This window comes from Trematomus bernacchii, unplaced genomic scaffold, assembly GCF_902827165.1.
Source record: "Trematomus bernacchii unplaced genomic scaffold, fTreBer1.1, whole genome shotgun sequence".
NCBI lineage: Eukaryota > Metazoa > Chordata > Actinopteri > Perciformes > Nototheniidae > Trematomus > Trematomus bernacchii.
In genome coordinates this window covers 3,493,726-3,554,673 of record NW_022988007.1, presented here as the reverse complement: position 1 = coordinate 3,554,673, position 60,948 = coordinate 3,493,726, and the positions used below count along the sequence as shown (strand labels likewise).

Sequence of the window (60,948 nt, the reverse complement as noted above, 5' to 3'; positions counted from 1 at the left end):
TACTTTCTGCTGACACTAGGTGGGGCTGTGCCCCACCTGCCCCTAATGACCAGTCGCCACTGCAGGTTACAGATGTACGTTAATGGTTTAGAAATCCCCCCAATGACCATTTTTACTAATGTCATATCAATGTCATTATAATCAGTAAACTTTTTATTTTTACATTTTTTAACAATATCTAATATCTCTCTTTCATCAACTGGTTTAATGAACATTGAGCAGGGATTTCTCTCCAATACATCGTCTTGATGTTCCCCAGTTGTCCATGGATCAGGGATTTTTCCCGCCAAATCGGGTCCAACATTCACAAAGAATTGATTGAAGTTGTTGGCTACATTATTTATATTATACTTTTCATTATAGTTATCAGTAAAATACTCAGTATATCCTTTTTGTTTAGAGTTATTTCTTACAATACTGTTAAGTATATCCCATATTCCTTTAATATTGCTTTTGTGTTTATCTATTAAAGCTCCCATGTCATGCTTTTCCGGTTATTACCCGTCCCCTTGTGTGTTATGAAGGTTTTTATGCATGTAAACGGTGTGCAGAGTCAAAACCCTCAAAGTACACCCTGTAGCGAGTAAAACTCTAACACAGAAAATACCTCCCCAAAACGCCTCGTTGGAGATACGTCACTGCCCATTTGAGTCTTCCATTTAGTTCCGGGTACCGCCTGATGTCATGCGGTACCCGGAACGAAATGGACCAATCCCGAAGAGCTATGGCCACACCAGCAGCGGCGTGTTCCTCCTCCAGAGGTTCGAAGAACCGGCATTTCACAGACGAAAGCTTCCAAAAACATTGCCCAGTTTGAGGCCGGATATGCACAGCTTGTTTGGACCGTTTGGAGCAGGGGAAGATCTGGGTATACAACCTGTAAGTTTGCATTGTTATTTGTGTATTTATCAAACAAGACTGTTTAAATGTGTAAACTGTGTTGGACTGCTAAGCCATTGACACAGTGCTAACTGTGCTAACTAAGTTGCTAGAGTTTCCATATATCAACTCTAATATCAGCAGATGGCCTTGCATACCAGGGTTGCCAACTCTCACGCATCTGGCGTGTGACACACGCTTTCACTCTCAATCTCACGCTCTCACGCTGCCCAAACTATTCTCACGCCAAAAGCAAGAATACCGAAGACAAGAAACGGTTTTGAAAACTTTTGTCACGTAGTGATCGTCTTCTCATTAGAACATCTTTGATAATGTCTTCTGGCCAATCAGAATCACGATAACGGCGTGGTGTTGTTGCAGGAAGTCCCGACGGAGAATACTTTTGCGGTAGTACATCTCATATCATCGATACAACATTACGTGTTGATAGAAATCAACACGTAATGAAATAAGACCCCCACGGTTTGATCATTGATAGGTGTGTGGGCTGTCTTTCATTTTGACACACAGAACAATGGGGGCTATCCACCCTTATCCACAATGTAAAGTAATTCACACAGCCTCTTCCCTCTTCTCTCTGTGAGGAGCAGCAGGTTCAGCTTTCAGAACAAAGTAACACAAAACTAAAATGGCATTCATTTTTTTAAATATGTAGTAATAGATTTATTTATTTTTCTTCTCAAGAGAGTACCAGAATGTGTATTTGATGTTAGTATTTAAAAAAATCTCCTGGGGGAGAATCCCCCCAGACCCCCCTGCAGGGGTTGGGTTTTCAGCATGTCTACTCTTTCACCTGTGGGGAAATTGCAGGATTGGCTCCAGGTCGCCCTTTTTATTTACTACAAGACAAATGTGCCTTTTTATTTCATACAGTTCAATTTGGATTGAGAGAGACAGGGAAATAATCTAAACCTCACGCGTGGCGTTTCACTGTCGGGGGGAGCGTGTATGTAATTACATTGCAAATACTGACTTGAGCCCCACCACTGTATGGGTTAGCCCTACCATAGATTACCCAACAAAAATACTCTGGAGCCGCAACTGCAACTGCAGATCTAAGATCCAGTAGAAATGATAAAAAAGTAAAAGTCTGCTGCTTATTGTTCTACTAGGCCAAAATAGAGTCAAAGAGTATATGAGAGTGAGAGTGTGTTAATTAATATATTTGGCAGTTTGGAGTAAGTCTGTAGATTTGTTTGTGTGTGTGTGTTTCATGTATAGGCCTCTCACGATAATTAATTTTGTTGGATACATTTTCCCGGAAATTATTGCGATAAACGATAATATTGTCGGCACCGTTGTATGACCATTTTAGACCACTGACATAATGATAATATATAATAATAATTCAAGTACATCCTTTCAAACTGCTAGTCACATCCTCATGTAAATGGCAATTTATCGAGGTCAGAAAAGTTATCGAGTTCATTTTTATTTATCGTACGATAAGTCAATTAATTGCTTATCGCGACAGGCACACAATAAAACAGTGGAAACAAACATGTTTGACTTTCATTAGTGAATGAAACTGTGTGCCCTTTATAGTCTGTGTCCATTATTGTGTATTTGTATATATTGTATATATATCCTATATATATGCTAAGGTCTCGCTGCTGACACGATAGCAGTCATTTCGTGCGCATATGTGTAATTAAACCGAATGAAACCCATGATATCAAAATCTCACTCCAGCCAGGTACCCAAAGTTGGCAACCCTGGCATACATGTATCTCATAGCAGGAGAATGTCTGCATTCACACACAAAATACCTATTGACAGTATACTGCGGGTGATTTGCCGGTCAGTCGCGAAACGTAATTACATTATAGCTGGCGTAGCGATCTAACACACGGAGCTTGAGCTAGTTTTGGTCAGTATAAATCTACCTTTAGTATACCCCTTTAAAGGGCCCATGATGATCAGTGGAAATGGCCATGACATGGGCCCTTTAATAAAAGGGGAAGCCTGCAGACAACTGCGCCTCCTACAGGCCAATTGCCTTGCTGGACGTAGACCGATGTCCTCCTCTATCTAAGCAATCCTGAGACTTCTGTCGCGAGAGCAGTTGAGATAATTCGATATTTTGGCCAATTAAAAAAAAGTACAACCTTCCTCGGAGTAATTTCTTTAGATACTTGCAAATACGCAGTTTTATCTCCTCCGCTACTAAGTTGCATCCCAATGGGTTTTCTCTTTCGGCTGTGGAGAAGGTTATTCAAAACCCTGGTACCAGAAAACGTATCACCAGGTTTTATAGGGCCCTGTCTATTCCAAACAATCAATGCTTGGTTTGTACCGGGTCTCTCTGGGAAACTGATTTTGGAGAGGCTATCCTGGATGATGAGTGGGACAGTGTCTGGTCAAGTTTTCTAGGTTGCTTATCTACCAACAAAGCTAGGGAGATGCAATTGGACTGCATGCTCTCAGTTTGTAAAGACTACATTCTGGAGGAAGTAAAACATGCTAATTATCTAGCTATTCAGGCAGATGAGACAACTGACATTTCCACCCACTGGCAGTTAGTGCTTGTGCTACGGTATATCGACCTGCATAACAACGTCAAAGAGCATTTTTTTGAGTTCATCCCTCTTCAGAGTGCGAATGCTGACCCAGTTGCCAGCGCGCTGAGGGAGAGGCTGGGCACTATCCTCCCCGATGGACAACAGGGCAAACGAATCGCCCAAGCCTATGACGGTGCAGCGGTGATGAGGGGAGCTAAAGGTGGAGTTCAGCGGAAAGTAAAGGATGTGTACAGAAGTGCACACTACATCCACTGCTATGCGCATGAGCTGAACCTCATCATGCAGCAGGCAACATCAGACATCCCCAAGATAAGAACATTTTTGTTCAGACCTTGGTGGATTTGCTGCATTTTTCTCCAGGTAATTTAAGCGAACTGCGATCCTGGATCAAGTGGTGGTACACAGACTTCCTGGCACTTCCACAACAAGAAGGAACTTCCACAGTCTGCTGTTAACACTGTGTATGAGCACAAGGATGTCCTCCTAAGGTCTTTACAGACCATCAGAGACTCAGGTGACTTTGATCCTCTAACAGTGAGAGAAGCTGGGGGCTTTGTGAGAATGCTGGATTTGTCTTTTTACTGACATTGTTCCACAAGATCATGCCGTGTGTAGACATGCTGTTTACGAACTGGAAATGTATATTGTACACGATTTATAAGGTGTATCTCTGAATACTATTTCAAATAGTCAAACCTAATTTATCAATTCTTGCCACAATGAGTACATGGTTACTTGTGTTTTGGATCAGGGACTCCATTCCTTCTGATGAAATCAGTGGATCTGTGCAGCAGCCGCCCACAAAGAACGGAGGACACTTGGACATGAAGAGCAACAGCGGTTGGCTAGAGAGGTAAGCAGTAATAGTAATGTGTTCCATGACCAAAAGCTCCTCTCATAATATAGGTAATTTCACATCACAATAATGATACATTTCACAATAAAGCCCATTTGCTGTTAGGTAAAATATTGAAATGGAAAGGCCTATTTGTTATGTATGTATGTATGTATGTATGTATGTATGTATGTATGTATGTATGTATGTATGTATGTATGTATGTATGTAATGCAATGTAATGTAATGTAATGTAATGTATGTATGTATGTATATATGTATGTATGTATGTATGTATGTGTAGCCTGTTATTGTCTCATTATACCACACTGTGAATGACTTAAAAGTAAATATATGTGCATTGTTTGCCAACTGCTGGTGTACTAACAGCATAAATCAAATATGCTCAAATAGCACAATTGCTGCTAGTATGACAGTAATACAAAACTCTGCCCCATAAATATCCCAATAATCCATCCATGACACCCACTTTTATTTGATTTGGCACACTTAATTATGTCATATATACAGCACTAACTTTGTTTTAAATTCAAATCTGCAAAATATGTATGTTGTGACCATCTATTATTTTCTTAATTTAAGGTAGTCATCTGATCTGCTCTTATTGGTTAACCTATTATTGATCAATAAGCAAGCTGCTTAGAGGCACGTTGACAAAATGTATAATATTTAGTAGATATATCCCTCAAGTGCTCAACAGATTGGACAGGCATTCTTTAGCAGATTAAAAATACACCAGGGAATACCACAAAGCCTGTGTAGTCCCACTGCTGAATACAGAGGTACTTAAAAGTAGAAATACCAAAGTGTAGGAATACTTTGTTATAAGTGAAAGGACTGTATTCAAAATGTTACTCAATTAAAAGTACAAAAGTATTAGCAGTAAATGATTCTGTACTTAGAGTACTCATTGTGTGCAGATTAGCCCATTCCAGAATCATATATATTATATGTTTTAATTATTGATTTATTCAACAATGTCAAGCAAGTAGAACTAATTGTAATTATTGTATTTACTGCGGGTCGTTTGTGAATTAAATCCAGACCCAACTAAAGTCCTATAGCCTATGTGTTGATCTCATTGTTTATCATTAATCTTTATCTGTAGAAAACAGAAATACCCAAGTAAAGTAAAGGTACCTCAAAATTGTACTTAATTATAGTACTTGAGTAAATGTTCTTAGGTACTTAACACCACTGAGTTTATATTATCATTATGATGTATGTTTAGGCCTACATACCATACGTTTACCTAACATTACATTGTAGAACGTTACAGTCATCTCCAAACACTAGAATATAACGTCGCTTCTCATTGGTGGAATCCAACCGTCCATCAGAAGGAGGGTCCAGTCAGGTGCAGCATTACATACATGACAGTGTGGATGTTTTCAATGTGTGTACAGTATGCTGCAAAACTGTTGATAATTTCACGGCTGAAGCTTTAAAGACGATTTGACACTAGCCATTCGTTTACTACAGTGCTACTGACAGGTATGTAGCCTACTGTTAAACCACAGTTATACATTTCTGTATCAAATGTTATCAGTTATCACGCGCACAAACACCGAGGAAACAAGTTAAACTGATTCCATCCAGAGTGCAGCCAGCGGGTCTGAACCGGGCTTTGCTGATGTACCCGCTACGTTCAGGGACCTCTGTACCCGGGACAGGGCTTTCAGGGGAAGTTCAGTCAGGGATGTTGTTAGCAAGTAGGCTACAGGCCAGTCTGGGTATGAGCACTTTTCAAACCGGGGGAGGGGAGGGATAGCTTAGAGGAGAATGTTCTCTCACCTCGAGGAAACGAAAGTGATTTCTCTAACATTATATGACTGAACAAGTGTGTGTTTCTGCAGGAATCAACGCGTCAATGTGTTTCTTTTGTGGCTTTAGATCTTTACATCCGTCTCTGTCGCCAACAGTAAAATTCATCATCTAGTGAAGTGCTGCGTTTCTGTACCACAGTCAAAGTACGCAGCATTACACAGAGGACTTCCGGTTCACATAACAACAAATAAAGTATTGAATTAAGTTTAAGGTAGAAACAGTAGGCTATTCCAAGCACATATTTCGAGCCAGTGTTAAATATGCTCCTCTATATAAACATTTTACTGTAATAAATACAGAGTGTATTTTGGCTTTTAGCGGTTGAAAGGTGCTCTACTGAAGTACATCCTCCACAGAGAGCGCCGGTACAAGCTTCTCTCCAACATCAGAGGCCTCCTGGTCTGGGCAGTAACATATGTTTCCTGCAGCCTTAACAGATGGAACAGAGGCTTCAGAGATCATCAAATTCACCACAGAATCCAAATACTCATTTGACGAGGACATGTTTTCCTTTAGGTTATTGGTAATTACTGTAAATACAGAGGTGGGAGAAGTACTCAGATCTTGTACTTAAATAAAAGTAGAAGTACCAGAGTGTATGAATACTCTATTACAAGTAAAAGTCCTGCATTTAAAAGGTTACTCAAGTACGAGTAGAAAAGTATTAGCATTAAAATATACTTAAAGTAGCAAATGTAAAAGTACTCATTATGCAGATTGGTCCATTTCAAAATAATATATATATGTTTTGACTATAATTATTGATGAATTAAAGTGCTCAAACTCAAGTGCAGAAAATATATTTGACATCATTAAACCAAATCTGCAAAGTAGCTAAAGGTATTAAATAAATGTAGTGCAGTAAAAGTACACCATTTACCTCTGAAGTGGGGCAGACGTTCAAAGTAGCACCAATTCAAAATAGTAAAGTAGTAGTAGGCTATCTCAAAATTGTACTTAAGTACAGCACTTGAGTAAATCTACTTAGATACTTTACACAAGTGATTAAATAAAGCTCCGATGCTTTAAAGGCAATCGTTTTTATTTTGGTAACACATCGCTGAGCTTCCGGTTTGCTCGCGTGCAATTTTGATGTACTTGACACAGCTGTGTTTCGTACAGCCAGTGCTGAACTGTTATGATGTGTCAATAAGTTAAAAAGGTGGACGGCATCAATGATGAGAGGGCCCCCCCGGCACCTGAGCAGGATATCAGAGGTATGTTCAGACATTAAGGGGGGGTTCATGACAGATAAAGTGTGCTTTCATTGATTTTCCGTTTAAACCCGGTCTCACCCTCTCAGTCTGTGAGAATTATTATGATCGCTGCTTGTGGACATCATGTCCGCCTGCTGACTCCCCCCTCTGTGACTGCTGCTTTCCCCCGCCATTTAGTTGATAAGCGATATTATACAGCCTACCATACGTGGTTGACACTTTTACTGTGTCGCTTAAATATGCTCCACTCCTCTTTGAAAATAAATGGCAAATCAACTGTTTCTCAGTGAGGTGGTGTGACTTGCCCTCCCCCCCCCCCCCCCCCCTCTCTTCCTATCTGCATCAAACCTGCGTTGTGTGTAAACGAACAGTTGCAAAAGCACAAACCAGTATTGTGTTTAGTCGGTGAGTTTAGAAATCAGCTGTGGAAGAAGCTTCTCCTGTTTTGGAAACCATTGCATGTTAAAACCGTGACACGTCCAGTTAGCGAGCTGTAGAGCTAGCAGGCTAACTAGCTACTTTTATTCCTAGTAACAGTGCGAGGAAATGGAGCCACGGCTCAGACAACACTGTGCACAGATGTACGAGCCGGGGCAGAACATCCCCAGTTTCATTAATCACTGTGGATGTTGGGAGACATTTCGACGGCATTGTCCTCGCAGAGTTTGACAGCAGTGAAATATGTCCAATACTGTACTTTGGGCTTCTGCTCCAAACCAAAGCAAGATGGACTCTCATTCGGCGTGTCTGTCTTGTCAGAGCTCACACATCGACATTTTGCACGGAAATAGAAATGTGTGCTTGGAGGTAGAATCTCAGTATGTAGGCATTAACCGTGATGTATTCGCATACACAACATATGTGCTGTTATTGAGCGTAAGAAGCTCAGAACAGCAGCTCAACACTTCACTCCCGAACAGTCCGGCCGAGCATCAGCAGTTCACCTGAGACACGTTAAAGCCCGCTCGGTGCCGCTTCATTAGCCTGTGTCATGGAGAAGTGCATTTAGTGATCGCAGGGTTTGGCCTACATGTTTTTGGTTTTGGCCACAAGGGCGGATCGCCTGCACGATTAAGTGATCAGAAACGAGATCAGACAAAATGTCCCACCGTATTCCGGAGCTGACGAGGTGCTAAGCTGGGTCAATTGTACGTGTATTTGTTTGCAGAGTTGACGGTGTAACACATGACTGAGAACAGTGTCTTGTATTTTATAGGTCATCATCATTGCATGACAAAGGCTGTGGCAGATTCATCATCATCACTCATACAGTATTTCCATAGTTTTTTCTTCAGTAAGTATCCCTGTTTTCCACTCAACATTCATAAATACATACACTGGCATGTAGTCTGGATGATGTCCTGAAGAAAACATTGAATCATTCATTCATTGACAGCTAATTTCATTTGTGTCTTAGACATCCTGAACAAGTGCAACCATGTTGAGAAATACAAACCAATTGAGGAACATACAGACAGGATTGATGACCAATGCTTAGTTTTTCCACTAATCTGTAGTGTGTGCAGAACATTTACATGTGCCCCATATAATGAAAATAATATAATGTTATGGGTGGCTTTTTTCAAACAACTATCTTGTTTTGTTGAAGAGAACTTAAGTTTAATAAAGTGCAGTTTTCTACACTTAGTTGTGTTTTGACAGTATTATGCTTAATAACTCAAAATGAAGGACTTGAAGGTGCAAGCATCAAAGATACACTTCCCATACAGCAATTTATCATTGTAGCCCTGTAATATTTAGGAAGATAATAATTTGTTATGTTACCCTTACCTCTGAAATGTGCTGACAGCCTTTTTTAAATCACTTTACATAACTCTATTGACTTGATTGAATGCAGCAGTGATATAGTCGTTTGGCTAATTGACCACTGTCTGTTGTGACTTTGTACCTTTTGTCTTCTTCACAAGAAAAACATGCCAAGAAAAGCTCTAACAAAGCACTAACAAAGCACTAAGTCCACTAAATGATCTTTTTCACTTCAATACGAAGAATCGTGTGTTCTCCTCTTTTTGTCAGATAATAAATAATATTTCAAATAATTAGTTGTTAGATTTTTCCTTCCCTCTTATTGGGACGAAAAAGTCGTCCATAGCACTTGTTTAAAGTCTCAGTATAGGTGTATAGCAGTGTTTCTCAAACTTTTTCATACCAAGGACCACTTAACCAATAAAAAAACACTCGCGGACTACCTAACTCCACAAATATCCAAAAACAATAGGCCTGCTTACCACTCCAACAGTATATAACAAATTACAGCCTAATAATGACAGCTTAACCTTCTCTGTATCGCCTCGTTCACACATTAAATCAACAATACAAATACAACTACAGATTATATAAGCATTTTGTTCAAATGCGATTTAAAATGCTCAGGTTTTACACCTCTTATGAAATGTACACTACATTTATTACGGAGTTTATGTCCGAGCCAACAGACTCACAGATCGTTGGCTACTGAGAGATATGCAAAATACACCGCATGTAGTACGACACAAACCTCCGCTGTGGATTTTCAAAACAAAATACAGTAAAACTATAGGCGTTTTCACACCGGAGTACTTTTCCCAGGAATAGTTCCGATAGTTCCTGGGATTTTGCGTTCACACCAAAAAGATCTGGAACTAGAACTTTTTTTTGCGAACCTTTACAACCCTTTTTAGTCCCTGCTAGAGAGCAGGGACTTTCCTGGGGAGAAAAAGGTTCCAATTTCTGATTGGCTGGGCGAATTGCAAACCACGCCCTGTAAAACTAAAACTAAAAAAGTGTTTGTGAAGCCGCCATTTTATTTGCTCGCATTAGCATTATTAGCATTAGCATTAGCCCAGCGCACCAACAGAGAGAGACTAACTTATGGTAACACAAAAGAAAACATGGGAGCGGTGGAGTGATGAGGAGATGTCGGCGCTTCTGGCGATTTACTCGGAAGGCTTCAGTAGAAGCTGCTGGGAGTCCCAGCAGCTTCTACTGAAGCCAGTCCCCAACTCCGGGGACTTCCGGCCGGGGACTTCGGGTGGCAGTATACGCCGTGAAGTTGTTTGCGGCCTGCCAGTAAACCCAAAGCAGAAGAAGAAGAAGTGACGTCAGCGGCTCCCTCAGGGACTTATTCCGATGTGAACGCGATTTACTAGATAGTTCCAGGAAATAAAAGTTCCGGGAACTATTCCTGGGTAAAGTATTTGGTGTGAAAGCGACCCTTATGGTCGCAGGCCCAAGTTTAACTCTCTGAGGTCTAAGCAATTTTTTCACATGTTAGGCTCGCGTGGGCTTTTTTTGTAAAAATGCTATTAAAACATGAACCTTGGTGACCATTGGGCTGGCCTGCATGGTCTGCCTACAAAACAAAAATAAAAAAACGTTTTTGCAGCCCCAACAACAGCCTCTGATTCATCAACAGACTTCATGCAATGCTTCATTGGATGCATATATTAGATAATAATCTCTCTAACTCCTAACACATCTAAATCTTCATAAAAGACATCCATTGTTTGTTCTATATGCTTCTTGAAATCTAAAAAAAAACACATCGTTTATCTAGAACAGATTACAAATCGACTGAAAATGGTACAAACAAGTGGCAACATGTGTGACGAAGGTGTTGCGCTGGGCTATATCATGAAACTTAAGCTCGCTCCATTGCGGAGATACTCCCGCGAGAGTGCGGAAAACTTAAATGTATTTATTTATTTCAAATGTGAAATGTTACCAATATACTCATGGACCACTAGGGGGCGCTCACTGGCCACCAGTGGTCCGCGGACCACACTTTGAGAAGCACTGGAGGTATCATGACACCATGTTGAAACTCCACTAGCTCCAGTCACAATGTAGTTCAGTAATATATTACTACTTCATAGCAGTGATTAAATATACCATTGTGGATGTAGTGGAAGGTCACATTTTCTCTGAATATACTTTTAGGGGATAACCTTATTTAAGTGCTAAACATTTTTACATTCAATATAATCTGATATTTTAGTTTTGGTATTTTACTTTGCCCTGTTTCATAGTAAAAGCCACATTCTGGAACACCATGAAACCCATGACGTGTGAACATCCACGGTTCAATTCTTCTCATTAGTGTTCCAGTACAGCTCTGTAACATATAGGCCATTATTTGATAGAGGGTGGTATCTAATTAAAAATATCACTCCATCAGCATTAAATTACCACCCGTTAATATTTGCAGTTCTGTTTTCACAGTATAGGGGGCTCTCTCAGGGAAATGAAGGGAGAAAACTAGCATAGTAAATTAAAAGCTAATGAAAGCATGTTCAGGTGAGGGATAGTTTGATATCTTCACATGCTCCCCTGCTCATGTGAAATCAAACCAAGAAAGCTTTGACATGGACAGAGGTCAGCCTCACTTTTCATATTTGAAATGTCCTTCACTATAGCTTGAAGCCAGAGTTCAGCTTATTAAAATAAAGTGTATTACATATATGTATCTCAGGATCAGCTCAGTATTCAAATGTTTCAAGTTATATGTACAAATGGCCTGATTACTAATATGTATATGGTCAATTCCATGCCTATTTTGCAAACCTGCTTGAGGTCATTAAATGTTCCGTTTAGTTCATACACATTACCAGTGGTTATTATTACACATTTAAAACACCAATGCATATATTCACTGTGCATTGTTTGAAGGTCTTATGGTTGTTATTGGTTACTAGGTGCACTAGTACCATGAAGGGTGGAGGAAGGGGTAAGGAACCACCTGTTGCAGGGGAGGTCGCTGGCAAGCGTCCCAAACGTAAATGTCTGCAGTGGCACCCACTTCTCTCCAAAAAGGCTCTGGATTTCTCTGAGGAGGAAGAAGAGGAGGATGAAGAAGAGCTGGAGAAGGTAAGTGTGTAACGGCTTGACAGGTCATTTTTATCACCTAATCCTCAAACTCAGGAGAAACATCAGTTTCTCATACAAACGAGACAGAAAACAGGGGACAGCATTGCATCTGATTGGTTGTGATTGTGTCTCAGCAGCCGGTGCTGTGTGGCCAGCAGCAGGGGTCACAGTTGCAGTGTGGGAGCAAAACAGAGGAAGTGGAGGAGGACTCCAATGAACAGCGGGCTCGGCGGCCAATGAATGCCTTCCTTCTCTTCTGCAAACGCCACCGCTCCCTGGTGCGGCAGGAACATCCCCGCTTGGATAACCGCGGGGCCACCAAGATCCTGGCCGACTGGTGGGCTGTTCTGGAGCCCAAAGAGAAGCAGAAATACACCGACATGGCCAAGGAGGTGACGTGCTCTCTGACTCTTGCACGTGTACTATCCCTTTTTCCCACTCTCTTACAGTAGCACCAAAGTAACTTGACAGTGTGAAACATGATTTTACATTTCTTTTAAAGAACTGGTGCAGCTTTGTTGGTGATAAGCTTCTGGATTGGCTTTATTAGTGTTTAAAAAAGCAGCTTGATATCATACAAAATGCAAAAAAAAGCTCATAGCAAGAGAAAAGAGTTGTTCTGCACGAATGTCCGTTTTATTGAAAGACATCATGAAGGCTATTGTGTCTTTGTCTATGTTTAACAAGTTAACCAGCAGGAACCTTTGATTTGATTGACCAACTGCAAAAATCTGCTTGTCCATGCAACAGAAAGTGTTATTAACATTTCAACAGCTTTGTTTTGTTCTGATCAGAAGTTATAGAAGATGATATCAGGTTTATGGCCAAACATATTTGATGGCATTAAAATGTCCAAAGCATAAACACTACTTTTTGCCAACTATCCCAAATTGCACAAAAGTGAGAATCACAATTATGACTTATAAATCTCTAAATTCATACCTTTTCTATTATTATTATTTGTAAAGGAGTGAGTGAAGGATGGATATTTGTGTGAAAAACCACACAGTTTTTATTAAGCTAATTTCTCATATGTATCCACAATATTTCATGTTATCATAAAATACTTTATTTAGTATTGATTCATATATTTTTCAAGTTTTGATTGTAACCAAATCAGTTATGTTCCTTCAGTACAAGGATGCCTTTATGAAGGCAAACCCGGGCTACAAGTGGTGTCCCGCCACCAGCAAGCCAGTGAAGAGCCCCTCTGGTCCCCCGGTCAGCAACCCCCGCAAAAAAGTTTGGTCCTTCTCTTCCAACTCAACCAAGGACTCCCCCACTGCCAAAAAAGTGCCCAAAACTGATAGCATGCCACAGTTGAACTTTGCCATGGCAGGTGTGTATGATAAAATATTGTTTGTTCAGTGACCAAGTCACAACATTTTGGATGGTTCTTTAACTTCTGTTGTTCTTTCAGACCCTACGAAGATGGGAGGCCTAAGCATGCTGCTGTTAGCGGGGGAACATGCCCTCACAAACAGAGAGGTAGGCCCCCCATGGGTGCATCCTTACAATGCTCTCAAGTCAGACCAATCACTGATGCTATTTTATCTGTACATGTGTGTAAATAATGTCTTCTTATTTCAATGTGTGACTAACCCCAGTATTGTGTTCCACTGCAGATCCCTTCCAGCACTAAACCCAGGTCACCTGACGCAGCCAGCGAAGGGAACTCCTTTCCAGGGGACAAGGAAGAGGTGTGTTCTGAGAACGTGTTATATATATACTCTGTACATTTTACACCTGATACTTGACGCTGTGATGTCTCTCTTAAGCAGTTCACTGATCTGATTTGACGACACAGAGAATTGTGCAAAGCAAAAAACTAGATGTATACACCATCAGCACAATACCTAGTCCTATGTTGGGTTGCAGTGGCTTGTGGTTGAAAGTAACCAAGTATATATACACAGGCACTGTACTCAAGTAGAAGTTAAGGTGTGTATGTTTCTATTTCAAGAATGATTTATGATAGATTCTATTTACAAAAGGGATCCTTACGGAGCCCCTAAAGGGTCATGAAGAGAAAAAAAAGTATCTTGTGCGCACGATACACTTTCTCTTGCGCACGCGAAAGTTACCGGTTCGCCAAGTAGGAAGTGGAACACACAGGAGACAACCATTTCATTGCAGACTGTTATGTTTATGTGGGGAAATGACAGTGCATACATTATTTGAGATATATTTCGAACTCAGACTTCATTTTAAGGACATTTCGGCCAGGGGTGTAGAGCTATTTGCTTAAGACCAGATTGGCAGGATAGTCTGCCTTGATCTATGAATTCATGTCCGTGACTCTCACAGTATCTGCTGCCCACAGCTGTTTTATAGAAGGAAAACCTCCTTCACTTCATGAAATGGCTGCAGCACCAGGAGGCAGCAGGACGTGTAACTCAGCCTCTGAGAAGTGCAGCACCAGCACGTAAAGAGCTGTGCCTTTTACGCACCGCCTTCACTGTGTTTACCTTCATCAGAACAGCTAAAGAGCGACTGCAGGATGCTACGTTTTAACTACACACACACACACACACACACACACACACACACACCTCTACACACATCAAACTGCCATTTTATTAATTTTATTATAAGGAGAGTGTATAAATTACTTTTCATGGTAATTTGAAAACAAATGCCGGTGTCGGACACACACACAAACACACCGAATACATAGCGGAGCTGAGCAGAGCACAAACACACACACACATCATGCGCCTTGGTGACTGGACATCTCCTTCATAAAACGAGTAATAGGGGGAATAATCTGGCAGTTCGATGTGTGTAGAGGTGTGTGTGTAGAGGTGTGTGTGGTAACGTAGCATCCTGCAGTCGCTCGTTAGCTGTTCTAATGAAGGTAAACACAGTGAAGGCGTTGCGTAAAAGGCACAGCTCTTTGCAGCTGGTGCTGCTCTTCTCAGAGGCTGAATTACACGTCCCGCTGCCTCCTGGTGCTGCAGTGTTTTCATGAAGTGAAAGTGCTCTCCTGTTTTGCCAATCTGGTCTTAAGCAAATAGCTCTACACCTCTGGCCGAAATGTCCCTAAAATGAAGTCCGAGTTCGAAATATATCTCAAATAATGTATGCACTGCCATTTCCCCACATAAACATAACAGTCTGCAATGAAACGGTCGTCTCCTGTGTGCTCCACTTCCTACTTGGCGAACCGGTAACTTTCTCGTGCGCGCAAGAAAGTATCTTGTGCGCACGAGAAAGTATATCGTGCGAAAGAGAAAGTATCTCGTGCGCACGAGAAAGTATATTGTGCGCACGAGAAAGTATATTGTGCGCACGAGAAAGTATATCGTGCGCACGAGAAAGTATCTTGTGCGCACGAGATACTTTCTCTTTCGCACGATATACTTTCTCGTGCGCGAAAGTATTGTGCGAGACACTTTTCTTTAGGCGCTCTAGATCCTAGCATGTTAGTGCGTCAATTTTTACAATCTAATAATATTTTTTTTTATTTATTTATTTTTTTATTCTGGAATGAGCTAGTCTTCATAATGACTGCTTTAGCTTTCGATCGTCTCCAATCAAAGGATTCTAACAACAACATTTGTTATAAAAACCAGCACTTATACTTGTACTACACTTTCTCAGTTTTCCAAATATTTGAATGATTATGAGCTGAACCCACTTTAACACTGTGTTGTTTGATGACCAACAGAATTGACTTGTTTCTGCTCACCCTGTTTTAATCTCCAGATTTTGTCTGGGACAGTACCAAGCAGAGTGCCTGACAGTACTGGAGGCAGTGTTCAGTCTGCCCCCCCCCAACTGGCAGAAGTAAGACTGAAATACAATTCATGAATGATATACCAGTTTCTTCTCTCCAAGCTTTCTATAGTTACCTCAGTTTATGACAGATGACATTGATAACAGTAAAAACTACTTTTTTTGTTCAGATCTGTGTACTCCTTCGGTCACTGCAAAAATAAGATTGATATTAATCACAAATTACTGCTTTGTGTAACAAAAATGATCTATATCTAATCAATAAAAAATGCTGAGAAAATGATCTGAAAAGCCGTTCTAGTGCCACCTTTAGGCCAAAATGTTCAAACCAACAGAGGCACAGCTTACTGCACTTAAAGGTAGGGTAGGTACATTTGAGAAACCGGCTCGAGATACACTTTTTGTTATATTCCATGGAATGCTCTTAACATCCCGATAGCAATGAATATCTGAAGTGCTTTGACAAAAAATCCATAAAAAATGTCATCTGTGGAAGCTGTAGTACTGTAAAAAGCACGACCAATCATTTTAGCCGGCCCGGCTAAAATAACTGGATGGCCTACCTGCCTGTCAGCCTTCCATCTGTGCACAAACTTATCTCGTGCCCTCATTGGTCATGTGCGCGTTCGTGTGTGTTGGAGGAGGGGCTCTGTAAGGAAGTGGCAGATTTTTTCCGGCTGTGTATTTTCAAATTCAAGCGATCTCGAGCCGGTTTCTCAAACTTACCTACCCTACCTTTAATAAGTCAATATTAAGATTATAGTTGCATTTTACCAGTATAATGTTTTTATCTTTACAGGATATTTAACAGGATTTTACACTGCTTAATTTCATTCATTTTCTGGTTTCTCAGTTTATCTCTGTTTTAATACTTTAATTTAATTTTACTACACACATTTTAAATCTTATTGCCTCACTTTTAATAATTGTGTAGGGATTTCCCTCGCTATTTGACCACATTTGATACATTTCTCCTGTTAATATGTGGCTGTGACCATATATCACTGTACTTCAGTCATGGTTAAAGCTGTGTCGTTTTACATGTGATGGCGTTCATAGCTGGATTGGAACATTGATTCATGATGATGGTTATCAAGGATGCTAATGTTAGCCTCAGTGAGGCCCGGTAACCCAAAGTGAGCCAGACAAGTTGAACTAGCTTTTAAGTAGAGGCCCAGCATTTATTTTATCCTACTGTAACAGTTAACATTTGTTGTTAAAAATAAATATTGCTAAATAATAATAGTGGTCTCATAAGTGTCCCTCACTGTGTGTCCTTACTGTGTCCTCAGCCGTCTGTCTCTGCTCCTGAAGGAAAGCCCTGCCCACAGTCTGCTCTGTTCCAGCTCGCCGAGGTAAGGACAGTCTTCACACAGTTCATCTTAAAGTGGACCTATCATGCTATATTTGAATAATATAGTGTAGGGCCATACCTATATAAGGCATATTTATACTTTTTTTTTTTCAAAATACCAAACAGATCATGCATTTTAGCCATGCCTCATTTCGCTCAATTTGAAAAATGTTAGCTCTGTTTTTGCAAGGGCTGATTCAGTGAGAACAGCACCATCTACAGGCCTGGCATATGTACTACAGCGTCTCCAGCGCTTTCGAACGGCAATGGCCGTGGCTGTCTCCTCCTGATTGGTGGAGTTGGCCCAATAGCCGTAGCGCCACCGTCCTGACGTCAGGACAGTGTTCAAATCTGGATCAGTTTTTATCAGATCCGTTGCAGCCCCTTTTTTAGAGATTTGGGTATGGAGGAAAATAGAGAGGGTTGTGTTTTCTGACACTTGGTGAGTTCCCTGGAACACCGGGGACACATATTCATGTAGAAAAGATGTACAAAAGTGCATTTTGCATGATAGGTCCCCTTTAAGTAACACTTTGCAGCTTTTTTAAATAACCATGAGAGCATGCCATTTAGCTGATGGCACTGTCACATCAGCATTCTATCACCACAGAGAATACAAGATTTAAAAAATGTGACAAACCTAACAAAGGTGACTTGTTTATAAGTGTCACATCTTCATCTGGAAAACAGTCAATATTTGCTGAAAGCAGACAATGACATTTTGTACATGTACACGTTTCCTTTTATCCATATACTCAACAGCACAGGATATAGTTAAAAATGAACTGCATAAATCATAATTAATTGTTTCAAAGTAGGTCCACATATAAGTATATATATATATATATACTGTATATTTGCATAGAAAAAAACAAGATTTGTTAAGGGCACACTTAAAAAAAGAAAAGATGGGAGAAATAAATAATTCAGTCATGATTGAAAAAGCTAGAGATATTACACAATGCAATCAGTAGACATTTTTGATCTATTCAGAAATCAAATATAGGATTTAAATGTAGAGATGTATAATTGGTAGCATAGACTGTTTTAATGTTATATTTGTCTTTTGTTTGCTAAGATGTGCTTAGCCTCTGAAGCTGGACAGATGGACCCAGTGGGGTCTCAGTCTGAGGTCTGCCCCTCCACAGCCACCCCTCTGCTAACTGAGGTCAGAGCAGAGATCAAGGAGGAGAGAGCCGACTGGGACGACGGTCCTCCCCCCCCTCAGACATCACTTCTACCTTTGCTCTCCTCTGATGCCATTCCCCCACAATGCAGCAGCCAAAATGCACGTGTCAAATCCAAGAGCACGAAAAAAGAGATGGCCAAGTTAAATGATAATGTTGAGATACCTTCCCCAGCTAAGAAAATCCTCAAGAAGTGTAACCATGCAGAGTCAAACGTGGACAGTGTCTTCAGTACAATTGAGGCAGTGGCCAAAGGGGTCTGGAAGGACACCGAGGAGACCCCCAAGAAGAAGATCCAGGGAAGTCCTAGTGCTGGTAACTCAGCTGTGCTCAAAAAGAAGAATAAGCCCAAAGTCAAGACCTTTGTTCAAGAAAAAGAGGAGGAGATGGAGGAAGGCAGCGGGCAGTGTGGGCAGACCTCTTCTTCTGAGGTAGAAATTAAGGAAGAGATGGCCGACGTCTGTCCCAAACAAGACGCTGAAGAAGATAGTTTAGGAAGCAGCATGGAAGAAGCCCCGCACTCCCCCTGCAGCCCCTCACCTTCTAAGCTTAGAGAGGAAGACAAGGGGAAGGAGAGGTCGGGTGAAGGGAACTGCGACTCCACCGCAGAGCACCACGGCTCCAGGAAATCAGAGCGGAGCTGCAAAGGCGCCTTGTACAAAACGCTGGTTTCTGAAGGAATGCTGACTTCACTGAGAGCCAACATAGACCGAGGTATCCTTTTGAATTCAAGAAAACACCAATGATTACATATATGAGGCATAATCTAAAGCTAATGTTACAAGCCTGTGTTTTTCATGTAGTTAATTCATATGAATGAATAATAATAATAATAACACGTTTATTTAATATAGCACCGTTCAGAGAAATACAATTCACAAAGAAAAAAGTAAAAAATAAGACCACAGAAACATGAAGATCATAAAAACATGTGCCAGAAGTTAAGGTCAACATAAAAACAAAGCACAGGCAACAAAGAGTCCCAAAAGGAACAAACAAAATAACCTAACTTCACACACATCACACACACATCTCAAGGAGACACAGAGGCCAATGTAAAAAGATGGGTCTTCAGTTGTTTTTTAAAAGCTTCTACAGAGACTGCAGACCAAATGTCTGTATGGAGGGAGTTCCATAGTGTTGGAGCCACCACTTGAAAGGCACAGTCAGCTTTAGTTTTAAACGAGGCCGTGGGACAGCCAGTAGGCACGGGTCTGAAGACCTGGGGGACATACTGGTGATGTAGGGATGGAGAAGGTCACGCAAGTACTCAGGTGCTTGTCCATGCAGGGCTTTATAAGAAATAACAAGAACCTTAAAATGAATTCTTAACCGGATGGGGAGCAAATATAAAGATCTTAAAATGGGTATAATGTGAGTCATCCTGCTGGACCTGGTTAACAGTCTTGCAGCAGCATTCTGGACCATTTGGAGACGGTTCAGGGATGACTTGCTGAGACACGTGAAAATGGAGTTACAATAATCCAGCCGGGATGATATGAAAGCATGAATGATCCTTTCAAGCTCTACTTGATCTATTTCTGTTTGTCTGAACTGTTGTTTGTTCATGCATCCTCAGGTAAGCGCGGTGCTTTACGTGCTTCTGATCATGATGCCAACTGGAGTGATGACAGCTGGTCAGTTTCTCAGACGGGACCTAATAATCCCAAAAAGCTGAAAAAGTCCAAGTCCAAGGATGAGAGTTCTCAGGGGTGAGTGACGTCTCCTTTTATAACTGTTGTACCTTTCGTTGTAGCATATATTACAAGCGTTTCAACATGTGCTGAGAATCTTTTTCTCTTTTTTTCTTTTTGTAAATCTACACCAGTCAGTAATTACAGAAGCTGCTCACACTTCTCGTGTATTTAGCTCGTGCAATGAAGCAATGTTCATACAGGGTTTTTCTTTTAAGATTTTAAAAATACATTCCCTGGTCTGGTACTTGTGGTTGTGGCTCTTTGTGCACTATGGGTCTTAATAACGTGGTAGTCACAACCTCTATTATAGAAATGTGAAAAAATGGTGACTCCAAGATCACAGAACTCATTGAGAAGTTTGTCTCTGAGTGCGACCCAGAGTAAATCCATACAGCAGCTCCTGGATCAGCTTAAGTCTCCACCTCTGGGTCAACCAGCCAGCTAACAGAATGCAGTAACAACAGACTAGTTGCTTGTTTTCCAATTTCTAAAGCAAAATCGCCTGAGTACTGTAAAGTTAAAATGGCCCATGGTCACAATTGTGAATCACAGCCAGGTTCAAACGTCCTGTACATCTTTGTGATATGTACAGGTCAGTGATCTAATCCTGTCTGTCACCTGCATGTCTGTATGCTTTCAATTATTATTAAATCTCTAACAACCTACTGCGCCTCCAGTAATATAAGTCCCACCAGTTGATGACACTTTGCATTTTAACAGTATCAGAGTCTTACTGAGAACAAATATATTGCTGACCAAATTAAAAACTGATTATTAACAACGACATCCAGGCAACTAATGTGATGAAGGAAAAAAAGAAATGAAGAAACGCACACTAAGAGAAAAGAAACACTAATAATGTCATGTTGCAGGGGATTTCTTCATGTTTATATTAAACATGTATTTAACAGTTTCCTTGCCATTTCTTAGTGTAAAAGGATAACAGGCATTCAGAAATGGCCCATTGAGTAGTTTGTGTAAACAACCTAATTACCATAAAATATTGTTTAGCGATAATAATATTTAATAAAAAATGGATCAAGACCGCTGGTGATGAATGGTTTTCCTGCACAGGATCTCTGTATACAATATTAGCTCCTGCAATTTACCAAATGCACCCATAATATTCTGTCCTGTCCAAATCAGCCTTTCTGCTTCTACTGTCTTGATTCTTTTTCTAAAGTTAATTCATAATTTCTTCAGGTAATATATTATACTTAACCTAAACGTTGCATGAAGAAAACATGTACCGTTGATACGCAAACTATGCTACACACATTCTGAATGAATTCTCCAGAGTGCGTGTAACTGAGGAGGAAGGTGTTTGATCCTCTGTCTGTTTGCCCTGCAGGACCAAGATACTGCTTTGTTATCATTGTTAGGCAAGGCTATTGATTGAATGCTCAGTTGTGTGAACTCTAAACTTTGCTTGTCAGCCTGGGGAAACTGGAGGAGGAGTTTGAAAGGAAGTTTAACAGCCTGCCACAGTATAGCCCAATGACATTTGATAAGAAGGGGACTACTGTCGTAAAGAAGAAGAAGACTGACAGCCCCAGCGTCCAAGAGGAAGTCTCTAAAGCCGGGAAAGGTAAAAACAACAATAAACAAAAACAATGAATGTTGTTTAATACGCTTTCATCTCATCCATGTCCCACTCAGCACCTGTTTTTAGAATCATGTTTGTCACACCGGTGGTGTTCCGAGCACGTTTTCCCCTTGTTCAAGCAAAAACATTTCAACTACATTAAATAACATAACATTGCCATGCTCTTTTTTTCTTATCTGTTTGTTGTCGTATCAGGATCATCTCCATCTCAGAAAAAGACTTCATTCCACAAGATTGTTAGGAAGCAAAAACTCAAAAAGGAGAAACCAGGTGCAGTGGACAAAGGTGAACTAGAATGTTAATGTTTGAGCATAATGACGTAGGAATATTTGTTTTATAGGTATATTGCCGATTCCTCTTGCAGTTGCTTATTCTTACATTTATAAAAAAATTAAAAAATGTCTTCATTACTGCTTTAAAATATCCTTTGGTGAGAAAAACGACTTACATATTCAGAATGTACCTTTTACAGCCCAAAAAAGTCCTTAATTTGCAGTAAATAAGGCTGTAACAACTGTGTAATTCATGTTATACACTCACATGATTCAACTCGCACTCTTCATACAATATGTGCAGAGGTCAAATCATTGAATTGTCCTCTGACCTTTTCTCCACCACAGGGGCACTGAGTGATTCCACCATGCTGGATTCAGCTGCAAAAGCCAAATCATGTGCCCCCATTGCCATAATGTGCCCGGATGTCCAGGGTGCCAATAGTATGGAGATGCTTGTTGGTAGCCAGAAGAGGAAGGCAAGAAAGACCAAGATCACACACTTGGTGCGCACAGCTGATGGCAGTGTGTCTCCTGCTGAGGGTGAGTGATGACATTGATCAGTGTTGGATTATAGGGTCTGTCTCGTGTCTAAAGAGTCCAAGGTTTGATTACCACTGTATTTTAAAAAAGCATGTTAGTGCTTTGAAACATCATGAAAACACAATTAAACACAATTAAACTTTAAAGGTGCATGGTCACTACTGTCTTATAGGAATACAAACCACAATGTTTTACCTCCTGTTTAGACTGCAAGCATGTCAGAAATGTTTTTCACTTGTCTCAAGCAACAGGTAAGAACTGAGACACCTCGCAGACTCAATGGCCTAGAAACATGGACCATTGTAAAAATAGCCACTACATTAGGTCAGGAGAGAATGGGGATAACAAGTTTGATAAAGAGGACTCATTTCTGGAACTGTTGGATGGCACATGGCTGTACAGAAGCTGCGGTAGAAACCAATGGGATCTTTTTGGATTATTGAATGCCATCATGCCTCGTGCGGTAAGAGCTGTTAGTAGGCCTGTCACGATAATTAATTTTGTTGGACGATACATTTTCCTGGAAATGATTGCGATAAACGATAATATTGTCGGCACTGTTGTAAGACCATTTTAGACCACTGACAATATATAATAATAATTCAAGTACATCCTTTCAAACATAACTTTTTATTGAACATTCAACATTGCAAATGAAATGTGAAATAATATTAAAATATATAAATGATATATAATAAATAAAACAAATTAATTCAATTATAATAAATTAATTAAATCACACACAACCAAAACAATAAATTAAATAGACTCAGGCTGGAAAACAGAGCTCTCTCTATCTATCGATCTATATATATATATATATATATATAAGTAAATAAATCTATAAATAAATATGAGCACACATTGTCTCACAAGCAAAAAAAAACTCCTTAAAACAACAGTCAAGTGTACAGTCCACTGTCCAAAGACCCAGATGCCTCAACAGGCCATATCCAAATCTGTTTTTCAAAGTTTTCGAGCAAGGAACACCAACATTCATTTCATTTCATTTCATTTCAAGCCTTTATTTATCCAGGTGTATCCCTTGAGATCATTGATCTCTTTTTCAAGGGAGACCTGAGGCCTGTACTACGAAGCTGGATTTTCGCTTAGCCGGCTAAATTCAGGGAAATCTCGGGCTTTCCGGTCCTACGACGCTGGTTCTCTTTTTAGCAAGCTAGATTTCCATGGTAACTTATGCTGAGCGGCAAACCTGCTCCGGAGCAGGTTAGGTGGCAGGCTAAGAGATCAACTCAGTGAAAGCACCGCCTGCTGACCAATCAGAGCTCCGTGTGCGGAGTTTAAAGCGATCAATTCATATGACAGGAGGAGAAAGGAAATACAGTTTAAACTGCCGTTGCAGGAAAGACGACCGGCCAAAATCAACTGACTGTGTGAACGTGAAAATTAATAGAATATCCCCTCCCATCTTCAGAGCAATCTGACTATTATAACATTAGCGTTAAGAAAGCTTACTTAAATATCTGCCACGACATAAGTAACCGGATCAAAGTAACATTAAGTACAGTCCGCGGCACTGTGAGTGCAGACGTAGATGTGTCCCATTATCATTCATATCATATCACATCATAATGTATCATATATTTCCTTATCTGAGTCAGCTTCTTGAGCCGTATCTGGCCGTGCAACACTCACAGTGTCACATACTGTATGCAGAAGTATTATTTTAAGCAACACATTAAGTTGACGAAACACTCGAGTCAAATGTAATTAAAGTCAGATCCACTCGTGTCTTGGACGGGGCAGTGATTTCATAAACCTGTTAATGTACGCATTCAAACACTTTTTCTTTTACCAGCTGTATTCACCTTGCAGGTGCAGCTATGTGGCTTTTATCCTGGATAAAGTGTTTAAGTCATGGATGTTTAAAGTTTAACTTCTTCATATTTGACTAATATTAAAGTTCACTTTTCATTCAGGAAGTATGACGCTGCGCTGTCAGTACGCTTCTCCGTGTTTGAGATTGGTCGAATGCTCCAAATACCACCCCTTTCATGTGAACGCGCACCTAACTAGATAGGACACGGCTGGCTTGAGCAATCCACTTGATAACCAGCGTCGTAGTACAGTTTAGCGAGAGCGCGTATGTTTTGGATTGGGCCAACCGGCTAACTCAAACATATCCAGGTTAAGTTGAACCAGCTTCGTAGTACAGGCCTCTGCTCAAGTAGACATGTTTGCATTGTCGGGCAAATGCATCTTTGATTGTAAACTGTCGGGAAGGTGGGGGCTCTCCATCTCCAGCTGCCGTGTTTGCTCCCAGCTGGGAAAACGGAATGGGGTTGTTGTGTTTTAGGTGTAGTTTAAAATGCGTGGTATTAGCTGCTTTTGTCGCTACCTTTTTTAAACAAATGCGACACACCGCCCGGCTCATTCAAGTCCGTAGGTTCGCCTCGTTGATTTAGCTTGAATCCAAAATACTGCCACCCCGGAGAATCGAGATGTGTAGTTAGGTTTTGTAACCAATTCCATTTCACTTTAAATTCCCCGCGAGTAAGTCACACGTTGTCTCCCGCTTGTCGCTATATTATTAATTTGGCTGCTACGCTGCTGCACGTGCACGCGGAGTGTCCTGACCTGGTTGTGTGTCAGCCCCGCCCCTCACAGCGCGCGTGGCCTGCAGCCACAGCGCTCCTGGCAGCCACAGCGCTCCTAGCTAAAATGCTGGTCACATCCTTATGTAAATGGAAATTTATCGAGCTCAGAAAAGTTATCGAGTCCATTTTTATTTATCGTATGATAAGTCAATTTAGCGATTATCGCGACAGGCCTACTAGACTAGCCGAGGTAGAACTACTGGCTGAGGGTGGCCTTCCCCCTGCACAGTCGACTCCAGCCCAACCTACCCATCCTTGGTGTTGGGCCGCAGAGGCTGCGGGTGCCCCGCCCAAGAAGAGGACTAAGCCTGATAGGCTGTCCTCCAGGGTGGACCTGCTCACTACTGAGCTAGCCCAGATGAAGTCACTCCTCCTGGCTCTCCATTCTGGTGCCCGTACAGAGCACGCCGCTGCACCCAATCCACCCGTGGCTGAGCTGGTTCCAGATGACGATGTGGCAGCTTCAGCCACTCATTTTAATGAGTATGACGAGGAGAGCCCATCCCATGCTTCTGGGCCTGGCTCCTGTACCTCAGCTCATGGATCCTCGGAGGGGGCAGATGACGGCTCCATGGGTGCCGTCATTCGCATGGCACTGGCTCGCCAGCAGCTGGATGTACGGCAGCCAGAAACAGCGCCTGCCAGTGCGTTCTTCAGGCGCACTCTGGCACCCGCCACCTTTACCATTCCTCCCTCTTGTGAGTATCTGAGGGAGTTACATGCATGCTGGAGGGACACTAAGGCTCTTTCCCTTCTTACGTCCGATGGCCGAGCCCTGGCAGCCATGCAGGATGCGGCAAGATTCGGCCTTGACCACATGCCGGCTGTTGAGCCTACCATTGCTTCCCTCATAGTTTCCCCTGACGAAGCTCTGAGGTCAGAGGCCAGGTGCCCTCGACCCCAATGTCGGGTCACTGATGACTTGCTCACTAAGGCTTACGATACAGCGGCGCGCATGGGCCGTATAGGCAATTCCCTCTCTCACCTCATGCTCGCCCTCTCAGCTTCCCTGCAGCAGGATGCTCTCAGCGCTTCCTCTGCCAGCCTCAGTGACTCCTCATTACAAGCGTTCGCTCTGATGTCTAGAGAGCTTGGGCGCCTGATGTCCACTCTCGTCCAGACTCGTCGCCAGGTTTGGCTGGCACAGTCACCCTTATCAGAGACATGTAGGAGGACTCTCCGTGCTGTCCCAGTGGACCCGGGGGAGCTCTCAGCTCTTCGCAGAGACATGCCCCCCCCCCCCCCCCGGTAGGCCGAGAGCAGGGGTAGGCAAGTAAGTTTGGCCGTGGGCCAATTTTTTGCTGAGCCACAAGATGGCGGGCCAGAACATAATCGAAGCCTAATTCAAAGAATTGATTTTGGTAAGAGGGCGCAGTGCCCCTGTTCCCCGGTTCAGAAAAAACTCTGATATCGCTGATAACCCTCCCCATCAACACTCTGATGCGCAGTCAGATCCGCTGATTGGTTCACTGATGATATAGGTGCCCAATCCAGAGCCTCTGGATAGACCCGCCCAAAGGGAGGCTCGTCGTCTCTAGCCCCATTTCAGTCCCATGTTAAAAGTCAGGGCTATTATCTGTATTTTAACAGACTTCTCTTTTAAATTGAGGTGTATTTATTGTTCTCTTCAAAGTTTATTCTTCTCTGAAATGTTAGGGAGGATGGTCCTCCCTTTCTTCAATGGACGAGCCTCCACTGAGTGAGTTATTAACTAGGTAGCAGTGTTATTTAACATACTTTTATTCTGATAAGTATTGTCAAGTTCTCTGGGTTTTTGGCATTTATTTGAGTGTTTGCCCACATTTGAGAGGCTTGAGGGGCAACAGAGGACGCATGGACAACTGGAATCCTTTTTCCTTTTCTTTATTTCAACTTTTCATGGACACATTAGGATTCTTTCAGGTTGAAAACCTTTAAAAAATGCAAAATAAATAGATTACAGCATGTTTTGCTTTGCAATTTATTTAATATATTATAACCTAAATTAATCAGTAACCAAGTATTTTACTCAAACTCAATGTATTTAATAGTTTGACCTGGTTCCCCACAACCACACATTTGCCATATGTGACCCGCTCTATCGAAATCAGTCGGAAGTCGCAACGGCTCATTTCAAAATAAACGTGGATTTGCGTAAAAAAATAGTTTTTCGGGGTTCGGGTGTTTTGTTTGATTTTAACTAAACAAAGTCTTGGCTTTCAGAATATGAAACTTTTATTTCCAAAATCACACGATAAATACATTTTTGAAGCTTCTAAAGGGAAGATGACACCTCTCACTCGCCACTCTGCTCTTCCGCAGCGCCGCTTCCCCTCCCTCCGGCTGATATTATGAATGTAAGCGTATAGTAATCATAGATAACACGGCAGGGTCCGTTACAGATTGATTCATCTGATTTCAAATAAACAAAGTATTGGCTTTCAGAATATAAAACTTGTTTCGGCAAATTCAGATGATAAATACAACTTTGAAGCTTGTAACGGCATAATTACAAGCGGAGAACGGAGTAATTTAACGTCACAGCAGGCATAACAACAGCCGGTTTTTCTCGTGAGTGTTTTCCCCGGGAAACAAACACAATACACACAAACGCAAAAATACACAAACACACATACACACACACACACTCGCAAGCTTCCCCCAGACCAGTAATCCAAAGCAGTAATGTCACTCTCCAAAGGTCTAAAGAGGACTGGACAGTGAACTATGCGTTCATCCTACCTGGTTTCATCAATGCAAAGCCGTTGTGTCTTATCTGCAATGAAGTTGTGGCTGCTTGCAAAGAATACAATATTAAGCGGCACCACGAGACGAAGCATGACACCTTCAAAGTGGCCTTTCCACCCAAGACAGAGGCACGAAAACGCAAGATTGAAGCACTGACAGCAGGTTATGCGCACAGCAGCAGGATCCTGGTGCGAGGCCTCACAGCCCAACAGAAAGTGACAACTGCGTCCCTAAAGGCGTCGTGGGTGCTCGCAAAGCACAACCGGCCATTCACTGACGCAGAGGTTTTCAAGGAGGTGATGGTGACCGCTTTGGAGGAACTGGCCACCGACAAGTCCATGGATGGTGTCATTGCGTCAGTGAAACAGGTGTCCCTCTCTGCGAGGTCCGCTATACGCCGCATAGAAGCACTGTCGGACGCTGTGCAGGGGGTAATCATCAAGGGTCTCAGTCAAGCCAATTACTTTTCCTTAGCCATTGACGAGAGCACTGACAGTACAGATGTAGCCCAGTTGTGCGTCTATGTTAGATATTTTTGATGGAAAGGAGTTCAGGGAAGAGCTGCTGTCTCTTATTCCATTAGAAGGGCACACCACTGGGGACGTTATATTTACGAAACTGGAAGAGTTGTTTAGGCTGCATTCATTGTCATTTGAGAGGGTTAACCTAATCGTGACAGACGGGGCTCCTGCTATGGTGGGAAAGCACAGAGGTCTGGTAAGCAGGTTGAAGGAGCACGCCCCCCAAATGCATGGACTGCACTGTCTCATCCATCGTCCTTTGCGCCAAACTCAGTGGTGAGCTAAAGGAAGTTATGGACAAAGTGATGCGTGTCATTAATTTTGTCAGGGGTACATCAAGCACCCAGCATCGGCTTTTCCGACAACTTGTGGCTGAGTCAGAAGAGGCCACCCACGATGACCTGCTGCTTCACAATGAAGTGCGCTGGTTGAGCAAAGGGAAAGCGTTCGACCGCTTCTGTGCACTACTGGATGAGATCAAGGCGTTTCTTAGATTGAGCAAGATTAGGGCAGCAGCTGACCACCTTGCCCTTCTGGGAGACGAAAAGTTCATGTCCAATGTAGCATTTTTAGCGGATATATTTGGCCACCTAAACCAGCTTAACCTGCAGCTACAGGGGAGAGGCAAAACCATAGTGGACATGGTTGAAAAGCTTGAATCCTTCACGAGGAAGCTGGAGTTGTTCGAGTCCGACATATCCACTGGCAGGCTCCTCCATTTCAGTACACTAAAATCACAGGCACTGGGACAAGTGACAGAGCTTATGGTGGACTTCATCAAGCAGCTGCGGGTCAACTTCACGACTACTCCATCCCAAAAGACATCATTGCCTTTGTACGCGATCCTCTCACAGTCCGACCAAGTGGAGACTTCACCTCCCAGGCGAAACAAATGATCCCCTCCTTAGACGAGGCTGCATTAGAAATGGAGCTAATTGATTTTCAAACAAGCTCCCTGGTCAGCGATGCGCTCAGAAGTGCGGAGTCTGTCAGTGCATTTTGGGTGGCAAGCTCAGAGGAGTATAGCACGATCAAGAGACTCACATTTATGTGCTCACAATGTTCCCTTCCACCTATACATGAGAGTCGTCCTTTTCTTCAATGAATGCGATAAAGACGCACGAGAGGAATCGATTGACGCATAAAAACCTTGAGAACTGCCTGCGGATTAAAGTGACGTCCATATCACCAGATTTCCAAAAAATAGCGACCGATGGGACATGTCAGTTTTCACATTAAGTGAGTACCAAGCCTGTCGTAATTGTATTTAATAGCCTAATAATATTGTAATTATTATCCCTAATGTAGCGTGTTTGCTCTGTCGTTTCAGGAGCATATGCACCACCACTCCTCGCCCTCCATGATCAAGCGGTTTCTCCAATTTTGTTGTCAATGTTTTGACTGAACTTTGTTACTGTTCACATATAAGTAAACATTACGTTTGAATGATTTAGTGAGCTGGTGTTATTTTTTTCAAACCACACACCGAATGTTGGCGATTTCAGCACCACGCGCTGTCCACCTATTGATCCACTATCAGCGTCAATGCACGTGCTGTATGTCATTCATTCTCGACATGGATAAAAGTACAATAAGCATTCTTCAGGTGTAGGTAGATTCTCTATTCGGACATTATAGCCTATATGTGCGACTTTCGGTCCGATGTTGTAAAGAAAACAAAAAGAAATCTCAAAATATTTTTTTATTTTTTATTCTCAAAATTACGGGCCAAATATTATTGCTGGCGGGCCAACAATGGCCTGTTGCCGACCCATGGCCTAGAGGTTCTGCCTCCCATCAACCGGCTCACCCCGGTGCCCACCATGGGCCTCAGCGTCCCACGAGGGGGCCGGCCCACTACCAGCGCGGTCCTGTAAACTCGCCCCCAAGGCAGCCTCGGCATCCGGTGCCTAACCGTCGCCCCCCCAGAGCCTCCAGAGGCCGGGGGGCAAGGTACTGAGGGTCTGGGGCCGGCTGTCAGTTATTTCTCCCAGCAGCAGCTCAACTACTGGGTAGTTCAAGCTTCAGACCCCTGGGTGGTTTCCACCTTAACCCAAGGGTACAAGCTTCAGTTCCGACGCCGGCCCCCAGTCTTCAGCCGGGTCAAAATGACCACCATAAGCGACCTGGCAAAATAAATCGCCCTAAACCAGGAGCTGTCAGTCCTCCTTGCCAAGGGTGCAATCGAGCCTGTGGACCCCATCTCACAGCCCGGGGGCTTCTACTCAAACCACTTCCTGGTAAGGAAGAAAGGCGGTGGACTTTGCCCAATCTTCAATCTGAGGAGACTCAACAAGTTCCTAAAGATTTTACCTTTCCATATGCTGAGCACAGCGGACGTTCTTCGTACCGTTGCCAGGGGGGAATGGTTCACGTCCGTCGACTTGAAGGACGCTTATTTTCATGTGCCTATTGTGCCTCATCACAGGCAGTTTCTTCGCTTTGCCTTCAGAGGCCGTCATTTCCAGTTCAGGGTGCTCCCATTTGGACTCTCCCTCTCCCCAAGGGTGTTCACCAGGTGTGTCGCGGCGGCCCTCTCGCCCCTGCAGTCTCAGGGTATGAAGATTCTGCCATACTTAGACGACTGGTTGATCTGTGCACCATCCCGGTTGCAGACGACCCAGGACACGGCTCTCCTTCTCTCTCATGTCGCCCGGCTAGGCCTCAAGGTGAACATGGAGAAGAGTTGTCTGAACCCCTCTCAGAGCCTAACCTTCATTGCTGTGGCTCTGGACACAATCACTATGCGGGCCTGTCCATCTGCTCAGCGCCTGGACGACATCCTCCAGCTTCTTCCCCTCTTCAAAAGGGGCAGGTCTCTGGCATATATTATTTTTCTCCGCCTCTTGGGCAAGCTGACAGCTGGCCAGGGTGTCTTCTCTATGCCTATCCACCCCTTCCTCTGATCCTACCAACACTCCTCAGAGTGCTTCATCAGGGCCACAGGCTTCTTCTGGTGGCCCCCTTCTGGCCAGCCAGGACTTGGTTGCCCTTGGTGCTGGATGCCCTATGCTCGCCTCCCTTTGAACCCTTGTCACAGGCAGAACTGAGGTGGCTCTCAGCTAAGACTGCTTTCCTTCTTGCCATCACCTCAGCAAAGCGTGTAAGCGAGCTTCAGGCCTTGTCCGTGAACAGCTCGTGTCTGAGGTGGAACTCAGATGGCTCAGGTGTCACCTTATGGCCGAATACAGTGTTCCTCCCTAAGGTGCTGGCACGCTCTCATTTTAATCGGCCTATCCAGCTGGCACGGTTTGACCCCCCATCAGGAGAGGGGGAAGAGAGGTCAAGACTCCTATGCCCGGTGCGGGCCCTTAGAGCTTATGTCCAGACTACCGCAGGCATACGTCAGTCTGAACAGCTCTTTCTGTGTTACGGTGGTCCTAGAAGGGGCTGTGCGCTCTCAAAACAGCGCTTGTCCCACTGGATCGTGGACGTCATTGCCCAGGCATACAAGGCGAATGACCGTCCCTTGCCACCCAGAGTAAAGTGCCACTTTACCAGGAGTGTCTCCATGTCATGGGCGACCTTGAGAGGTGTGCCCCTGGAGGACATATGTGCTGCGGCCACATGGGCATCCCCGAGCACATTCGCCAGATACTACTAATAATTGTATATGATACGTTTTATAATAATTGATCATTAAAGTGTTCTCAAAGCTGGTAAAGGTGCAGCTAGTTTGAATGACTTTGTATACTACAGAGTAGCTTGTGAATTTACTCCAGGTGGAACTAAAGTCTGATTTAACACTTGATTATATTTCACATCATTCATCCACATCTGTAAAGTAACTAAAGGTATTAAATACATGTAGTGGAGTCAAAGTACACCATTTACCTCTGACTTGTGTTTACTGCCAACCTAAAAGTACCTCAAAAATAGTAATCAATAATATATTGAAAAGTTATTTGGCTGATTGTTTTATATTGGCTCAGCCAGGTTATATGGGATGCCCAGTCTACGTACAGATGGGTCACTCATTTTGAAATATTAAACTTAGTTTTCTTTTCTAACATTTTTAATTTTTCATCCTCATGTAGAATGCTATTATGAAACACACATTTGGTTGTTTATAGCATAAAGAACATCTGATTTAATGTGAGGTAGGGAAATAATCATTTGAGTATAAGTATGTGTATATAAATATGTAATTTACAACAGCTGTAAGATGCTTGAAAAGCTTGAAAATGCACCTTGAAAATGCTTGAAAAGTGCTTGAATTTGACTTTGGAAAAGGTGTAAGAACCCTGCATGTTACTTTACTTTTTTTATTTATTTATTATTATTAGCTTGTTTAGGATTATTATTGTGAGAAGTCTTGAGGTTTGGATTGCAAAATGTTGTTGATTGTCATTACTCTTTTTTTCTTGAACTAATCAACCCTTTATGGGCTGTATTTTAAGAACAGAATATATAAAGGAGAGCTTACTAGCTAGAGACACAATCTGCTAAATAAAGCCACAGGTTTGATAAAATTGTTTCCTTATTATTGAAACCTTAGTAATTAGGGATGCTCCGATCGATCGGTCACCGATCGAGATCGGCCGATACTCACTCTCTACCGATCGATCGGTGCTCTCTAAACATGCCGATCGCGAGAGCCGATCAAATAATGTAAAATACATGACACTTTTCTCTGTACGCGGCAAAACAAGCTCGCCAAAATGGCTTCACCGGTCTGGCATTATTTTAAGGTGTCCGAAAAAGACAGTAAAATAGCGGTATGCAACGTGTGTGTGAAGCAGAAATCCTGCAGCTCCGCCCGCTGTGACGGACCGGTGAGCGGAGCAACACACAAGAGTTAGACCTAACACACTTAGCTATTTTATCTACCTCTGGAACAAGCTAAACTAGTTATACATATGTTTATTCTTCACTGTCGGGTCGCTCATTACTGGATCAGTGAGCTGCATGAGATACTGACAGGCTGTCAGGAGAGGGGGGGGGGGGGGAGGGAGAGAGGAAAAGAGAGCGCTCGCTAATTTCTCCCGTGGTATTATCCAAAGTGAATGTAAAGTTGAATAATGTACATCATTTGAATGTAATAATTAAGTTGATTGTTGTTTGTGGAAGCTCCAGTGAATGAGCCCCATGAACTGAGTTTTAAACATCACTTTAAATGGAAGATTTAAAGTGATGTTTAAATCTTCCATTTAGGCCCCGCCCACTCGATCGGATCGGCGATCGGTATCGGCCGATACTGATTCTGGCGATCGGCGATCGGCCCCAAAATTGGCGATCGGAGCATCCCTATTAGTAATGAATATTTGTGATATCATACTTAGGACATGTTTTAGTTTGTCTTTTCTTTATGTTTGGATGGGATGTAATTGAAAGAACTCTCTAAGTCACTCTGAAAGCTGATACAGTGGAAAGTAACCACTCGATGAATGAGTAAAATAACTAGTTACTTTACAGACGTATTTTGACAAGCATGGCAGACACTAGTGTATTTTCTCATCAAATGATGTCTGTTAATGCAGAAAAATAAATAATTGGAATTTTCAAAGGTTTTCCTTACAATTGTGTTCTTTGTGTGTGTTTTTACAGAGGACAAAATGTGGGACCAGAACCAGGAAGAGGATAAGAAGCCATTACCCCAACAGATGTTATGCAATGACAAGGGTTGCTACAGTAATCCCAGAGCACAGGAGGCGGAGAGGAGCGCTGCAGCACCAGAGCTGCCTGCTTTCTTCAGCCTGGCAGCCCTTGCTGAGGTAGCAGCCATGGAAAATGTTCACAGGTAGATACCGTTTGGACTTCTTTTTCTCACTGTGGAATGTTCTAACATATCCTGGAGTCATTAGTCAATAGTAGGGATGTAACGATATATCGAATATCGCGGTAAATAAATGTCTCAATACCGTCGTGAGACTGACAAAATCTACCGCAATTTAAAAAAAAAAAAAATTATAAAAAACACATTTTTTTTTTTTTAAACCTTTATTTAACCAGGTGGTCCCATTGTAGTGTTGCACGGTGTACCGATACTTGAAAGGTACCGCGATACCCTGCCGTTCAAAACGTTACGATTCCTCCGTTTCATTAGTATCTGTACTTTAAGAATGATGGGGAAAAGTACTCCGGTGAGAAAGCGCTGTTTTAGTAAGAGCCGTGTGTGTTCAGCGCTCTGCAGCCGTGCCTGCAGTCCCTCCCCTCTCTCAAGCACGCTCTAAGTGCCTCCCCTCTCTCGTGCACGCACTAGCTGCCAGAGTATGTGAGAAAACGAGAAGCATGGCTGCAAGTGGGAGTGCAACTGCCACTGCGCCTCGGCTTGTTGACAAAAAAGACGCCAGAAGCGAAATTTGGAAGTATTTGAGCTATATCTCTGACAGTGAGGGCAAGCCTACGGACACCACGAGGCCTGTCTGTAAGAAATGTTTTAGATCCCTGCAAACCAAGGGAGCCAACACATCAAACTTGGCTAAGCACCTCGCCGACCGGCATCCAGAGCTGTTTAAAGAATTTAAAGACAGACAGGTTAGCGAATGTGATAGATAACATAATTACATCATGCTCGAGCCCATGCCCTCAAATCTAAGTCAAACAAGTGTAATTGATTTTGTGACAAACGAACGTTTTCGTAGTTTGACGAGGCAATTAATGGCAATGATAACTGTCTAATATGGCTATCTTTTTAGCTAACTTACCAATGTGGCTAACATCTGCAATGTACATTTTGTCAATAATTATTTATATTACTGTACAATAGTACAGTAATATAAATAATTAACATGTTAACATGTTAATAAAATATAAAGTTAACCATCAAAGAAATCACATAAACTCAAGTATAAAGAAGAGACCATGTTGTAAGAAAACACTTAACAGATAAACTACAATTTTATTGATCATGAAAATAATAAAAGAAAAGTATCGAAAAAGAATCGGAATCGCAATTCTTGACTTAGTATCTGTATCGAAACCAAAATGTTGGTATCGTGACAACACTATCCCATTGAGATCATCGATCTCTTTTTCAAGAGAGACCTGTCCAACATGGCAGCAATTAGGTTACAACATGAACATAAAACAACAGATAACACAAAAGGACATCGTATTTACAGGGCTACATTTACATACCTAGAGACATTGACAAGTACCAACAGTATATGTATATCTCGCCCTGTCAATAAGCCAAGAGAGACAATGCACAGTTTTACCCACTGCTGTCACCCATGGACAAAGCATATCTCTCTGTCCCAGCAACATCAGTACCAAGCAAGAGAGTTTTTTCCACAGCAGGGGATATTGTAAACGCCCGAACATCCCAGCTTTTACCTGGAAATGTGGGCATGCTCATATTCTTAAAAACCTGTCTGATGATGCTGAGTGAGTGAGTTAGTGAGTTTGAGTTGAGTTACTTGAAAAATTAAAGTGAAACTTGATTTGTTTTATTGCAGGGTCTGATTATTATATTGTTGACACTTTAAAATACTACTAAAATACAAATCAGATTTATTATTCAATAAAGAAAAAAAGATTGAAGTAAAAAAAAAAAAGGCAAAAAAAAATGTCACAATTGTTTTTCTTCTTTATTTTTCAATATCGCGATAAATATCGTACCGTGGACTTTTTATCGCGATATTATCGTACCGTGAGTTTTTGGTATCGTTACATCCCTAGTCAATAGTGTGCTTTTATCGCATCGCTCCCTGTGAGCCCATACATGATAATGTCAACCAAAAGAAGATGTTCTAGGCTGTAGAAATACTTAGTGACAATATTTTGCTGATAGTTCGTTTTCCTGTTTAGGACATGATTTTGTGGATTGTCTTCACCTGTAGGTGAATGTTATTATCTAACTAAATGCCTTTGCTCCTGATGTCATGTCCCATGTCATCCTTTACATTAGACCAGATGCAGGAAACTACTCATAAGAACATATTTGTTGTGTGATTAAAGAGAAGTTGTCGCAGACACAGATGTATTCATACTGACTCACCAGTCATGTGCAGTCTGATCTTAATGTGAGGTTTGGAGTAAAAATACGCAAAAGTAAAAAAAAAGCCAATCCTGATCATCTGTTGTTCTCCTATAGTAGCACCCATCACAATTGAGACACTGCACTTTAACTCAGTTGGTAAAGCACTTTTAAGTAAAGCCTTGTATATTTTCCCGATGCACAAAGTCTTCAGTCTCCTTTTTTGACCTTTTCAGAGGCCAGAGAGGCTTGGCTGAGAACCAGAAGAAAGAGCTTAGCCAGACTCCAGTCCTCATCTCCTGCGCCGACCAGTGAAGCGTTCTGCTGTGAGGAGAAGCCACAACATGGCTCTGGCAGTGGTGGTAACCCTACACTGCAGGGAGACTTAATGAGGGAAGCTTTGGACAAACTCCACCTTACCCTTGTGTTGAATTTGCTTGAGCTTGGGTTTTAGTGGGTAAAAAGCGCTCTCCTACTCCCTGTTCCTCGCTATCTCAGTGTTTTCCCCAAATGCCTTCCTTTGGCTTGAGGGAGGGTGCCTTTCTGAACTTCTCCAACCCCCTTAGATACTCTGTTTGGCCCTGTGGAGGAACCAAGCTGTCCCCCATTGCATGGCTTCCCTTATAGAGATGGTTGTCATGGGTTTATTGTATACCGTTTTGTCCAATAGAGGCTCTTTTTAAGGTCAAGTATTGCGATTTTAAACAATTGCATTTTATTAGGTAGGGCAAAAAACCCAACACTGCATTCCTTTTATAGACAAACACAGCTTTCTGTCACCTTTTTACCTCACACACATGCCTACTGAAGAGTTCCCTCCACCTCTGGTAGAATACCTCTGTATTTGAACAGTTCTTATCCCTCCCATTCCTTCCAGCTTCAACCCAAAATGACTGTAACCAGGGTAAATGATCATGGTGGATCGACTTTTATTACCAACTACTTGCTTAGTGTTTTCCTGTGGTACACTTATCTGGTGTATTCAAACTACAAAGAAATCATGGTTGAGTATTTGTATGTAAGATATGATGCTACTGTAAAACAGTATGTGGTAGCTATGATTAATCATGTTAGACTGAATGTGTAAGAGTAAACCTGTTCTTACCTTTGCTTCTGAACTAGAGCTGACTATAGCTGAGGGTGTTTGTTTGTCCTGCTTATCCTGTAGTCGTAGGTTCGCAGTGTCCCTTTCAGGCTTCTGAGACAGTAGCTCAGCTTCAAAACTTCTTTTTGTGATAGGGGGGGTGTGTGAAAGTGATCCAAATATAGCCTTAACCCTCCCACCTCGACCCTCCCACCCAGACCTAGAACCAGCTTTCTGCTCAATGCCATTACAGTCCTGAAGTCAGTGAAAACATTTTTCTTTGAATATATCTTTTTTTTTTTTATTGAATAGTGAAAAGCAGTTTTATCGATAGATCTTATTGCAGTTTGCGTAGCAATTAGAAAGGTTAATTCATGTGTGTATTGAGTTGTAGCTGAAGTTTGGGTTGCTCTTGAAAGGGTTACACATGCCTTGTCTCCACCAGTTGCAGTGTTCTTAGCTCTTGGTAGTGTCTTCTGTGTCCTCAGGCATGGCTAAAGCCAGCCACAAACCCCATCATAAAACTTCACCAGTTTGCTAGTTTGTTGGAATATTTGTTTCATGCAATTGTTTTATACTACATGTCTCATATAATGAGCTATTTGGAAAAAACACAATACAGAGATGAAATGTTATTTGTTTTATGATTCTTTGTGGAAAAAAAGATAGTAAAAATCAGACCATGCTATGTTTCTTAAAGAGCTAATGGAGACAAGGCATTTGATAACAGTTTCCTCTTTCTCTGTCCTATCAGCCTTTTGAGATTGCTTTGCCAAGTAATGGTCTACTCAGAGGTCCAATATAATCAATGTTTTGATTTTTAGAAGTATTTATATTGAGATGCAACTTGTGTGTTTATTTTTGGCTTTGTTTTGTTAGTGTTTAGTCAAAATCATTCCATTTCCACGCCTCTGTCTTGGACATACTTTGGTTTACAGTTAATCAGCTGTAGTAGTGACGAGGATGAGGATGAATGCAGTACCTCTGCAGGGGCGTTGTCTTCCCAAGGGTTGCTGCCACACAGAGGGTAACTGCCCAGCAATACTCCTCAGCTTCTGAACCCCAGCCTTTTGTTCCTCTGCGTAGATCAATACTTAATCTATCACATTTTAGATCCACATTTATGACTTTTATAGCGCTTTGTTTTCTATTTAATTGTTCTTCTGTTGAAGTGTTTCTAATGCTCTTTTAACTAGGTTCTCTTTGTGCTTTTTCCTCTGAGGTAAAGTTTACTGGATTAAGAATGTTGTCAAAAAGATCAAGTTCATAGACTATGAATGCATCTATGCTTACCTGCTAAGCAAACAGGCACTGAGATCAAATGCACGCTCTCCAGACAATGAGTTGTCTTTTCTCCTCTGGAGGTGTGTATTTGACTGCATCACCATTTCTTGGATATGGTTTAAGGTTGTGTTCAAGGTACTGTCAGAATCTTAATGACAGGCAAACAAAAAAGAAATGAATGGGATTTCGAGAACTTGAAATAGAGCATGTTTGCTATATCAACACATTGTTACTAATAGTTGTTGGTAATAACGTTCTGTAGGCCCTTGCGTGCAAATAGTACAGTACATGCAACAAATCTACAATTCCTCACTAAATTTGTTCCTAATAACCTAACAAACTAACTGCAAATATGTTCCAGTTAAGCTGAAGGGAATCACTTTTTGCTTTACGATAATCTTACTAATGAAATGGTATATCTATTTTTTCAGATATGAGAAAAAAGTTACATTAAGGATGATTGCATCCAAGCAGTAAACTGTATAGTTCTTCCACTGATGGACATCAGTGTAATTCTTTGCAAAGACAAAGAAATTGTCTTCCCCCAAGAAAGAGATATATTTGCTTATAGCAAGTGAGTTTATTAACATTTGCCAAAGAAAAGGGAAATGTCAATTCAATGGAAATCCTGTCTTAATTAAGAAAGCTGTCATAGCAGTTGTGCTGCATTTCCTATGTGTGTAAATCTTCAGGTAACAATATCAGCACAATTCATCCTGTGTATCTAATGGGACTTTGGTGGTGTGGAGCCCAGAGTCGGAACGAAGTGCAACAAAAGGGCACTGCTCAATGCCTCTTTTAATACACAGTACTTGCACCTTAGGACCCAAACCAAAACGATCATGGTCTTTGAAGAAAAAAAGTAATTCTTACTCACTCTATGTAAATTATGCATTTTAACTATATGCGAAAGTCCAGTCAATAACAAATCCATACATCAATAAGGAGCCATAATACTGTCATTTCCCATCCCCTCACTTTTTCTATCCAGAAAAATGCTTCGATAAAGTTGATATTCCTATATTAGTTACCTAAATGACTACAATACCCTTTTGTGCTAGTACTGTCTACTTGAATGTAATCATTTTGTACCTGTATTTTTCTAATTCAGTCTTGATTGTACTGTATGTATGCTATAATGGTATACTGTTCCTTAGGTGCATAGTTCCACAACTAACAGTTCTCATGACAGGATAGCTGCTGTGCTGCGAACTCATTGGAAATGTATGGAGGTGTTTAAGTCCAAAGGACTTACTGTACCATGTGAGCATCGATGAGACTGACAACCGAATTATTCTTTAAGAGTGGTGGGACAAAAGCTTTCCCTGCTTTGCTACTTCCTTTTCCTTTGCAGTAAAGTGAAAGCTTGATCAGGACAGTTTATTAAACAAGGACGCTCCTGCAATCACATAGAACTATTGAATGCTTGAGTTTCAACTTATTTATTTCTGTTCCTTTTTATAGGTTTAGTTGAATAAAAAACAATGAAATATACAACTGAATATGCATCTATTTATACCTAAACATGTATAAGATGATCAACCATTTACTGGAATGTAGATCATGGCTTCCTTTTATCCTTTGTTTTTAGAGTTGAAGAGGTTTTGCCAGATCTTTGTAAGTCTCTTTCCACTGATTTGTACAACATGTGCTTGATCTAATTTATGCTACTGGTAATCATCATCACCGATGAGTTGTTTCTTCTTAATTGTTACAGCCCAGTGGTTAAATGCAGCCTTGCCTTACTGGAACCCAAGCTTAGTGAGGGATCCCCCCCTCCCCTCCCCTCCCCTCCCCTCCCCACAACTCCTATGTCATTACACTGTTTGCTGATGCAACTATTATTCCTTTTACACTTTCTGCTGACACAACTATTACTTGTTGAACACCTATTAAAATGACCTCTGTTGCATCTGTGTGAAAATATTGGTTGTTAATGCTGCTTTGTTAAAAGAAAAAACATTGTTAGTCTCAATGAGTAACGATGTGCACCTCAACTTAAACATGGACACGGGTCATTCATTCCTCACAGGGTTTTGTTGTAGTGTACATTGAGGCCTTGAATGGTAGAACATAATAGATATGTAGATATAGATTTGTTTCAATTAATGCATCATTTAGTTACAAATATGTGATATATCTGAACAACAAAGTAGTCAAAAATGATTTTATTCATTTATTGGAAACATTTTCATGATCGCTTTTTTCGTTTAATACATTTTAAGAATGGCGTTTATCTTTTTTGAGAATGAGTTCTTATTTTATTTTATTTATTTGGGTCTACAACAGATGATACAAATGTATATGTCAGTAAATGTGTACTAACAGAGGCGGGGGTGTTTGTGAAAACAACGGGGACAGAGCTGCTGTCAGACATCAGCTGTGCGGTGTCATCACAAACGGACGTCGCTTCACGTGACGCTCCGGAGGAAAGGACGTCCCATTGCTCTTAAAACTCATTTCCCTGCTTCTCGTGGTTTCCTTGCGTCTCTCCATGCTTCCCTGGTGGGAGGGACTAAACGCAGGGAAACGACGCAAGTGAGGGACGCAAGGATTCCATTTAACCGACCTGAAACGCAGGGTGTTTCTCAATCGCGAGTAAAGCTGCTGCAGAGCCACTAGGCTTGTTTGAGACAAGCGAGACCTACGCAGACCTGCGCAATTGCGATCAACGTCTTGCTAGTGCGTTGCATGATGGTTAGTCATTTTGTCCGACTTGCTCTGGAGGCTCGCCGACATGAGACGTTGAAATCTCGCGGGACAAAGACGCCCGCAGACTTGAGAGCGAGGCGCGGCGAGGCGGCGCAGTTTCTCTCCACGGGCTGCGGAAGCGAAATGCTTGATGGGAAACGACTTGCTGGTATCTCGAGCTGAGCGCTCATTGGTGGGTTTTACCCCGTGCTGGTGATGAAACTCTCCATTGGCTCGGCAAAAGTGTGTTGTTGTTTTGTGTCAGTTTTACGTCGCCACTTCCATTCACATTTTTCATCATTGTTCCACAATGTTTATCATCATTAAATTAATATCTATATATTTGTATACTATACTTGCACTGCTTACCGTTGTCATACTTTATATATCTTAGCATATTCATACAACACACTGTTCATACTAGGCTAGGCTACTGTGTATATAGTGTATTCATACCCCTCACTGTTTATTCATCATTCAATTCATTCTATATTTTATTCTGTAGATTGTGTACATTACTTTTCACTTTACTGCTTTATGCACTCCTGGTTAGAAGCTAAACTGCATTTCGTTGTCTCAGTACCTGTAATCTGTGCAATAACAATAAAGTTGAATCTAATCTTGAGCAGGAACAAATGTATTTACTTAGTACATATCTGACATTAACGATTAAACACATTTGTCCATTCTTTATCAATCAATCAATCAATGTTTATTTATATAGCCCAATATCACAAATGTTACATTTGTCTCAGTGGACTTCACAGTTTGTACAGAATATCAGTATGACAATACGACACCCTCTGTCCTTACGTTTCACATCATACAAGGAAACACTTCCAGAGAAAAACCCACAGTTTAAAGGGGAAATGGGAGAAACCTCAGGGAGAGCAACAGAGGAGGGATCCCTCTCCCAGGACGGACAGACGTGCAATAAATGCCGTGTGCATTTATAAATGCAAACCGAGTCAAGCCGACTCCGGAGGTGGCGGTATGCACCTTAAAGTTGTTTGAAATCCGCCAAAAAACCGAGAGAAGAAGAAGAAGCCGACTCCGAGCTGTCCGACTTCAGGCGAGCTTTTTGAGACCTCCCCCGGCTGCGATCGGCTATTCTCGTCAACTTTCGAGGCGAGCCGCAGCTCGTCTCAAACAAGCCTACTATTTCAAGCATACTACGTCATCGAGTGCCGCCGAAGTACTGTTCCAATCTCCAGCATACTTGGAAATCTACCGAGCCCGGCGTACTCCGTTTGGAGAAATATCGAGGCTGCACATGAGTAGACTCCGCGGTCTTAAAATCCCCACAATGCTTTGCGCACGGACCAATTTCCCCAAATCTGTGGCGGTGTAAGTACCATATGTGTTCGGCCTGTCACTACCCGATCCGTCCACCTGCCCGATCGGTACTGCGCATGTGCGAGATGGTCCGCCATATTGCACAACTCCGTACGGCAACCCAACTAGGACACACACACACACACACATAATATATTTATTGTTGTGCCTTTTTATTTGCTCGTATTATGATGGGATATGGTTTAATTTAGTAAATGGTTGTGCGTTGTGTGTGTGAAAAATGTATATATCTAAAAAGTGTGTTGGTGTATGATCACATTTGTATATGAAAATGTCTGAAGTTAATAAATACATTCTCAGTGTTCAAGTCAATCACTGACGATGCTTACGATATCATAAAATCTAAGTGTTAATGATTGTCAGTAGAGATGGGATGGCAGAAGGTGCTATATATATATATATATATATATATAATTCCAAAGCTGGTAAAGACCTTTCAAATTTAGCAATAATAGTCATATAAGAAAAGTACTGATCTAATAACAGAGATTAGTTATTGAATCAACTTTTTGTAATTTTATTTCATTTTAAATAAAATGAAAGACATTCACAGTTAATGTAATTAGATATACATTATTAATGCCATACATTTTTGCATAAATATTTATTCAGTATGATAGCTGTCTAACAGAAGTTAAATCCATTTCTCACTTATTCTGACAATGTACTTAACCCCAAATAAAAGAACCCAATAAAAATAGTTGTTAAATAATAGTGAAGTCACGTTGTAATAACAACTCATCTCTCTCGGTTTTTTGAGTTTTCTTTGTATGCTTTGCCAAAAGCCACTGTGTCAAGTGTCCTAGTTGGGTTGCCGTACGGAGTTGTGCAATCCTGGCGGACCATCTCGCACATGCGCAGTACCGATCGGGCAGGTGGACGGATCGGGTAGTGACACGGGGTGTTTCTCAATCGCCAGTACGCTTGATTGGTAGCACATGTCTGCCGAGCATCTTGCTTCAGAAGCGAGTCAAGAATACTTCCTGGCATTCGGAAAACGAAGTGTGGAACACGCTAGCAAGTGTGCGTCATATGAGAGGCCCCGCCTTACATCTTCCGCCACAGATTTGGGGAAATTGGTCCGTGCGCAAAGCATTTTGGGGATTTTAAGACCGCGAAGTCTACTCATGTGCAGACTCGATATTTCTCCAAACGGAGTACGCCGGGCTCGGTAGTTTTCCAAGTATACTGGAGATTGGAACAGTACTTCGGCGGCACTCGATGACGTAGTATGCTTGAAATAGTGGCTCTGCAGCAGCTTTACTCGCGATTGAGAAACACCCACGGCCTACCATGGGTGTTTCTCAATCGCGAGTACGCTTGCTTGGTAGCACATGTCTGCCGAGCATCTTGCTTCAGAAGCGAGTCAAGAATACTTCCTGACATTCGGAAAACGAAGTGTGGAACACGCTAGCAAGTGTGCAGGTGTGCGTCATATGAGAGGCCCCGCCTTACATTTTCCGCCACAGATTTTGGAAATTGGTCCGTGCGCAAAGCATTGTGGGGATTTTAAGACCGCGGAGTCTACTCATGTGCAGCCTCGATATTTCTCCAAACGGAGTACGCCGGGCTCGGTAGATTTCCAAGTATGCTGGAGATTGGAACAGCACTTCGGCGGCACTCGATGACGTAGTATGCTTGAAATAGTGGCTCTGAAGCAGCTTTACTCGCGATTGAGAAACACCCCCTATGTGTTCGGGGTGCGTTACGCTTACCAATGACGTCACGCATTGGCTGTACGGTAACCCAAGAGGACATTTTACACGGTCAAATTCCGAATGTATTGAAACTCCAGACTCAACGTAAGAGCTTGAGCCTCTTCGGGGGATGCTAACATTTAAACATACACTTCATTCTTTACTTTGTCCGTTATTATATGTAGAAGATATTACTTTTTTCTCCGTCATGTTGTTTCCATAGCAACAACTTCAAAATAAATAAATCTAAATAGATGTGTGTTCTACACACCAAAATACGTTATTTGAACACCCCTCTCGATCGATTTACAAAAAAAAAATAGTATGGCCCGCCCTAATACACCAACGCAGTTTTTAAAGATATACATTTTTCAACACAGAATCATTTACCAAATTACACCATATCCAATCATTTTACGAGTCAGAAAATGCTATCTGTTCATTGCAGTTATTGTTTATTGAATTAGATTACCATGAGCTCAACATAATTATGTAGAGTACAAGTCCACAGCCAAGAAAATTTTATTTGCATATCATTTTATTTATGAATATGGAATTATGGAATTCTAACACTGGAGTTTGTTATTATTTACTATAACTTTATTATAGTATTCGGGTACAGCCCTACTGTACCCGAATATCCGAATATCCGTTCGTTGGAGTACTATTTCGGGTTTCAATTTCGTTATTCGGATATTCGTTTAGTTTGTTTTTTCCCCGTTTTTTTTCAAATTGAATTTATTGAAATCTCCAATATCAACGTAAGAGCTTGTGCCTCTTCGGGGGGGTGCTAACACTTAACCATAAACGTTATCGTTTACTTTCTCCGTCTTTATATGTAGATATTACTTTTCTCCGTTAATCTCTGTCACGTTGTTTCCAAAGCAACAACAACGTTCTGTCAACTGCGCTAACTCTCCTTCAAAATAAAAGCATGTCCATAAATAGGAAGCCAAGCCAAATTACACTTAAGACGTATACAACTACAACGAAAGTAACAAACACAATGCGATATCCTTTTCAATTTCAAAGAACACAAATTGGGTTACATTAACAAATAACTATAAAACAACAATACTGTAGAATAACAAAATGAATGCCGTGAATACACCGAAATCAGGGTTGCCAACTCTCACGCATCTGGCGTGTGACACACGCTTTCACTCTCAATCTCACGCTCTCACGCTGCCCAAACTATTCTCACGCCAAAAGCAAGAATACCGAAGACAAGAAACGGTTTTGAAAACTTTTGTCACGTAGTGATCGTCTTCTCATTAGAACATCTTTGATAATGTCTTCTGGCCAATCAGAATCACGATAACGGCGTGGTGTTGTTGCAGGAAGTCCCGACGGAGAATACTTTTGCGGTAGTACATCTCATATCATCGATACAACATTACGTGTTGATAGAAATCAACACGTAATGAAATAAGACCCCACGGTTTGATCATTGATAGGTGTGTGGGCTGTCTTTCATTTTGACACACAGAACAATGGGGGCTATCCACCCTTATCCACAATGTAAAGTAATTCACACAGCCTCTTCCCTCTTCTCTCTGTGAGGAGCAGCAGGTTCAGCTTTCAGAACAAAGTAACACAAAACTAAAATGGCATTCATTTTTTTAAATATGTAGTAATAGATTTATTTATTTTTCTTCTCAAGAGAGTACCAGAATGTGTATTTGATGTTAGTATTTAAAAAAATCTCCTGGGGGAGAATCCCCCCAGACCCCCCTGCAGGGGTTGGGTTTTCAGCATGTCTACTCTTTCACCTGTGGGGAAATTGCAGGATTGGCTCCAGGTCGCCCTTTTTATTTACTACAAGACAAATGTGCCTTTTTATTTCATACAGTTCAATTTGGATTGAGAGAGACAGGGAAATAATCTAAACCTCACGCGTGGCGTTTCACTGTCGGGGGGAGCGTGTATGTAATTACATTGCAAATACTGACTTGAGCCCCACCACTGTATGGGTTAGCCCTACCATAGATTACCCAACAAAAATACTCTGGAGCCGCAACTGCAACTGCAGATCTAAGATCCAGTAGAAATGATAAAAAAGTAAAAGTCTGCTGCTTATTGTTCTACTAGGCCAAAATAGAGTCAAAGAGTATATGAGAGTGAGAGTGTGTTAATTAATATATTTGGCAGTTTGGAGTAAGTCTGTAGATTTGTTTGTGTGTGTGTGTTTCATGTATAGGCCTCTCACGATAATTAATTTTGTTGGATACATTTTCCCGGAAATTATTGCGATAAACGATAATATTGTCGGCACCGTTGTATGACCATTTTAGACCACTGACATAATGATAATATATAATAATAATTCAAGTACATCCTTTCAAACTGCTAGTCACATCCTCATGTAAATGGCAATTTATCGAGGTCAGAAAAGTTATCGAGTTCATTTTTATTTATCGTACGATAAGTCAATTAATTGCTTATCGCGACAGGCACACAATAAAACAGTGGAAACAAACATGTTTGACTTTCATTAGTGAATGAAACTGTGTGCCCTTTATAGTCTGTGTCCATTATTGTGTATTTGTATATATTGTATATATATCCTATATATATGCTAAGGTCTCGCTGCTGACACGATAGCAGTCATTTCGTGCGCATATGTGTAATTAAACCGAATGAAACCCATGATATCAAAATCTCACTCCAGCCAGGTACCCAAAGTTGGCAACCCTGCCGAAATACACGTGTTGAAGCAGTTCGCTGCTGATTACTACGCCCCCCCGCATTACTACCGAATATCCGGAGCCCGAAAAATGGTATTCGGGACAGCCCTAGATCATTCTGCTTCAGTTTGTGGGCTACAGCCAGTTTATGGTAGCAGCACGTTAACAGCTTCATCCTTTGATCAGACCCCCGTATACCCTAGTCAGCGCCCCTAGTTACACCAATCAGCGTGCGATTACCGTACAGCCAATCACAATGCGTGACGTCATTGGTAAGCGACGGACCCCGAACACATATGGTAGGCCGAACACATATGGGGTGTTTCTCAATCGCGATTACGCTTGCTTGGTAGCACATGTCTGCCGAGCATCTTGCTTCAGAAGTGAGTCAAGAATACTTCCTGGCATTCGGAAAACGAAGAGTGGAACAGGCTAGCAAGTGTGCAGGTGTGCGTCATATGATAGGCCCCGCCTTACATCTTCCGCCACAGATTTGGGGAAATTGGTCCGTGCGCAAAGCATTGTGGGGATTTTAAGACCGCGGAGTCTACTCATGTGCAGCCTCGATATTTCTCCAAACGGAGTACGCCGGGCTCGGTAGATTTCCAAGTATGCTGGAGATTGGAACAGTACTTCGGCGGCACTCGATGACATAGTATGCTTGAAATAGTGGCTCTGAAGCAGCTTTACTCGCGATTGAGAAACACCCATGGTACTGACAGCGGAAGATGTAAGGCGGGGCCTCTCATATGACGCACACCTGCACACTTGCTAGCCTGTTCCACTCTTTGTTTTCCGAATGGCAGAAAGTATTCTTGACTCGCTTCTGAAGCAAGATGCTCGGCAGACATGTGCTACCAAGCAAGCGTACTCGCGATTGAGAAACACCCGCAGCCTCTATTAGGCTTGTTTGAGACGAGCTGCGGCTCGCCTCGAAAGTAGACGGGAATAGCCGATCGCAGCCGGGGGAGGTCTCAAAAAGCTCGCCTGAAGTCGGACAGCGTGGAGTCGGCTTCTTCTTCTTCTCTCGGTTTTTTGGCGGATTGCAAACAACTTTAAGGTGCATACCGCCACCTCCGGAGTCGGCTTGACTCGGTTTGCATTTATAAAGAATGCACAAATGTGTTTAATCGTTAATGTCAGATATGTACTAAGTAAATACATTTGTTCCTGCTCAAGATTAGATTCAACTGTATTGTTATTGCACAGATTACAGGTACTGAGACAACGAAATGCAGTTTAGCTTCTAACCAGGAGTGCATAAAGCAGTAAAGTGAAAAGTAATGTACACAATCTACAGAATAAAATATAGAATTAATTGAATGATGAAAAAACAGTGAGGGGTATGAATACACTATATACACAGCAGCCTGTGAGCAGTATGAACAGTGTGTGAGTGATTCTACAATTTAGGGTACATTCCATGTCCATTGATGTCCATTGATGATAATTATAATTATTCTATCTATTTTCTTCAAAAATATCATATTTTGCCTATTATTGGAAAGCATGTTATAATATCACACAAACATTATGTGCATCCTATGCTTTATTTAGCTTGAAATGTGTCATGATGTTCTTAAATTGTCAGTTTTTGCTATGTCCGTTTTTCAGTTGAGGGTGTCTTGGTTTCAAAATAATGAATAAAAACCATTAAAGTAAATTAAAAAAAGTATTCATTTATTTCAAAAGTCTAAATACTAAAGAATAATAACATCTTTTTAATTGATTTCCTCCTTTAAATAATTTAAATATCTTAATATATGAATGTCCGCAAAAGTTCTGTCAACTATGTTACTAACAGAACTCCCCCCTTTAACTCAAAAATGGTTTGTCCCAATACCATGTCACCAGCATCACATGATGCCATGTTCCTCTTTGGCAGACATTTTGAACACAGTGGGTGTTTCTCAATCGCGAGTAAAGCTGCTTCAGAGCCACTATTTCAAGCATACTACGTCATCGAGTGCCGCCGAAGTACTGTTCCATTGTCCAGCATACTTGGAAATCTACCGAGCCCGGCGTACTCCGTTTGGAGAAATATCGAGGCTGCACATGAGTAGACTCCGCGGTCTTAAAATCCCCACAATGCTTTGCGCACGGACCAATTTCCCCAAATCTGTGGCGGAAGATGTAAGGCGGGGCCTCTCATATGACGCACACCTGCACACTTGCTCGCCTGTTCCACTCTTCGTTTTCCGAATGCCAGGAAGTATTCTTGACTCACTTCTGAAGCAAGATGCTCGGCAGACATGTGCTACCAAGCAAGCGTACTCGCGATTGAGAAACACCCACTGTGGTGATCAGTGGCGTCGCCTGGCCTGGGCATCCGGGGCTTTAGCCCCGAATGTTTTTTCTGTAGCCCCGGACAATTCTCCCTCAATAATATAATACATTAACCGTGCTTTACGTGAACCTCATCATGACACAAGAGAGGACGGCAGCACTGTAATTTCCCGTGTTCAGTGAATGCAACAGAGGCATGACACCAGACCAATCAGAGAGTTGCATGGAAATAAACGTGTGCTTGTGTCATTCAAGCTTGGCTCTGTGTGTGTGTGTGGCAATAGCGCATTTAGTGTGATAGAGAGAGAGAGGGGGAGAGAGAGAGAGAGGGGGAGAGAGGGAGAGACCGGTGTCAGCATGGACCGTGTTGTTAGCATCTGGTTAGCTAGCTGCACTAACGGACATAAGGAGCTGTTTGTTCCACAACAAGCTGGAGGAGAGTCCTCTCCTCTCAGACTGAGAGACTCAGGTGAGCTAAAGGACTCTCTGAGTGTTTAGATACTGAAGTAAAAAGATATGATTCTACACTGTATTGAAGTAAACATGTATTATTTTGAATTGTATTTTAGTGAACATGTATTGTTTGAACTGTTTTAAGTAATCACAACTGTTATAGGTAATCACAACGGTTTTGGGTAATCATATATATAGAAATGATATTCTCTCTTACAACTCACTGACCCAGGGATCTTGTTTCACACACACACACAATCTCCTCTCCTCTACACCAGATGTTGTTTTTAAGGTCGTTAAAGACATCATTAAATATCTGGACAAAGGTTTAAATGTCGGAGAGGGGATAGTTTATGTGAAAAACTCCCATGGGAAAGGAATGGAGTTAAGATCGGGAGCCGAGATAAGAGTGACTTTTGACCTTGTGAAACTTAGGAATTTGACGTTCTGGTCAGAACTGTTGAACCCGACCAGAAGTGAATCCAGCCAGTAAAAACACTTGGGGGAGGTGAGCAGCTTAGACAGCTCCTCCTCACAGACTCTCATTCGCTTTGGAATAAAAGGGGAGGGGAAAAGTCAACACATCTCCGCCCCAAAATAAGGATATGAATACTGATGTTTTATGTATGTAAAAAATTCTTTTTGGTTTGGTGAGTGACTGGTCCCGACATCTGTGTCCGCATCGCATCACAGGCCTGAAGTCCGGAGTACTCTGTATAACTTGTATGTGAGTGACTGGTCCCGACATCTGTGTCCGCATCGCATCACAGACCTGAAGTCCGGAGTACTCTGTATAACTTGTATATGTGTTTGGTTTCCTACCAGAAGTAAACTCAGATAATTGTTATAACTTTTGATTCCGGTGTTTTCAATTCCTTTCTTTATTTTAATAGAGATTTCAGCCTCATCCAACGAACGGCGCGTAGCAGAGGGGGTGGCTATCAGCCACCACAATAGGTGTTCTGCTCCAACAATACTTAACTTTAGTCTAAGTTATCTCAGTGGGTCTCAAACAGTTTGGTCACAAATTATTCAAAAGATTATTTCCGCGGCACACCTTCATATGATCATTATAGTTATTAAAAAAAAGAGAATAAAGGAAAAACAGTTATGAAATACTATATGGCAGTAAAACAAGAATAGAGTTTAAAAGGGGAGTGATTAGTAAAATATCCATAAAGAAAAAGTACATCTGTTTACAGTTCTGCTTCATATGGGTGTTGAGAGAGGTATCCATAGATCTCTTCATTTTGCTCTCAAAGTGCACCAGATTGATGCATTTAACTTCAATATTTAAAAAAAAATCTTCCCGGGGGAGCATCCCCCCGGACCCCCCTAGAGGAGGTGAGCCCCCCACTCATAAAAAATACCACTTTACCCCATGCCGTGAGCTGATTATCGAGCCTTCATTGTAACAGTCGCGGGTGTACTGTGTGTGTGCGTGTGGGGAGTGTTGCAGTAAAAAATGCCACTGTAGTGCTGCCGCCACTGTGGGCTAAGCCCCGAATGTTTTCAGGTCCAGGCGACGCCCCTGGTGGTGATTGTCCTCTAATTTTTTACAATATTTTATGTATAATAGCACATTGTCAATGAGTATATTAATTGACCATCAACAATGTTACGTACATTGTTATGGTTTACAATTGTTTAATGATTTTAATTCAATTATATGTTCAAATGTGATGTTAACCTGTTCAAGAAAATGACATGTGGTCATCCAGGCAAGGCCTACCATTGAAATGATGGGTCAAAATAGGGAAATTGTCAACTAGGTTACCTGTCAACTAAGTTACCCAGTACTGTAATAACTGTAGTAACTTAGTTGACAGGTAACCTAGTTGACAATTTGTATGACATGTAGACGTCATTACACATCATTATCAATGGAATTTTGCACTTCTGCCTTGAAATGAACATAGTGCTGATGGTTAATAATGTGTCCAGTCAACTATGTTATTTGCGTCAAATGTTTGACTTTCATTGTCAACTATTGCGGCTTTCACACCAGCGCTTTTCCCTTTCTAGCTCCTAGCTAGAGCTTTTCTGGTTCAGCTCCGGTTTCCCTTTTCAGCTCTCGCTCTGTTCACACCGCCCAGAGCTGCCGCAGCTGCGTCATGACGTCACCGTTTACATCGTTGATTTTCTCCCCAACGGAGCTCACAACAACAACGGGGGGGACTGCGTCGGGTCGATGATCGTGTTGCTTTTAATCATACGAAGCCAGATTAAATTAAATAACGACTTCTCCAACCTTATACTTTTCTCCAGAGTGCCGTGGTTCATTGTTTATTAATATGTTTCAGCGGCATTTACCGACCGCTGCAGTGCTGGCTGCTCTTCCACGGGAGTTTATTCTCCTGTTAGCTCCGGGTTAGCTCACACGGCTCTAAAGTATTCACTGTCTGACTGTCACACAAGCAGCTGATACATATCCCCAGTTCCCCTTAAGTGAATGTGTGTCAGTCTGAATTGACGCTGTTTGGCATCACAACGCTGTTATGAAAGTTTCTCTGGTATAACATGGGTGATGTTAGCATAGCAACCGAAGCTAAACTGACTACTTGCTAAGCCGTTTTCTACAGGCACATTTTACCGGCGTATTTTTCATTATGATTCTACTTGTGATAGTCGGACATGACAACCTCTGCAGCCCATGTATTGATTCCATCCGATAGCTGCTATAATAACAAACAAAACGTCTGCCTGCTCTCCACAATGATCAATAACAGCGAACGGATGGTCAAAGTAAGGTACAAATAAACAGAATCACACGAAGCCTGGTTAGTGTTGCCTGACTTTATAAAGTGTGTTTTTTTTTTATAAGTGTGTGGTTGCCTTCTAGTCACTTTGCTCAGCGCTACTGCTTGGAGGCAGGCATGACGAGACTCTTCAGTCAACCCATGTTCAGGGGAGGTGGGTTTAGTTTCCTGCACGCCTCGACGTAAGAGAGACGTAAGCGACGCCGCGTCATAGCTCCGAAGCTCTTGCCTCTAGACCGACAATTTTTTGGAGCTGGAAGTGAACCGCATTCCGGAGCTATGACTCGGTGCCACTGCGGTGTGAACAGGAAAAACCATAAGTTGCACCTCATTTTTTCAAATTTAAAATATCTAAAATAGTGCTTCTGATATCCTTTATAGTATAATGTATATCTACACAGGTTGGAGTTTTACATGACATCTCTTAAAACTATCAAAATGACCTGTATGGTAGTTTTATAATACAAAATATCCCTAAACTTAATGACAGTGCTGAACATATCACATGAAAAAACAAAACTTTAATACAATTATTTTTTAAACTTAAAAAAATCTTTGGATATATGGCAGAATAGACTCAAGAGCCTTTCAAATTTGATTTTACTTGAAGTGCAGGACTTAATCAAATGATTGTAATGACATCAAGTTTGTCCGTAACATAGTTGACAAACTGAGTAGTGAAAACATCCTTTCCCTTAAAATAAAATAAAATAAAAAAATGTTTAAGCTTTGCAACTAGTGGATATGTTCCACTGAGGAATATACTAACTTGAACCACTGATTGTTCTATTGAGAAAGAACACTTTCTTTGTACTGTTTTGTTGATGTGAAATGCACCCTAAATTATAGAATCAGTCGTGTATGAATATGCTAAGATATATAAAGTATGAAAACGGTAAGCAGTGCAAGTATAAAATATATAGATATTAATTTCATGATGATAAACATTGTGGAACAATGATGACAAATGTGAATGGAAGTGGCGACGTAAAACTGACACAAAACAACAACACACTTTTGCCGAGCCAATGGAGAGTTTCATCACCAGCACGGGGTAAAACCATAGACTGGCCCAATCCCAAACCACTCCCTCGACCCTACCCCTCCGTGGCGGAGTGAACTCCGTCTGTAGCCACACTCGCAGCTCAACGAGGCTCCCTCCTGTCAGATGGAGGGAGTAAATACAGCGGCAAGCTTTGGGACAAACTCCCCTCTCTCCGGCAGAAACAGGAAATGCCGTAACTGTATGTAACAACGGTTAGTAAATTAAGAACTCAAATAAAACTCCAAACATCTTTCATTGTGTTACTTTTTTGTAAAGCTCTTTTAGTTTTAAACCTGATGTTTATAAGCTTCTTAGTTTTTGCAACAGTCTGTAAATATACAGAACTTTATAATAAAATGCACACATTTACCTTTTTCTAGACTAAACACAGGTATGATCCTAAGTTAAAAAAATATGAGGTTATCATGAGGTTGTTAACATCGCAGTTTATCAGTGGATGTTTGCTGGAACTACTTGTAAACAGCGTGTTTCCTGACGGACACACACAGCGTGACTCCGGTCAGGTAGAGACCAGTCTCAAGTCAGCACCGATGCAGACTCGCTGTTTGAGGGCTTGATAGCCCACTCCCCCTCCACACCTCTCCACACTCGTTGGTTTGGAACAGCACTTAATGTGGCGGACCCTCCGCGCGAACGCGCAAACGGAGGGGTAGTGTGTAGGGGTAGGGTGTAGGGGGCGGTTTGGGATTGGGCCTCAATATATAAATGGACGTAGGGTCCGTGACGTCACCCATAGGATTCTGCAGAGTTGCCGAGAAGCCCTTACGGACCGTCCACACAGCAGCGTTAAAAAATCTTGAAACGCTTCTGCCCATTCACTTTGAATGGGGTGACGTCATTTGCCTCACTTTTCGCCGAACTGCATTGTGGGCAGGCGAGCGGAGATTTTCAGGATTTTCAGGATTCAAAGTTGAGCAATGTTCAACTTTTGAAGCTGAGGTGGAAGCGTCAGCCAATCAAATCCCGTGTATGCAAATCTGACAGTTCAAGTGCTAGCCAATCAAACCGCGTGTATGCTGGGAGAGACATACCGCAGGTCATTTCCTCATATTCCAAAAAATGGAGGAGAAATTAGCGGTAGGGAATCACCCGGTGCTTTATGACCAGTCCCTAATTACCTACCGGGATATAAACCGGAGGAGCCAGGCATGGAGGGAGGTGGCAGAGACTGGTATGTTTTCGCCTGTTTGGGGAGTTTATATCCAATTTACTTCAAACTTTTTTGCTTCGTATGTCGCGGGCGGGAGATTCATGTGATTGGTTGTTGGTGCCTTGCTCGCAAAAAATCCCCAAGCTTCAGATACGCCCACCTCCAAGATTTTTTTAACGCTGCTGTGTGGACGGTCCGTTAGTAGGCGGAGTCGGCCACTAACGGCTCGACAGTGACGTCAGAGTCTAACTCCCGCCTGCTCCAAATAAGGGCAAAGAGGCGGAGCCGAGGCGGGACCTGCTGCCTCCGAGCTGGAAGTAACAGAGCTAGCTCAAGCTAAGAAGCTAAGCTAACATGCTCCCCATCTGCACAGTGCCGTCACATTTTACGTTTCTAAGGTAAGCGGACATGAAACTATTCAGCAAAACTATAAATAATAATCTAAGTTATTGAGTTTTTAGCATAATACTTCAGAATCTTAAAATCCCTTAACGTTTGAATGCAATGTGCTAAATGGAACACTGGAATCAAGCAAATATTAATATGTTTGCATGACATTAGTTATTTATATTTTGCTATCACTTAATTATACGTTTAATACATTTAAGTCAAGCTAAGGTACATGTGATGACAGCTAGTTAGTCAGGGTTGCCAACTCTCACGCATCTGGCGTGTGACACACGCTTTCACTCTCAATCTCACGCTCTCACGCTGCCCAAACTATTCTCACGCCAAAAACAAGAATACGAAGACTAGAAACGGTTTTGAAAACTTTTGTCACGTAGTGATCGTCTTCTCAATAGAACATCTTTGATAATGTCTTCTGGCCAATCAGAATCACGATAACGGCGTGGTGTTGTTGCAGGAAGTCCCGACGGAGAATACTTTTGCGGTAGTACATCTCTATACATCGATACAACATTACGTGTTGATAGAAATCAACACGTAATGAAATAAGACCCCACGGTTTGATGATTGATAGGTGTGTGGGCTGTCTTTCATTTTGACACACAGAACAATGGGGGCTATCCACCCATATCCACAATGTAAAGTAATTCACACAGCCTCTTCCCTCTTCTCTCTGTGAGGAGCAGCAGGTTCAGCTTTCAGAACAAAGTAACAAAAAAATAATATGGCATTCATTTTTTTAAATGTGTAGTAATAGATTTATTTATTTTTCTTCTCAAGAGAGTACCAGAATGTTTATTTTATGTTAGGATTTTAAAAAATCTCCTGGGGTAGAATCCCCCCAGACCCCCCTGCAGGGGTTGGGTTTTCAGCATGTCAACTCTTTCACCTGTTGCAGGATTGGCTCCAGGTCGCCCTTTTTATTTACTACAAGACAAATGTGCCTTTTTATTTCATACAGTTCAATTTGGATTGAGACAGGGAAATAATCTAAACCTCACGCATGGCGTTTCACTGTCGGGGGGAGCGTGTATGTAATTACATTGCAAATACTGATTTAAGCCCCACCACTGTATGGGTTAGCCCTACCATAGATTACCCAACAAAAATACTCTGGAGCGCATGCGCAGATCTAAGATCCAGTAGAAATGATAAAAAAGTAAAAGTCTGCTGCTTATTGTTCTACTAGGCCAACATAGAGTCAAAGAGTACAGTATATGAGAGTGAGAGTGTGTTAAAGCTCCCATGTCATGCTTTTCCGGTTATTACCCGTCCCCTTGTGTGTTATGAAGGTTTTTATGCATGTAAACGGTGTGCAGAGTCAAAACCCTCAAAGTACACCCTGTAGCGAGTAAAACTCTAACACAGAAAATACCTCCCCAAAACGCCTCGTTGGAGATACGTCACTGCCCATTTGAGTCTTCCATTTAGTTCCGGGTACCGCCTGATGTCATGCGGTACCCGGAACGAAATGGACCAATCCCGAAGAGCTATGGCCACACCAGCAGCGGCGTGTTCCTCCTCCAGAGGTTCGAAGAACCGGCATTTCACAGACGAAAGCTTCCAAAACATTGCCCAGTTTGAGGCCGGATATGCACAGCTTGTTTGGACCGTTTGGAGCAGGGGAAGATCTGGGTATACAACCTGTAAGTTTGCATTGTTATTTGTGTATTTATCAAACAAGACTGTTTAAATGTGTAAACTGTGTTGGACTGCTAAGCCATTGACACAGTGCTAACTGTGCTAACTAAGTTGCTAGAGTTTCCATATATCAACTCTAATATCAGCAGATGGCCTTGCATACATGTATCTCATAGCAGGAGAATGTCTGCATTCACACACAAAATACCTATTGACAGTATACTGCGGGTGATTTGCCGGTCAGTCGCGAAACGTAATTACATTATAGCTGGCGTAGCGATCTAACACACGGAGCTTGAGCTAGTTTTGGTCAGAAAAACATTTTTGTGATGCTACGTTGCTAGCGTTTAAATATATCAACTACAATGTCAGCAGATGGCCTTACATGTTTGTCATGGCAGGAGAATGTCTGCAGTCACACACACGGAATACTCATACAGTATACTCCGGTTTACCGTACATTGTGACCGTACATATACTGCATGTAGCTAACGAGGCTAGCTGTATGCTAGCGCAAAACAATGTATTCATGCAAGTTACATTGTATGGTAGCAGAATACCCGTATACGATTGCAATTATAAACACGTTATTGCTAGCCTAATATGAACCACTAGCTTTTGTTCATAGTAGTTTTATTACACTGCATTATAGTTGCCTTTCCTCCAAGCTAACGTTCATATCGTGTTAGCTACCAAGGTAAACAAAGCTAGGTTAGCATATTAGCAGGCAAGCTGTTCATTACACAACTACTACTAACGAATCTAAAACAACTAAGTTTCTCTAATATTTTGTGATTTGCATTTGATTTCGTCCAGCCAGATCCTGGCGGACAATCCATGACGGGGAAGGGATTCTACTACTACTGAGGCCTCGTGCTAAAAGGCACCGCACCGCACCGGCTGTGCGCAGGCAAGAGGAGGAGGAATGGATGATATACCGTGTATATATGTATATTTATGTTCATTTTGTACATTTCTAAAAATAAAGTTTAATGGAAATACTTAGTAGGCCTATCCTTTCTTCCCTGAATTCATATATAGCAAACCATGATTTGATTTCTCATCAAACAGTAGTAGTTTATAACGGGTAAAAATAACTTACTCTTTGTTATGAGAGTAGCTCGTAGGCCACAACGGAAAGACAAGGAGACATACACGAGTTTACAAAACCACGGCACATTTATTGTGGTAAATGCAAAGATAGGTGGTTGAGAGGATCGCAGAGTTAGTCTTCCTGCAGCCGCTTTGAAGAGAGACTGGGGCCGTAGTGTCCGGAGGTGTCCGTGATCGTGCTGATTAGCTTCTTCAGCTCCACCCCATCGTAAGACAAAGGCCCTGGGGCCGTCACACTCTTCTATAACAACAGTTAAAAATATATATGTATATAAAATATACCGCTGTACCGACGCCATGATAAGACTGATGTTACGCTGAGAGCAGCCGGGAAAAGCACTGACATGGGCGCAGCCTCTCTGGTGGTTGACTAATCAGAACGAGTGGCCGAGCTGACCAATCGGAGCACACTAGGCTCACAGGGAGGGGGGGGCAAGAGCTCCAACGAGTCGTTTAGTGGAGAAAGTGAATACTGCTGAATACACATGCTTGACAGAGATGCTGTATGCGAAACCAATGTGAGTTTGGAAAATTGCACAGTATAAATCTATTTTAGTATACCTCAACAATGTAATTATGATCAGTGGAAATGGCCATGACATGGGCCCTTTAATGAATATATTTGGCAGTTTGGAGTAAGTCTGTAGATTTGTTTGTGTGTGTGTGTGTTTCATGTATAGGCCTCTCACGATAATTAATTTTGTTGGATACATTTTCCCGGAAATTATTGCGATAAACGATAATATTGTCGGCACCGTTGTATGACCATTTTAGACCACTGACATAATGATAATATATAATAATAATTCAAGTACATCCTTTCAAACTGCTAGTCACATCCTCATGTAAATGGAAATTTATCGAGGTCAGAAAAGTTATCGAGTTCATTTTTATTTATCGTACGATAAGTCAATTAATTGCTTATCGCGACAGGCACACAATACAACAGTGGAAACAAACATGTTTGACTTTCATTAGTGAATGAAACTGTGTGCCCTTTATAGTCTGTGTCCATTATTGTGTATTTGTATATATTGTATATATATCCTATATATATGCTAAGGTCCCGCTGCTGACACGATAGCAGTCATGTCGTGCGCATATGTGTAATTAAACCGAATTAAACCCATGATATCACAATCTCACTCCAGCCAGGTACCCAAAGTTGGCAACCCTGTCTTACCTGTGAGGCCTCCTCCAAACAGCATTATAACCAGACTGTATCATTAAAACTACTAAGTACCAGTTCTAGATCCTTGACTTTAGACAAACAATTCAAAAGACAAAAGGTATTTAAAGACCCATCTTTATTTGAATGTGCATCTTAACCTGAGATATTAGTTATACAGTAATAGTATTGACAATCTAAAAAAACTGAGCAACTCAACGGTTCACTTTTATATTTCTTATTGTCTAAAGCATTTATTATTTTCATTTTTCCCCTCTCATATTCAGTGTGGAGTGTGGACGGATTGAGACAGCGTGGTGTCCAGAGAGCTGCAGAGACTTCTGGGAGAAACCTCCGTGTGATGGACGTCCTGTCTGTTGGTTTGGAGAGGACTGAGGGTCTTTCCTCTGTGAGGAGGACCAGGCCTGATGGAGGAGCCCATGCTGGGCATAGCTGATACCACCTGATCAGGCCTTGTCTGTCACTTTATTTGACTAAATGTGTTTACTTATACATTTAATAGGTTTACACCTTCTGTCCATATGTGCTTTTTTATTTAAAACATGTTTGATTAACTTTTGGTTCAGATTTCAATAAATTGAATTGTATTTGCACTCCTTTTGTCCATTATTCTTACTGAAAATGTTAGATTACACATTCACATCTGACTGAAGATTGGCCCCATTTATTTGTGACGTTGCAAACTCTGCGGGACAAGGCACAAGTGATGTGAAGCTCATAAAGTGAGGCAAATAGAATTAATCAGCTGATGGAGTGTAGATGTGGAAATAGGTGCATTCGATCAGCTGACTGTGTTTTCACAATAAAAGTAGTTTCTTAGTGAATGTCCTGTACTGGTCTTAACATCTCATAACATCAGCTTTTAATTTTCCTCTTGGATGTTCTTCTTGACCCTCAGAGAAGGAGAAAATGTTGAGTCGTGTCTTTCAGGCATGTCCTTTCCTAACAAAAATTACAGGAAACATAAAACATATTATTATTGTGTTATTTATGAAAGCGGTGTGTTTGTGTTTTTAGGGGCTGTAGATATAATTATTTTATATGTTTTGTATGTTTTTTTTTTATTTCAACAGTGAGCTACAAAGACAATCAGATTATGAATGAACAGTATGAAATGCATCAACATTGAAATATATTTTATTATCAAAATAATATTGAACTGTTATCAATACGTAGTGCAACTGTAGAAGCTTGCTCTGTTGTTTCACTGAAAGAATAACTTTTACCACGTTTTTTTACAGACAATATTGAGAGATAAATAGTAGCAGTTCTCACTATGTGTTAAATAGCTTTGCTTTCAATACATTAAATTAGAAAGCTGACAAGTCATATTGCTTGTTAACATCTAAATGTAACCTTTTGAATGGAAAAAACCCTCAACTTAACTGGTGTGTAGGTGATCTAGTATTTAGTATTGTTTAATGGGATGTATATCAGTGTATTAAGGTCAATACTTCATTTATTTAAACCAATATATTTCTTGATTCTTTGTACAGTATGAAAAAAGAGTATTTGTACCTGTGCTGAAGTTCACTGCTGTGAGGAGTCCAGTTCTGTCTCTCACTCTCTGGTCCAGCCTGTCTGCATCACCTGGACACTTTAAACAAACAGATATATATGTAAAGAACCATGTGTACAAACAATATAACTTATTCTCTTCTGTTGAACATGTTGGATTGTGTATTGCCCGAGTCAGGGTCCTTTTTATTTTA

General features: G+C 41.6%; 1 protein-coding gene across 5 annotated transcripts; it reads left to right on the top strand.

The window, feature by feature from the left end:
* The first annotated feature begins 5,648 nt into the window (after window positions 1-5,648).
* On the top strand, window positions 5,649-40,666 carry LOC117472157 (HMG box transcription factor BBX). Of its 5 annotated transcripts, XM_034117299.1 has the most exons (17): window positions 5,651-5,772; window positions 7,260-7,322; window positions 8,539-8,616; window positions 12,017-12,188; window positions 12,323-12,580; window positions 13,323-13,527; window positions 13,609-13,676; window positions 13,814-13,888; window positions 15,897-15,977; window positions 17,219-17,281; window positions 18,359-19,181; window positions 20,047-20,179; window positions 21,601-21,752; window positions 21,966-22,055; window positions 22,391-22,585; window positions 33,999-34,191; window positions 36,609-40,666. In XM_034117299.1, the coding sequence occupies exons 4-17, from the start codon at window positions 12,030-12,032 to the stop codon at window positions 36,685-36,687; spliced, it is 2,574 nt and encodes an 857-aa protein (XP_033973190.1). In that variant the 5' UTR covers window positions 5,651-5,772; window positions 7,260-7,322; window positions 8,539-8,616; window positions 12,017-12,029; the 3' UTR covers window positions 36,688-40,666. The 5 variants fall into 5 exon arrangements, with proteins under 5 accessions (XP_033973192.1, XP_033973190.1, XP_033973189.1 ...); XM_034117301.1 differs by lacking the exon at window positions 7,260-7,322 and having other exon boundaries at window positions 5,649-5,772; XM_034117298.1 differs by lacking the exon at window positions 5,651-5,772 and having other exon boundaries at window positions 7,208-7,322.
* The last annotated feature ends 20,282 nt before the right edge of the window (window positions 40,667-60,948 follow it).

Excerpts from the sequence above, each read along its gene's own strand:
- LOC117472157 (XM_034117301.1), top strand. The coding sequence starts at position 12,030 with ATGAAGGGTGGAGGAAGGGGTAAGGAACCACCTGTTGCAGGGGAGGTC. Across the intron at positions 12,581-13,322 it reads ACACCGACATGGCCAAGGAG|TACAAGGATGCCTTTATGAA; the intron begins GTGACGTGCTCT and ends ATGTTCCTTCAG. Across the intron at positions 13,677-13,813 it reads ATGCCCTCACAAACAGAGAG|ATCCCTTCCAGCACTAAACC; the intron begins GTAGGCCCCCCA and ends GTTCCACTGCAG.